Raw genomic sequence first — 72,089 nt, forward strand, 5'->3', positions numbered from 1 at the left:
GAAATCTCAAGGCAGAAAAACCCAACCAACCCGCTGTTCTACACAAAAAGAGGATCTTTTTCTTATTTTTAAAGAAAACTCTTTCTCTCCTGTCCAGCACCAGGAACATATTCTCCATCAGCTCAGCCCACAGGACCCGTGCCAAAGGAATGCAGGTAAGCAGAGTAATTGGTAACATTTTTCTGTGCAATTCAGTCACGTTAGGCTGTATTTATGCCATACACAGGCAAGCAGCAGGAACACTGAGCAACTGGAAATTTACAGTGTGCCTGAGACACTCACAGCCTGGCAGCCTCTGCTGTGCCTTTGCTATTAATAAACTGCAAGTTATGCCTGTCCAAGGGGTTGTCTTTGGGCCCCTCAACATCAGCTGTATTAAAAGGGATGCTGCCAGCCTCTGCAGAGGGGTTTTTTAAATTTTTTATATTATTTTCCTAGACAGATAAATCTTACACAGCATCTCTCAAATCAACTGAGATGTGTGGTTTTATTTTACAGGCTGCTCTTCCAGCTGAGGAAAAAAAGTAGGTCTGATTCCCCAGGCACAGTAAATCAGCACTATGCCACCGTTCCCAGCCCGGGAGCTGCTGCAGCCACACGGATTTGCACCATCTGGAGACGCGGCTCCCTGCTCCCGGCTGCCCAACGCAGACACAGGGACACGGCCAACCTTCCTTGCACGGGGAAGGCAAGGAGGAGAAATTGAATAGACACTCTTGTGAAGAGGAAAACAAAGACCACATTCTTTTTCAGTGTCTTTAAACAGCACTCAGTTTGTTAATAACAATCTTTATAGGAATATCCAAATTATTTTTTTTTAGCTTCTTTCTTCCCTTGGCACCAAGGGAAAAGGATATAAGCAGCTGTATAGGGAAAGCTGTTACATTGTTACAGGAACAAGCTGCAAGGTGTTTTTTTGATTATATTTTATAAATTACATTCATAAAAATTGTAAATATGCTATGGATTTTTAATAAATTTAAATGTCCAACACTTATATAAATAACTGTTCTAAATAACTTTAACGCTGAAAGAGTGCAGATTCTATTTCTTCCCCATGTTTTGAAAATGTTATGGATTGAAGTAAAACCTCTGATGGCAAATCAAGGGAAATCAGTCTTAAAAGTTTCCTGGCTAAAGTCACTACACGAATGCAAAAAAAATGAGAGATTTTCCTTCATCTGAAGGTTTGTGAGAGGGCAGAATGCAGTCAGCTCCCTGCAGGGCTGGGCTGGGCTGTCCTTAAGGGCCTGGCAGTGATTTGGGGTGCACACAGAGAGCTGCCCATGCATCACTGAGGCTGCACCCCAGCCCTTCATGGGCAGGCAGGTTGCTCACTCTGAGCCCATCTAGTTCTCAGGCAAACACCAGCTTGACCCAGGGAGCATCCCATGTCTCCCACCTACAGCCTGGCCCCAGGAACAGGGATTTCCATGAGATTTGGGCTTGATACTGGTCCCAGTTAACCTGCACATAGTCCTTTACTGGGCTTCTCATGTGCAAGGCAAAGGTGATGGCATTTTACTGCCTCAGGAGAGCTGGCAGAGCAAACACACAATGGAAGCATCCCCCTATTCCTCATAGTTTTCATCCACAGATTCATTAATTTGTGTGTGTGCTCTGCCCAGAATCCTTTACAATTCATAGGTAACTAATAAGAAAGCAGTGGTGTGTAAAGACCTTGTTGAATTACTAATGGATATAAATAAATAAATAAAATTGTAAACACCCTTCACTCCTTACCTTGAATCAGATCACAGTCGAGCCCAAGCAAAGTTTGTTCAGTATCTTGTTTTCATCTTTTTGTGGTTTGTTTCTTTGATTTGCTAAGGCCACAGGTATCTTTAAATTAGTATATCACAGGGACTGTAAAAAAAATTATTCCTACATTACACAGATAGTAGTGTCTGGACACCTTGATAGTTCTGTGTTGTAGGCTCAGAATGATCTTGTACCCTGACTGACAACTTCAGGCGAAAGGAGAGAGTGGAGGGGTATATGGGAAGCCTCAGCTGCTGCTGGACATGCTGTGGAAAAAGAGGGGTGTCCCAGTAAGATCCCAGTCCAGGTGTGCACAGAGAGATACTGTATTGTCATCAGAATGGGGGTCACCTACCGCCCTTTGCAGAGCTGTGTGAGCTGAGATCAGCAGGAGGGTGATTTTAGGATTGATAAAGCCTTGTTTTGTCCAGTGGCAAGGAAAGCAGTGAGACCATAGAAGAGTCTGCACAACAGCCACCAGTACTCCTTGTCCATTCTGGTGTCCTTGTCCATTCTGTTACCCTTCTCCTCTGTGCTGTCCTTAGCTTTGTGAGGGTGATTCTCTCCTCTGCTTGCTTCTCTCCTTGCATGCAAGGATGAGCGCCTTGCATGACCTCTGTCCTGAGTTCTGTTCCTCTCCTCTTAAGCAGGGTGCCCTCCTGGTAAGCCAGGGCACTGCTAAGCCCCTCACCTGATAGCCCAGCAGCTGAAGAGCATCCTCAAGAGTGCTCTGAGGAAACGTGACCCCAGCCCACCCTGTCAAAGAGCAGGGATTAGCTGATTTTGCTGTGGCATGCCCCTGGAGGCTGCTCTCCATCACCACCCAGGCCATGATGCCACAGCTGAGGAGGGATGAGAGCTGCTGAGGTGGGAGGATGCCCAGTGGGCTGTCTCAGCCAGCAGCGGTGGCCATGACCCAGAATGGAGGAATATTCCAGTCTTCAGCTTCTTGATTTTAACAGGCCTCCTCAGGCTGATGGTTCCCTCTCTTTTTGCCTGAAAGGGGGAAGTTAATTCACTTGAAATTCACCAGTAGATCAATTGTGCTGAAAGTCTACCATAAATGTGCAAAAATGTGGTGGTGTTCGCAGGGGTCCCAGGAAGAGGGAAGAGATGAGGATCTGACTCCATGTTTCAGAAGGCTGGTTTATTATTTTATAATATATATTATATATTATATTATATTATATTATATTATATTATATTATATTATATTATATTATATTATATTATATTATATTATATTATATTATATTATATTATATTATATTATATTATATTATATTATATTATATTATATCATATTATATCATATTATATTATATTATATTATATCATATTATATCATATTATATTCTATTCTATTATGATGATATACTAAAACTATACTAAAAGAATAGAAGAAAGGATTTCATCAGAAGGCCTGCCAAGAATAGGAAAAGAATGGAATGATAACAAAAGCTTATGTCTGACCAGTGAGTCCAAGACAGCTGGACGGTGATTGGCCATTAATTAAAAACAACCACGAGACCAAACACAGACCTGCCTGTTGCATTCCACAGCAGCAGATAATTATTGTTTACATTTTGTTCCTGAGGCCTCTCAGCTTCTCAGGAGAAAAAATCCTAAGGAAAGGATTTTTCATAAAAGATGTTTGTGACACAGAAACTCTTCCTCTCCTCCCTGCCTTATGCAGCCCCCAGGTTGTGCCTCCTCCTTGCCACCAATGAGGTGGGCTTCAAGGCCAGCATCTCCTTTTAGGCTAGCACAACTCCTCAATCTCCAGACATCCAGGTTTCAAAGGACATTTGAGGGCCTTTTGAACCATTCACAAATGTGATTCAAATCAATCTCATTGATTGCCAGGGGCTCATTAGACACCTCAGTGTTTTAGGGGCTCCTGGCCTAAGGGTTTCTCCATGAGTGAAGCACAATGCTGTCACCAGGCTGTCTCAACCCACGAGGGTTTATGAAATGCTTAGCTGGCAAAACAAAAAGCATTAACTTCTTGGCTACAGCGTTCTGCCAAAAGATAGGCAGGTTGTGCTTCAATGCAGATGTCTCAGGGAAAAAATGTGCAGTGCATTAGAGAGCTGTGACTCATAGAATAATTATCCTTGTTTCTCATAGTTTATTAATAATTTAAACCCAATCTTGATGTTATTGATCTATCATTGAATTGGAGATTTATTTCAGATCTGTAGTCACTGAAGCAATAAATTTAATCCCCCTTTCCTCCCGCCCTTCCATCCACTAAACTCACTTTATAACTAAAACATGATGTTTAGGCTGTTTCAGTAATAGCACAGGAGAATAAGAGCTCAGAGGCAGTGGGTGGCAGGAGCAGCCTTAAGCCCACATAATACCAAGGGAGGGCATATAAAGTTCTTGTTTTAATATCTCATTTTGACCAAACCATCCTTTTCACATGGTCTCAGGACTGTCAAAAGGACCAGAAGCTACTTGCTGGCATGTGCATCACAGCCAGATCCTGGACCAATTTTGCCTGTTTTCATCTAGATGTGATTACCCATGCCCACGAGTCTTGACCATGAGTCTTGCAGGCACCACCCCAGCTGTGTATCCCACTCATACTCTTTGTCACAGATACCAGCTCACTGAGGTAAAAGTGCCTGCAACATGTGGGCTGTTGTAGGGCACATAAGCTCTTGTGCCTGATAATAATCTTACTTAAACTGGCAAAAAACCTGAAGCAGCCGCCTGGGTGTCCCAGGAGCATCATGAGTGTAAAATCCATTTATGTGTGTGAAGGATCAAGCCTAGAGAACTCTAATGTGGAGACTCCTACAGCAGTGCTCACTGGGCTGTGCCATGCGTCTGCTGAATTCAATAATACAGCAGCAAGACTTGGCCTTTTAAAAGGAGCGAGGAATAGAAAGCGGCATCCTTTATGGCTGTAATGTGCCCAGAAGAGGAATTTTTGTAGGCAAATGAAATACATTTTTTATTAGACCAATTGTAGTGTGCAGTTGGGTAGGAAAATATGTTCTTGGCTGTACCAACACTTTCTCAGGTCTGGAAGAAAACAAATGTGCCCAAATGTGTGTCTGTTCTTTTCCTTCTATATTAATGGATACAATTAAATGTATTTCCACCCTCTGCCAGCCTATCCTTGCTGCTGATCTTAGATCCTGCAGCTGGAACCACAACAAGTGGGATCTCTTGGCCACCATCGGGGTCCCTGCAGCTGTAGAAATGTGTGACATAGCCAAGCTGTCACAGTCTTGCTCTAAAAATCAAACCTGATGGGTGTCACAGAACAGAGAGGATGTGTAGGTGTGGTTAGTGCTGCATGCACCCACAAGTGTGTGCTCTTAGTGTGTCTGGTGTTTCTTGCCCAAGAAGCAGACATTCCTAGAGAAGAAAAGCAGGAAAACAAGGCACAACAAACTCCATGTAGTTTATATTTTCCAGAGGTATCATTTTAATGAAATAGACAAGAAGCTCAGCTTTCCTTGGTTTGGATTTGGGGGAGTTTTTTGTTTCAGTTTATGTTAACTAAACCTGGAATAAGACCAGGGAAATGCTGCTATTTCTTTAATCCTGCAGGACAAGGGATGGGGCCAGCAGTAGCACATCAGGGTGGAGGTGCTGGGTGTTGCAGGGTTGCTGGGAAGGGAACAAGCCCAGGGAAGTCCCTGTCTGGAAATGCTGCTGGGTGGCTGTGTCCCTGTGCCACTGGCTCCCACCTGCACTGATGGGACCATTGTCACTGCAGGTAACAGCTCCTGCAGGGCCCAGGCTCAGGGGCATTTGACCTTTCTCTTCTCTAACAGCCTTCTTTGGTGAGTTTTAACCTGAAGCCATGAATTCCTGGGAACTGGGGCTTTCCTGCAATTGGAAAGGAGTGAGCTCTCTTCCTCCCTGTCCTTGGTGAAATAGGTGCAGTGAGCAATCACAGGCATGGATACCCATCACCAGGGCAAGGCTGCTCTGAGCACCTGCCTGTGATGGGAGCAGAGTTGGTGCCTCTCTAAACACAGAACCTCAGCTCCCAGTTTAGTCCCACTCCAGGGCGTTAGGAGGGTGTTGTAAATGCATGGCGAGCCCCGTGGCAGGGAAGAACGATGCATCTGCCTCCATGTTCTCAGAAGGCTAATTTATTACTTTATGATACTATATTATATTAAAGAATACTATACTATACTAGAGAATACAGAAAGGATACTTACAGAATGCTAAAAAGATAATAATGGAAACTTGTGACTCTTTCCAGAGTCCCAACACAGCCTGGCCCTAATTGGCCATGAGTCAAAACAACTCACACTGGAGTCCATCCAAGAAATCACCTTGGGTAAACAATCTCCAAACACATCCCACATGAGCACTACGCAGGAGAAGCAAATGAGATAAGAATTGTTTTTCTTTATTCTGAGGCCTCTGTTGTTGCCTTTCAGCTTCCCAGGAGAAAAATCATGGGCAAAGGAATCATGTTCAGGGAATGTGAATGCCACAGGAGGGTGTTTTTAGTACTGAGCAGCCAAGTAGAGAAGCTGAGCACCACTTCAGGGCTAGGTCCTTCCAGAAAATGCCATTTAAGGTGTCTAGGTCTCACTGCACCCTAGTGAGGTGAGGAAATGCCTTTTGCTGCCCTTTTAGGCTGGGTAACTAGAGAGCTGTGTCCACCTCTCTTTCTCCCCAGGCTGTGTGTCTCCTACTCTGATTTGCTTGCTGGAGGTGTCTGTTTCTTGCTGTTGACAATCTTAGGCTCCTAACTCAGGTTAACTCACTTAGGCTGCTGACCTTGGGCCCTGGTTGCCCTGGTTCAGCTCACACAGGAGGTGTTTGTCTTTCTGGGCTGCCAGTGCACATTGCTGGGTCGTGTTGAGCTTCTCCTCTCAACCAACACCCCAAGTCCTCCTCAGGGCTGCCCTCAGTCCACTTTCTGCCCACCCTGTGTTTGCCCTTAGGGCTGCCCTGACCCGTGTCTGGGACCTTGCACTGGCCTTGTTGAACTGCCGAAGTTTCACATGGAGCCACCTCTCAAGCCTGTCCAGGTCCCTCTGGATGTCATTTGTCAGGTAGAGAGTGGCTGTCCAAAGCAGAGGATGTGCACTGGGGTGAAGTCTGCTGCAGCATGTTCCAGGACAAACACCAGGCAGCAGGAGTGACACGACTGTAGAGTCCCTGCCTGTGCCACTTCTCTTTCCCTACCCCAAAGCTCTCAGTCTCCCATCACTGGGGTGCAACAGCTTGAAATCTGCAGAGGGAGAATTCCTGGAAATCTGGCTCTATGCCTTGCCCTGCCCTGCAGCTTGTCCCAGCAGCCCTACTTTTACTTGCCAGGCATTTGTATAAATAGGATTAACATCCACAGTTACAGTTAGCTAGGTTGCAAATTACACAGGCTATCAAGGCTCGTGCTTCAGGGCATACACTGATTACCATCAGAGGGGCAAAAATGAGTTTTTCCAATAACAGAATATTGTGTGATTGACTGGGAACATTACAGGGCAGAGTGGATTAGCCTTTGCCATCAGTATCAGTTAGATGTCATTACCACATCAAAGCACCAGTCCATTCAGGCAGTGGAAGGCAGCTGGCTCTCCAGGAGCAGGGCTGCTTGTTAAACCCGACACAGATTTTGGAGCTGTTTATGACATGTGCCTGCAGCAGGCTGTGCTCCCTGCTCTGGGCTGTGCACCTTCGGCTGCCCAGAGCAGCATGCCTGCCTCTCCTTTGCCTCCTGGGTTTCCTGGCTCTGGTGGGAGCATGGGCTATCAGCAGATCTGGGACTCGGGGCAGCAGGAGGCTGGGAGGCACCTTTACTTATAGGTCTGCTGACCCCATCCTTATGGTGTTTCCAGAGGAGCTGAAGTCCCCATTAGCTTTCTATTATGGATGAACAGCTTTGCCCACTTCCGCATCATCTCACCTCCTTCATCTTGGCAGCAAATGATTGTCTCATTTAAATGGAAGAGCTAGAACTGACAGCAAACATAAAATAAGAAACATAATTTGCAGCAAAACTTTTAATTCTCCTTTCTAAGACATTTCTAAATGTGTTAGTGGTTATTTATTGGACCTGGCTTGGCATTTAGACAGCTCCTTTTAGTGCTAATAGGGCTGATTGCTGGGTTGAACGCTACAGCTTTGAGAAAATTGCTGCTCAGTATTCAGAGATGCCGAGTTCCCTCCACACAGAAATACTCACCTTTCTTCACAGGAAATGTGTTTTATTCAGCACAAATATATTAAAATAAGGTTGTCACAGGAGTCACAGAAGCCACACCAGCAGCCCATGCAGGAGGTGTGTGGCTGTGGGATGCCAGGGCTTGGCCTTTCAGGGGCTAAAAGCTCCCTCCAGCAGGGGCAGGACAGTGCCAGCCTTTGTGATGGCAGCTGGGCTGGGCTTTGCTCCACATCACTGGCTTGGCTCTGGTGCCAGGGGGCACTCAGGGGGTGGCAGGACCCTTGAGAGTGATCCATGGGGAGATCTGAAGAGGAGGATTAGGGTAGAGGGTAAACAACCAGAGAAGAGGAGGAAGAGGAAGCTACCTGGTTTCTCCAGGTTACAGTCAAGATTTGGGGTTTCCTACCCTTGCCCACTTGCATTTCACACTCAAATCCAAGACTCTTGTCGTCCATCCAGAGCCAAGCAGAGCAGGGTCTCCTTCCTAATAGAAATCTGGGGGCAAGAAATGTGGTGGGGATTTTTTTCCCTGTAACAGTCATTATTAGAGTAGCTCCTTCAGTGTGTGTAATGGACCTTTTTGTGTTCCCTCTCCTGCAGATCAATCAAGAGGACAGATGTCTGATTGTCCTCCTGTTCCAATGTATATCATCATTACTCCTTTGGAGCTGCTGCAAAATAGCACAGGTGTCAATAAAAATAGTATTTGGACTTTCATTTACTTTCATTTAGGCTTTATGGGTGAAAATGATGGGTTTTCAGAAAATAAGCCTCACCTTCACATTACTGAGCATGTGATGTCAACATAGGGCTGCTTGGGTGATGCAGCAGCCTCCAGAAATAGGGTGGGCTCCTAAAATCTGAGAGTGTCATGCCAGCCTAGCTGGCTAAGCTTTGCCAGCTGGCTAAGCTTTGCAAGTGCAGTGAGATTACCCTGATCTGGGGAACAGAGATTCTTGAGCTCAGCAATTTCTCCCTGGTGTGATTATCTTGTAATGGCCACCATCCCTCATTCTCATTTCTAGCTGGGAAGGAGGTGCAGTGTGAGTTTACTGGTTTGTGGCCACCAGCTTGCAAACTGCCAAGGCATGGCTTTTAAGGCAGCCTTGGAAAAGTGCACAGGAACACAAATGTCCCTGTCATTAAGGCACTGAGACTTCAACCAGAAGGGGTCCCTTGCATGTTGTGTCAATGCAGCATCCAAGTGTTTGTTTTTCATTTACTGGGGGAAAATTTAGCAAATCACTCAGATTTGGATTGACCATTAGAGCCACTGCTGCACTTTTTTTTCCCTCCATCTCTTGTTACTCATACCCAGACATTCTCTTTCAGTCATGCCTTGGAGCAATAAACCCAGGGTGACCCAGGCCAGACAAAGTGAGATGCACATGAGAGGTCTGCATAGAGAACAAGGTTGCATTCCCATCCCTTGGTTACCTGTTGCATTCCAGAACAACTTGGTCTCCAGCTGAGAAGCCTTGTCCATGCAGGTGAAGAATTTTTCTTTGGGAGCTAAAGGAAAATGGAATGCACCTGCCTGTGGGTCTTGGTGGAAGACTTTTTAAGGTGAGAATTGTGCCTGATGTGGGAAGACAGGCAGGAGCACCAGACACCTCAGGCTTCATTTCAGCCATTCCCCTTAGTGAGATACATGGTCTGATGTGAAATGCAGGACACAGGGATGACTGAAAATGGTCAGCCCCCAAAATACACCTGGCCCAGCATTCTGCCCTGGATGAGACCCAGCAGATGCTCAGGAGGTAATACAAAAATAGAGCAAACATTTGTTTTTACTTCCCAGAATACTTTCCATTTCCCCAGTGGTCAGTGGCTCAGGAACCTCCTGAACTGCAGATGCCATCTCTGCATTTAACAGCCCTTGATGGATTCCTCTTCTATCGATCAGCTTGCATCCTATTGAACCAACACAAACTTTAAACATCCACTGAACCCTATGGCAAGGAGTGCCACAGCTAAAAATCTCCTTTGTTTATTTTGAACTTGTCACTTGATAGTTTTCTGTGATGTTCACTCTCTTCCTTTGAAGAGCACTGAATAATATGAACAGCTGTTCCCCAGTCACATTGCTCTTCCTTTCACAAAACTCAGTCATATTTCTTCTTCAGTCATTTTCTCCTCCAAGATAAAAAGTCTTAATCTATTCAGTCATTCCCTGAATGGAGGCCCTTTTGTGCTTTTGATCATCTTCAATTGCCTTCCTCTGTAACTTTTCTATTTCTTCTGTATCATATTTGAGATCAGTGAATCAGGACTGCACAATGGCATTCAAGAAAAGGGAGGCCATGGAGTTACACAGCAGCATAATGATTTCCCCTGTTTTGCTCTCTCCTCCTTTCCTAACAGTTCTTAGTTTTCTGTTTGCTTTTTTGATTGCTACTGAGTCTTGAGCTGACATTTGCAGAGAGTTATCTATTATACCCTGAGGATTTTGCTCCCAAGTGGAAATAGCCAACTTGGAGCCCATTATTTTGTATGTAAAGGTAGGATTGTCTTTTCCCATGCACATCACTTTACATTTATCTACATCAGATTTTATCTGTGATTTTATTACCCTTTTTTTCAGTGCCACGAGGGTCTTTCTGAAACTATTCACAGTCAGCTCTTTGCCTCATCCACCCTTAACATCATCAGCAAATTTCTCCTCTCCCTGCTTGCTGCTATTTTGACATTATTTCTGAATATTTAGACATGAATCTTTTTCTGAATATTTAGAAAGCATGGGACAATGTTCTGGCTAATTTAACAGCTTAGTCTCTCAATTTTGAAGTGCCAGCTCCCAGGGAGAGGGGGAGAAATGGCACTTCCCAAGCTCTTGGGGTGTCACTGGAGAGCAGCTGGGGATAAATGGCATTTATCCAACTAAGCAGCACTTCTAGCTCTCCCCTTGCACAGACAGGATGGGGGTGATGGGGCACTTGCTGGGATGTGTGTCTGTCCTGTACCAAACCAGCCTAGGATGGGCCCAGCCCAAGGAGGTGAGCAGAAGCCCTGGGGCCCCAGGAAAGGGTGCAGAGTGGAAGCAATGGATGGCAAAGCCTTTCTCTGGGAAAGCCTTTGCACAGAAAGTTGTGTTGAACAAACAGGAGCTGACTGGAAACTCCTCCTCACAAAAAGCTTGTCCAAGGGAGCCCAAGGCCAGAGTCAGGCAAGGAGCCTCTCTCTCCATGGGAGGAGAGCACAAGGATGATGGAACAGTCACTGCCCTCTGCCCAAGCAAGGTGAGGCCACCTCTGGCTGTTTGGTGAGAAAAAAACCAGGAATGACAGTGAGGAGCACTTTCCCAGCAAAGTGTTTTCCCCTTGCAGCAGTGCCTGCCAGGGGATCAGTGCTGGGTAGCAACACCAGGGGCTCTTCTTTCTGCTGAGGGTGTCCTTGTTTGGGGGAAGAGGCTGGACAGTTGCCACTGGCATTTGTAGGCAAAAGGAGCCAGACTGAGCCTCTGTCCAGCACCACAGGGGAGCATGGAATTAATCCACCTAGAGGAAAAAAACAGAAGAGGGTTCCTCATTCCTATCCAGTGGCACTACTCAGAGCCACAGGGTCACACAGAATATGTTGTCTTCTCCTCTCTGGTCCTAGTAAATTCATGTTGCAGCCTCTAGAGCCAGGCAGTGCAGGATTTGCCAGCTCTTTGGTGAGATGCCTTTCAGAAAAGCCACGTGGCTTTCAGAAAAATGCTCTGTGGAAGTGATTTGATGCTCCCACACCTGCAAGGGGAAAAGGGAAGTGTATTTTCTCTACTGACAGAGCAAAAATTGCTTCAAAGGGCAGAGGCTCTCCCCTTTTAAGAGACTTAAGCTTGACCATCAGAAAACCAGAACCCTTTTGATGACAAAAGAGCAGGCATCAGTGATTCAAGCACAAAGTGTTTCTTGAGCTATGGGAACACTTTTGGCAAAAAAAGATGTGTATGCACATAAAAAAAAAGACCAACTGGTTTCACAGATCCAGGGAGCAAAACAGAAATTCAAGAGAAATCCAGGGGCAGAGCCACTGACATTGCAGCCACCAAGCCCCTGCTCATCCGAGTGTGCTCAGCCCTCAAGGCAGAATCCTCATTTCCACCCCAGCCTGGTGGCTCTGGCCGTGCCACTGCCCACCCCAGGGGCTGAAGCTGAGGACCAGCAAGTGACCAGGGCTCCTCCACAGTTGTGGGCTCTTAGTTGTTGGGTTTTTTGGGTCTGGATTGAAGGCACTTGAGACAGTAATTCATGTTTGGACTTAAGTGTTTATTATTTGTTATCAGTGAAACAATCTCACTACTGTGAGTTTGGCACCTTTCATTAGAAGGCACAATATGGCTCACAATCTCTTGTTCCAAGGTCCTTTAAGACTAAACTGTCCAATTAAGAACTGAAACTTAGATTATTTTCCCTTTTAACCCAATAACTGATCCCAAAGAGCTGCAGTGTGGACTTTTCTGCCAATCACAAAATGCCACCCAAACCCATGAAGAAGAAGGAGGAAGAAGCATGAAGAAGAAACTCAGGATGACACTTTGTGTTTTCTATTTTGTTTCCATCCACAACATACTAAAAATCCTAAAATCTAAATTTCTCACCAAGTGATACATTTACATTACTTTTTATAATTTATTTTACATTTTTGTGTATTTTAGTTTATTTTATAAGTCTAGGAGACTTTCTCTATGAATGAGGGTTAAAGTTAGTTCTCTGGGGGTCAGGACACCCCAGAGCAGACAGAGAAATATTTCTGGTGCTCTGGGTTTCCACACAGAGTGGCTGAGGATTTCAGCAGTGCCTTCACCTGTTGTTTAGGGGTGATGTTTGGGGCAGGAATGTGTGGTGTGCCCAGTGCCAGCTCAGCACTGGTGACCCCTGCCAGCATGGCTCACACCTCTGCACAGCCCAGCTGCACTGACAATGGGTGTAAAATCAGCCCCTTTGGCTCCTATTACAAACTTTGCATTTCATTCAGATCAGAACTGGAGGGTCTTTGCCTGTCTCTCTCAAAGGGAGGTGCTGGGGAGGAATGAGCAATAAATAACAACTCTTCTCACCACCAGAAAGGCAGATGTGGGTCATAGGCAGAGCACAGCTTTTGTACAAGCAGCAGTGGCAGCAGCCTGTGTGACTCAGCCAGCACAAACCCACAATGCCTGCAAATAAAGCTGGAGTAGGATGCAAAATGCACAGGTGCCATTCATTGGTCCTGGTGGCAACCAGGGTTTGTGCTGTCAGCCCACCCAGCCCTGAGCACAGCTGGCTGGCAGATAAGAAAAACCCATCTGGAAAGAAACCAGAAAGATGGGCTGGATTTAGGTGACAGGACTGATCACAGTAGAAGGCACCAGAATGGCTACTATAAATACTACAGAGAGGAAAAAGGCCCTTAAGGCTTGCAGGGCTTTTGAGCCATTATCACAGAATCACAGAATGGCAGCGTGGTTTGGGGTGGAAGGGACATTAGTGATCATGTAATTCCAATCATCCAGCTCCATCCCTTCACCATGGGCAGGGACACCTTCCACTAGATCAGGCTGCTCATAGCCCCATCCAGCCTGGTCTTGAACATTTCCAGTGGTGGGGCAGCCACAGCTTCTCTGGATAATCTGTTCCAAGCGCTTCATCATCCTCACAGTAAAGAATTGCTTGCTAATACCCAATCCATACTCTCTGACAGTTTGAAGCCATTCCCCCTTGTTGTATCACTACATGCCTCTGCCCAGAGTTCCTTTCCAGCTCTCCTGAGCCCCCTTTAGGCACTGGTAGGCACTGGAAGGTGCAGTAAGGTGTCCCTGGAGCCTTCTCTTCCCCACGCTCTCTCAGCCTGTCTTCATAGGAGAGGTGCCCCAGCCCTCTGACCATCTTTGTGGCACTTCTCTGGGACAGGTCCATGTCTTCCCTGCTCTGAGGACCCCAGAGCTGATGCAGCACTGCAGGTGAGGTCTCACCAGAGCAGAGCAGAGGGGCAGGATCCCCTCACTCATCCTGCTGCCCCCACTGCTCTTGATGCAGCCCAGGGCCAGTTTGGCTCTCTGGGCAGCAAGTGCCCATTGCTGGGCCATTGCTAGGCCATGAGCTTCTTGTTGAGCTTCTTGTCAGCCAACAGCCCCAGGTCCTTCTCCTTAGGGCTGCTCACAATCTACTCTCTGCTTGGGAAATCCCCAGTCAGGAAGGAGGAGAGCTGGCTGTGAATGTTGCCATTGCACATGCTTTGCAAGTGCAGGCTATTTTACTTTCCAAAATGCAAATTTTCCAATTTCCCTTGAAGATTCTTCATATTAATGCTGTCTTAAAAAGTGAGTGTGTCTTGACTTCTAATGTAGTTTCTCATGGTTTTCTTTTTAAAGAAGAGACAGGAGCTGCTTTTTTAAAAATTGTTTTTAAAGTTTTAAGCTTTTTAAAAATGCATAAAACCTTTTTTTTCTCTTTTTCCCCCCCACTTTCTCCGTGCTTCACAGGATGTTAAAAGAAGGCCAAATTCCCAAGTTGTCCACATTTTCATATGAAAAACAGCTGCAACTTTCCATTGAGCTCTCAAGAAGGAAATGTAAACATGTCAGCTGTATTTGTGTGGGAGCACAGATAATTAAATATAACCTACATTTCCTGCTAAATATATATATATATATATATATATATATATATATATATATATATATATATGCTTTTATGAGAACAGTCTAGAGCTACAGTAGCCGATCAGAAGGAACAGCCCCAGGAAAATGTGAGTCTGCCCACACTGTGTGAGCATGGCTGTAGCACAAGCTTCTTCCTGGCAAAAGGGAGAGTGACCATCCCATGGCAGTGGCAGGGAAACAGACTCTACCCACATCCATACCATTCCCCTCTCCTGCCTTCCAAACCAGGCTGCTCCATTCAAACTGCCCAGCAGGGTCAGGGCCAGGCTCCTCAGCCAGGAATCACAAGGAGAGTGTTCCTGGTCCCAGGCCAACTATTTCCCAGCACAGGCAAAAGCTTCACAGGGTTCAGGCAGCCCTGATAAGGACATCAGCACTGTGCCCAGCAAGGGATGGGGTATCCTGGGACATCCCCTCCAACACAGCTGCCAAGAGAAGCAGCACCCCAGGCCATGTTGTCCCAGCTCCTGTGACCTTGGAAGGGCAAGCAAGGACTGAGTTCTGCCCAGTGAGCCAGGGGCAGGAAGGGATCTCCCTGACAGCTCAAGCCCCTGCAGCATGGCTCCTCTGTTCCCTGCCTGCTTCTCCTCTCCCTTCCCCAGCCAGACAGCATTGCAGTTTCTGCCAGCATGCAAGAAAATTACCTGTGATTTATCACACAATCAGTGATTTTGTTGGCTTTTTTATTTTGGACATAGAAGCACGTTATACTGCTCTCCCACTCTGAAATATAGGGGTAGCAAATCTGCCTGCTTGGGACTGTCTGTCTTTTTAGCCTCATAAAAAGCCTGGAAAATGAAAGCAGGAGCAAAATTGTCAGTTTGTTGCTTGTTTTGTTCCCCTTTATCCCTACAAGCAGGAAGGAACTCAGCTATTCTGCAAAGCCAAACCTGCACCTCCAGGTTATTAAACTGGTGCCAGAGCTACAGCTGGAGTCGCCCACTTCAAGCACACAAAATGCCTCCACCTGGGAGCTGCTGTGCACGACCCCCTCAAGTCCCTGCCACAGACACAGCCCCAGCACAGTCCCTCTCTGCAAGTGAGAATTGGCTGCTGCCTTAACAATGACCTCTCTGCTTCCCCCTCTCCTAGTTGCTTTCCATTCTTCCCAGAGAAGCAGGTGGTAATGCTGCTTGTTTCTATTAGAAAATATTAAGCCCTGCTCCCTTGTAATGCTGGGAGCCAAGCCCTTAGCAAAGAAATGTTTCTATGCTCCTTGTCAGTACCTTGCAGGATAAATTACTTTTGTGTCTGATGAAAAGAGGGCCCTTAGCAAATTATATCATCAGAGAGCAGCTAATAACACAGAATAAAAAGAGTTATCTTTGTACATGGAATGTGAAAACACAGAAGTGAAGGATGAGTTTTCTCCTCAGTTATTTGAAAGAGTTTCATTAAACAGTGAGCAAATAAACAAAAATATCCAAGGTGAGGTAGAAAGCACAGAGTGTGATGGTCTTGCAGAGCTCTGGGGTTGGTACCAGTGGAGGGGGGAAGAAGGCCTGGGGCATCACAGCCCCATCCCCTCTGTCCAGGCAGGCTACCACACTTCCATGTGGAGCCCCAGGTGGCCACAATGGAAAATGTGGGCTTGTTACCTGCACCTGGGAGGGGAAGCTGCAATAGAGCTGGTTAGCTTCAGGTCAACATTGCTGCTGGATTGTTTCTCATCTCCAGTGAGTGCTCCTCACTAAAAGAATGACTGAGGTGACCAATTTCTTGCAGTCGAAATTGTTATATGAGGTGAGTGATGACTTTAGTAAAAGCTGCAAGCATCTGAGCCATCAAATAAAAATTTTTGACATCCCATTCCCAGTCTCTAAAGTTACCCTTCAGAAAGCTCATATCTGAGGGAATCACTAAATCCCATCTCAATTTTACAAGTCCTCCTTGTGCTGCAGCTAATTAATGGACATCTTAAATGTCTAACTGGCTCTTACAAATAATTTAAATGGCTTTTGCAATAATGCCTCCATCAGACTGCTGCAGTGCTGCCTGCAGACACCTTGGTGTTCCATCCATCACAGGGCAGCCAGGTGGGACAGCCTGACACCGAGGGGATCCTGAGCAGCACCAAACCACCCCTGACCTGCCACCAGCCTCTCACAGCACTGCACGCCTCCCATCGGCGTCAGCCGTGTGCTGGCTGCTGCCTCACCTTCACGCCTTCAGTTTTGGCTTTCATATTTTTCATATTCTCTACTACATTAGTACATAACTGTGAACTTTATATAAAGTGCTAGCAAGTTCTCTTCACAGTTTAGACAAAACAATCCTTATCCAGTCTGAGAACCAGGACACTGTTGCAGCTTCAGGCCCAAAAAGTGTAAACAACAGTGAACTGAGGAGAGCAGTCTGGGAGGATGGGACTTCACAACCTGAAGCTGTAATTGGACAATTAACCCCATTATGTAAATGGACCAAAAGTTATAAAAGTGTGAAAACTCGGGACCCAGCATCCATCTTGGGTGGAGCCACGGCTGGGCTCTTGCACTGCCCAAGGTGTATCCTTTGAGGGCCTTTTAATAAATACCTACTTTATCCCTTTAACACTGTCTTGCCTCTGTTTTGGGTAGCCTTTCAAGGCATCAACCTCCAAGCTGGGGCTGGCTGCTGCAACACACCCAGCCTCACCCAGCACCTGCAGATTAAGAGCAGTGCTAAGTGACCACTCTGATATTTGTGAATAGAATGTGATAGTTTTGATGGGAGGAAAAGAGAAAACTGACATCTTGTCCTGCTTATGGACAGGCTCAGGCTTGCCCATGGGTGGTGTTGTTATGTATCACAGATGCAAAGTTAGATTTTCTTTTCTTCCTGTTGTTTTCCCGGAGCTGCCACACAAGGTAACACTGAGGGAGACCAAGCCACTCTTGCAGCCTGGTGAGAAGTAATTTCTTCATGTTTGGGCAGGAAAAACTCAATGCAACACATGCTGTGAAGGACAAAAGCTCCCTGTGTGCCACAGCTGGGGCATGGTCCAGCACCCAGAGTTGTCTACCCAGGCTGTCATGAGATGGACAGCATCAATTTGTATTTGCATGTGTAAATATGGGCTGTTTTCCCTCTCCTGCTGCCTTTCCCTCTCCTCTGTAGTTTGGCAGGGCCATTTCCCAAACCCAGCCCCACACACAACCATCCACACATGCATGGAAGAACTCTTTAGGGACTTGCAGCTGTAGACATGCAACAGGAAGAGAGGGACTGTGGAAAGATGACTGGGGTAAAAAAAATAATGGTGTGGAAGTTGCTGCAGAAAATCCAGCTGCTACTCCCTGGATGGAGCAGGGTCAACCTACCCCCACCTTCCACACAACACAGCACAGTTTAAGGGGGACAAAAGGGAGAGTGGAGTGGAGACACCACGACCAGGCTCTGTTGGAACCCTTGCAGAGCAGGGAACTCAGTGGTACTTTCCGGCTGATAAGCCCCTGAAAACAGCAGCTGAAAACCAAGGGAGATAAGGGAAGATGTCCTGCTGTTGAACCAGCAACCATGGTGAAATCACTCTCCTTGGATTGACACATGTCCCCATCACACGGGTCCCAGCTTTTTTGGGGTGCTGGCAGCCCAATCAAACACAAAGTGTTTGAGTTAATCTCCCCTTTTTCATGTGGCAGGGACTTACACACAGCCCATACTCCACCCAAGGGGCTTTTCTGCCCTTCAGGGACTCATGGTTCTCCAAAGGGCCATCCAATTTCTGTACTGTGCATTTACCAAAGGACAAAAACTTATCAAAAAGCAGCCCCTGACTTGATGCATCAAGTCCCAGAAGCAACTCTTGAATTGAAAAATATGCAAGTTTGGTCCAATTGCAAACAAAATATGGTACCTGGGACCATGAAGTTGTTGGGTCTAAATTCACCCAGCTGTGTATTTCTCCCCAGGACCACCCTGGGGAGCTACTTGGGGAGGGAAGGGGCCACCAGAAGCACTGATCTGACCTGACTTGAGCCAGCACTCTCACAGGCCTCCTTTCCAGTGCATCACCATGGAACAAAAAAGGCCACAAAACCACAGAACAGAAAGGCTACATCACCATTAAATCCCAGACTTAGGATCAAATTGACTTACTGTCCCTCAAGCACAACAGTCCTCTCTGTTTCAATGTGGGGTCCCAGCTCCTGGTGAGCACTTGCTGTGCTATCCCAGCCTGACTGGCTCCTGCCTACCAGCTCCTTGGAGAGCAGCAAGGAAACCACCCAGTGGAGATAAACCTGGGACTGCTGCATGACACTGGTCACATATTTTCACGCAGACAAATCACTTGTTTTGTTCAAAACCAAATTTCCTGCCTGTGTGACTCTTAATGAAATTCCCTCCTGGGAAAGCATTAAGAGGGGTTGAGATGCTGTCATTGAAGGGTAAGAACAAGACTCACAAACCCATTTTGAAACACTGTTTCTTTTCAAAGCATTAATATCAAATGTCAATATAAGCATAATGCTTCTGATTTTATCTAAACAGCATTCCACTTAACATGAAACAAGTGCATATGGGGGAGAAGAACACCAAAATCTTTTGGTATTTTTTGTCACCCACTCAGGTTTCCCACTGCTGACCCATAGAGGTAGAAATGCTATTCTGGGCAGGGTTGAGCCCTGCTCGGTGCCAGTGTGACTGTGCCAGCCTACTGGTGTGTAACCCTGTCCCTTACTAGAGGCAAACACAACTGGTCAGCACTGAAATCACGTCTTGCCCATGCTTGGTTGGGGGCTGAGGCCTCGGGGGGAAGGATTCAAGTTGTCTTCTCTGGTGCAGGCACAGACCAAACAGCAATGCTCTGTAAGTGGTCACACACACATCGCTAATGGAAACAACCTCTGCAGTGGCGGCTCAGGAGGGTGGCAGGGAGCCAAGGCTCCAGGTGTGCAGAACCATTAAGCTCTGGCCATTGCTCTTTGAGTCCCAAAATTCAGACTTCTTCTCAGGACCATCTGCTCTGTTAGATAAGGAAGTCATCTTCCTTGTCCCACTGCTCCTGGGCAGCCCAGTCCCAGCTGAGCTGGTTCAAGTCGTGAGTTCAGTTCTTTGCTCCTCAGTCTCCTTGTGCTGGAAGAGGATCAGCCCCCAGGGGAAGCTCTAGGGTTAGTGTGCTCCACAAGCATGAAGGGAAAGGGCACCCATGGCAGGTTGCATGGTGAAAGGCTGGGTTACAAGAGATGCAGGATGCTCTCCCACTCAGCCCCCCCTCAGAGAGTTTAGCATTAACATCCTTCACACTGCACGGGCTCTCTTTGCAGCTGAAAGATCCAGAGAAAGTCACCCATTCAAGTGGCTAGAAAGCAAAGAGGAGCTCCTCCTTCAGTCTAAAAACATTCAGCTCATGAGCCTGCTCTGCAATAATCAGTGTTGCAATACTTTTGGCAATCTCTTTCTCAGTGATATCACTCCTTGCATTTTTTTATCTCCTACCTGCATGAAATAGTGAAACGCAAGAAATTAGTGCTCACAGCAAGCGGTCACATCAGCGTTTCAGACCAACTCTTCCCTTATCAGGGTGGTGACAGTCACTTTGCAATGGAAAGAAAGCTCCTTTCTTCAAGCTCACAATGCCCATCTGTGCACCAAGTCCTTGAAAGTAGGTTTGCTTCAGCTGACAGCACGTGGTGGATCCCAGCGTGACCAGCAGGGTTACATACCAAATGCACAGTGCCTTGAAGCACATGGCTTTCACACTGCAGCTGAGGAACTGGAAATTTGGGAACTGGCTGTGCCTAGTGTGCCTGATGAGCTTGCTCTGGCTCCCAGCCAGACACACCTGGGCTGGTGCAGAGGGGATGGCAGAGAGCAGCCTGGGCACAGGGGCAATCCAAGAGAGGGAACGCAAGGTGTCTCTTGGGTTTCCAGGCTCCAGGGGATGGCAATGCCCATGGCTTAGTGGCATGGTTGGCCACCACTGAAAGGAACCAGCTCATTCTTTTTTCCTTTTGCTATTTAGAGGTCTTTATACCAAAGACCTGACTTGCTCCACATACTGGCTTGGTTTTAGGGCTCAATGGGGATGAAAATGCACATGAGTGGGAGAAAACAGCATTTGTGGACAGAGCTGGGTCTACCTGCAGTCACCAGGATTTGCTTCGGCAGCACAGACTTTTTCCCCTTTTCACACCTACATCACTTTGTCAATACCAAATATGCAGTTTGAGAAAAGAACTACTAGGTTTTGCTTGGAAAACACATGGCACAGTGTAAGATTTTGCTGCAGGCATCACTGTTGTCCAAAAGCTGCCCAGGCATTCATCTCATTTGGATGTAATCCAAAGGGCCAGACCCTAGAGGAGCTTCCAAGTGACCAGGAAGTTCTAGTCACACATCACTGCCCCATACCTCTCAGACAGAAGCCAAATTCCACAGGGAAGGAGAGCTTTTACTTGCACAGTTCCATTCAAATGACATTGTGAAAGCCAGAGGGTGAAGGGAAGCTTCATGCTGACATTACAGGGGACAAACCACAAGCTTCTGCATGATGTGTTTCACACCACCAAGGGCCAGAAGAGCACCACAGGGTAATGAGAAACCCTGGGTACATGAGTCTGTGAGTAACCAGGCAAGAACAGTCATCAAATACAGTAACACTTGTGTTTTCTGCCACCAGCTCCCAAGCTCTCTTAGTAAAAGCCAACTTAGCTAAAATATGTTCTTGTATTAGAAGGTTGTGGCTCACAGTTGTGGTTTCGTTCTCCTAACAAAACTGCAAGGAAAGAGACCATTTAGTCACACAAGCCCGCTTGTCAGTAAAGAAAATACAAATTTACCTTTATTATAACCATAAAGAGGCATATATTTAACAATTAGCTGTACATTCAGCACTCAGGTATATCTGTGTCAAATAAACTCAATTCTCTTACTGCTAAAAAAAGAACACTTCTCAGCAATGCACAACCAGTGCTTATTAGGATGTTTATTGTCTCTGTATTGCAGTTATCTTGACAGACAAGCCTCAGGATACAGAATAAAGCTTTACTCTTGGACCAAAATAGGAGGCAACATTTTTATTTAAAAAAATTAAAAACAGCAAGTTTCTAGTCAGATAATATAAAGCATCTTAAATTAATCTTTTGAAACTATTTACACTATTTGTAAACGTAAATATCTGAAACTGTACATGTTTAAACAAATGTTCATTTAGCAAACAGGCTGTATAAACTGACTGCTCTTCTAATCCTTCCACCAGCTGTCCTAGAGCTGTCTGGGTATTCTAAGAGAGAAAAAGATCCCAAGCACAAGAGTGACTACTGTCATGGTTTACCCTTCACAACTCTTCTGTACAATGTCTGCATTAAGTTAGTCATAACTCTGTACAGTGACCATGCAGTCCTTCTGAAAAACCTTATAAAAAACAAATATACATATATTACAATGCACTGGACATTATTTTACAGACTGTATTTCTACATGAGTAAAGGAAGAGGGCAAGTTTTTCTCCTTGTTAGTTCCTTTACTTACTTTTTAAGGAGTCATGTAAGGTCCTATTAGTACCATTTATGTATTTCAGCACCACTGCTGTAACATTTCTTGTGGTAGCTTTCAGTCCTACCATCTTATACTCCAGTCTTGTTATTTATATCAGGAAAATTATTAAATCAAAGTATCACCGATGTGCAAGGAAATGTCTTCATATTCCAAAGTACAGAATAGGCTTTATAAATAAGTTAAAGATCTGTCACATAACCCACTATATTTTCATTTTACAGTGTTGCACCATGAAGATTTACACACTGAGAGACCCTGAAGTGTTCATTCCATTAAGGTCCAGGCATTTAGCATCCAGCTTTCCACACTAATGTCCAATTAATGCTCACTCAACACTGTGCACTTTTACCAGTTACCAAGTACTTATCCTCTCTTTACAATGCAGATTTGACAGCCTTGCATATCCTTTTCAGGCATCCCCACACCCCCTGATTAGCACTTTCTCCACAGCACAAAGGCCGTGCAAGCTCCAGACCCTGTTCCCACTTTAAACAATGTGACACCACCATCTGATCTTGAGAAAGGCAAAAAAACCAACTCTACCCTAAAATTAGCTGAAACCCTCAGTGCTAAGCAGTGCTGTAAAGCATCTGAAAACATGTAGTTCACTCAGACACAGCAGAAATTATGTTGCACAGCTTTCCATTCCAAATCCCAAGGATCTGAGACCCTTCACATGGAGAAAGGCTAGAGTATGACACTTCAGGTCAGGCCTCAGAGCTCCCAGTCACAAGAGTGTAAGAAACGCAGCCCATCCAGTGTTTCAAGAAACACTTCACAGGTGGGAAATTAAGTTTTCCCACGCAAGAACCTCTGAATTACTTTCAAGCATGTGGTGGATTACCAGGATTTTCAGAGAAGTTAAAGAAAAACTCAGAGCATGCCTGCTTAAGTCAAATTGTCATACCAATATTGTCATCTCCCAAGTCTCACAAATATCTATTGCTGCTCTCATTTGATTCCCTGCACTGTATTTCCAGCATCTCTTTGAAAGTGTGACTTTCCATTGCATATATCAACTCATTAAGGGAAAGCAAGAATGGTTTTTACATTAAAAAAACAAACAAAAAAAAGTTTTCAATTTTGAAAATATCTAGAAAAGGCAGTAATTGAGCTTCCATAAGAGTGATCAGCAAAGGAGTTTTTGTTTCATTTTCTTCTGCCCATTGCTCAAGCCAATGAACAGGAAGACCTCTACCAAATCAACAAACCTGTTCATTTTGGGTTTTTTCCCTAAAACAGGGTTAAGCAGCCTGGATAGTTTTGATGCAGACTGGACTGCACAGGGATCCTTCATTGACTTCAAGCAAATGTCTCTGCATTCCCTTCACTCCCTGGCATTTGGCTGAAGCTTATTCAAAGCAGCCTCACTGTTGGGCTACTTGGACATCGACAAGAGTAAGTTCACCTGAAAGACAAAATGAAAGCCTACGTTAGAGAAGCCAAGTTTTAGAACTAATATGTCATATTTTAACCTTTAAACAGGATTCCTAGGAAGTACATTAATCAGAAGACAGTTACAAAACAACAGCCAAAACTTCCTGTCAAATGCCTACTCATAGGCTTTTTACAATGCAACTGATGACCATGCTGACCACTCATTTCAGCAGTGACAAACTACTGTGATAAACTTCCTCAGGTAACTTCATGTGTTGTCAAGATTTCCAAAAAAAAGGCACACTGGCAAAAAATGTTACCATTCACCTCAAATATCTGAAACACACTTGGGATCCTTCACAGTACTTGTTTCCCATAGATTACAATATGGTTTCCCACACACTTCAGTTTGTAGGATAAGTGATCCTAAGGTTCATCAGATAAACAATTAGAGGAAGCCATCTCCTCTAGGATAACCTCACCTCCTTATGGTGCATCACTCCCACTCCAGGACAGTTATCACACATGCCTGTGGCCACACACACTGCAGGCAACACCCTCTAATCCATAATCAGATTAGCTGTTTAAATCATCCTGTGATAATCAAGATTCTACCTACATTCCCTAGACTACTACGGTCAAAGTGACATTTTTAAAAGCCTACTTGGTTTCTGACAGAGAATCCTAATAGAGGGAATTCTAAACCCAAATTATCTCTGAGCCTACAGACCATGCAGGGTTACACTTTCATAAACACCTGCACATTTTCTCACTACAATTCACTTTAAATGCACTCCAGTAATTCATTGTCATGCTTCCTAAATGTAAAAGCTGCTGCTTTTTGTATTTGTCAAAGGAAAGACTGCCTTCAAATGCAGTTTTTTTAAGGCATATTCACTGGCTTTGATACCTTTCCAAGAAGACAATGCCAGGAAATGGCAAGACTCTTCTACAATGCTGTACAACTCAATTCCCAGCAACATCAATCACCACCTTGGTTTAAGAAAATCTATTAGACATTCATTAAAAAACCCAACCAAAGTCTTCTCCTAGCTGGGAGTCTTAAGATCAGATAAAGCCCGAAGTTTAATCATCCAGGATTAAGGGGGATAAGAAATAAATAATGATGCTGAACACTGGAAATACAAAAAATGAAAAAAATCGATGTTTATAAAAGCCAGTCACATGAAAGAGCAAATGATAAAATAGGGACCTTCAATATATACCTGTTCCATTGAAGGACAAGCTATGATCTGGAGGTCTTCATTACTAAATTCTTCCTTTAACAGAGCATGGAGTTTCTGGAACATTTGCTGAATGTTATTCTTTTAAAGGAAATAAGAAAAAAATCAATATTAAAAAACATAACACCCATCTTAAACCAGAACAAACACAATGTACATGGAATAGCTACTGAAGTGACCAGGTAGGGAGAAGCAGTCAAGCCCCAAGAACTTTTTTCTAAAAGAAGCCCCAAAACAGCTACAGGAATCCACATTAGTCATGAGATAAAAACTTCAGTTAGATGTGCTAAAGTGAAACACTGAGTCCTAAAGACTTAACCTGGAAGCTTAATACTCAAGCTTGGCTCCCCTGGTTCTTTACAGCAGGTTTTCCACTCAATCTGTATCACCCTCCCTGCCTCTGGTGCTCTTGCCCATGCATAACTAACCAAAATCAACTGGTTGGTGTGGGACAGAGTTAATTTTCCTTATGGCAGCTCATTTGGTGACAGGTGGAAGATGTACACAATAAAGAGCAGCAGTTACTTCCCGGTAGTATCCATGTGTTGCACAGTACAAGCAAGAGCAATAGAGCTGTTTGGATTTGGCTTTTTTAAGCTGAAGATATCATCATGAAATGTCTACAGGAAAACATGGCAGCAATACTCACCCTGACTGGCTTAAACAGAATTAATTCTGTATCTTTATTGGACAAGTATAAGGACATGCTTCGTAAAGTTGATGGCAACTTTGTTTTTATTGTCTTGTAAGTGGAAGAGACCAGATCGTTGATCTTTGCTGAAAGTAAAAGAAAATAAGTTTAACAGGCTAAAATGGAGTTCTGCTTGTTGAAACCTACACTCCAGAAAATCACCTCCACTCTCCTGGGGCGGATCATTACCAGAGGTTTGAGTGGAAGGGAGAGAGGGGGCGCTGGGCTGTGCAGTGTCAAACCCATCACAGGACCACAGCCTGCCAGACACTGCTTCCTTTCCCTGCAGAAAATGCACCCATCCCATTTCTGAAAGATACCACATCCTCCTGAGGCTTCTGAAATCACAGCCCTCCAATAGCAACTAAGTTCTACATAGGCTCCCTCCCAGAAAACCTAACTGGAAAAGCAACTGCTGGGAAACATGCTAGCAAAGAGAACAGAATCACAAATCCTCCTTACTGGTTATAGGCCATGTCTGTGAGAGGAAAGGCTGCACAGAAATCTGGATTTTGAATTAACCAGACAGGAATCCTCTGTCAGACAAGACCTTCTTTCTTTATTGCTAGGAATTTTAATGATTTTACAAGATCATTGCCTAAAGGCCAGGGGAAAAAAAATACATTTTGTAGTTTTAAAGGACTGAAATTAAAATCCTGTGTGGGTTTTTACCCTCCTCAACTTCTGCCACATCTAAATTTTCTGCCTAGTCCCACTTCCCAGACAAATGACTCCAGGAAACAGCAGAAACTCTGCTTTGATTTGCTTCTACACACATAATTATCTCCAAACAAACATTAAAAAAACTCCTGAAGAAGAGGGAGACATTAAGCAGAACCTCAAGTTAGCCCTTGAGAGTGTCTGACCCGTGGAGCAGCACTGAATTATGTATGAACATGGCTGGCTTTGCATCTTAAGAATATGATGCAACAGAAGGTTCCAGTGTATGATTTGGAATAATCAGAGCTCATCCAGAAGCACAACTTTGTAAAGTGAAGAGCAAAACAACCAAGGAGCATCTAAAGCTGCTCCAAATGTTCCTATGAAGTGTTCACATTTGAATTTTTAAAAAAGATGGAAACAAACCCAGATGCCATTTTTGCATGGTGACAGGAAAACTCAAAACAAAGTAAATACCAAATGTACAGAAAATAAGGGCTTCAGTGAGGATTCATTCTTTCCTACACAAGTAAAAGCTTTATCATAACACAGTTAATTAATTCCTTAAGCACATTCTGTATGCAGTTGCAGAAATGCTGTTTACATGCAAGAACAATCACAGCTTGAGAAATGCCCAAGGCATTCATCTACTGCACCAATTAAACACATATTCTGAAGTTTGTCAGGTTTTTAGAGCTGGCTTAAGACATTTCAAATAGCACACAGGCTCAAATGAAGCCAGGATTTGCAAGAAAAAAGTAGACAGTTCTTATATGTAGAATTTTTCAAAATCAATCACAGTCTCTCAGTCCAAGTTATTCTGGCCACTTCTTCAGATTCCTAATAGTAACATGAATATAAACCAAAGTAAATACCTGGTTGTGCCCAAGGTTGCTGTGAAAGGCTGTAATTGGGACCTCCTTGAGTGGCCATTGTTTTTAAAGCAGCTGCCTAAAAGGAGTAAAATCAACAAAATGATGTTTCTTTCAGTTGAGTTCACAACAAAATAGCCAACTAAAAATTACAACTCTCTGAGATACCACAGTGTACAGAATCTCCACTGATCTGTCTCTTCTATGGCCTGACTTAACAACACACAGGGGAAGCAGCTTGACAGAAATGCAATTCAAAATTACAACCGTGATCAATTCTTAAAAGTAAAATTCAAAATGGGATTAAATTTACAAAGATGTTTAGGCACCTAAGATACAAAACCTCAAAAGAGACTTATCCTTAAGCAGCTTAGTCAAATTCCCCAGATTCCCAATGAATCACTGAGATCACTCAGACAAACTATCAATCTCACCAGTTACCCATCTATATTATAGGCATGCCACTGACCCCTACCGCAGCATGATAGGCATGAGTAAATTTATTACTGTAATCTTCTAAATTCTTTAAAAATCAGCAGCTGGGATATCTGCAGTCCATGCAATGCTGTGGCCCAAGTTTCTATAAGGGCATGTCACTTATTTTCAGGACCTAAGGTTCAGAATAGATCCTCTTGAGAGGTTTTCTCACTAGAAATCCTGGCCTCTAGAGCAAGTTCTAGAAAGAAATGCATTGTAACAAGACATCCAATACTCTAAGAACTCCCTCAAGAACACACATGACCCAAGATTGTTTTTCAAGGCTTACAAATGCAATCAAAGTAGTTCCTACAGAAAGAAAAGCTTCTGCCAACCTTCACACCCTTGTTACAATTCAAGGAAAAATTGAAGCTTCTTGATCAAGGAACACAAGAGTTGCTTGTAAAAACAAGCTATGACATGTTCCTTTAACCCCATTAATCTCAAAAATGCCTGGAAAATTGCTGTTGGAACTTAAAGGAAAGCACATTATCTTCAGCTAATCACACAGCACTAGCAGATTGTCATATACCCAATTTAAATACCAATTCCCTTATCCTCCTAGTACTTCAGTTAGGTTAACAAACATACAACACATTTGTACCTTTGTCATGAACTCCTCCAGCTGGTCTATAAACTGTTTGGTTTGCTGCTGAATAAACTGCTCACAAGCTGATTTCAAATGACGATCTACATCTTTCTTGGAGTCGATATAATGTTCTCTGATTTCTGGAGTACCCTTGAACAGAGAACAACAATTCTCTTCTTTTTAATTGCCAGAGATCACCACACACTTAAATGACCCAACTTTTCTTAATGCAATAAGACTCCACATTACCTCCAGTAAGAACTGTATCAAGGCATTGTTGCTGTTCAGTCTGAAAAATCTTGAAACTGCCTTAGGATTCAGGATTTTAAATGCTGCATCTGTGAATCAGAAAGTCACTCACACTCAAAGTCAATGCCACTCAGCTCCAGGAACTACAAACTATAATCACTCATTTATGCATAAAAATGGCCCAGCATGAATGATTATGACTGCAACATAAATGACTCTAGCACTGCTCAGAGTGGATGCACAAGTGCACATGCACAGAAGCACACAAAGCTTAATTCACTACTTTTCAGTGGCACCTATGGTACACCTGTACCTAACAGTTGCACAGTCTAAACAGATAAATACATTACAAGAAACTAACAACTTTCTGATATTAACTGCAGTGCTATAACCATGACAATTGCGTGAGCTCTCCTCTTCTTGCTGCTTTTATCTACAAGTGGAAGACCTTAATATAAGCTATTTAAGCATTTGCAAATAATATGCAGAATTTTGCACACATTGCCTGGGAAAACCAACTACAATTGCATGAAATAACTTTTAATGCACACTTTTTTCTTCTGTGCTTAGATGTTTTAGTTAGGACAAAACAATAAAGCATCAAGGTTGATAAACATTCATGTTTATGTTCTCTACACAAGTCTCAAGAAGGAAAAGCAACAATGTCTGTAAATTAACACAAAATACTGAAATTACACCTATAGTCTCAACAGGATGCTGTCACACTGAAATCTAGTCAAATTGGGAAAAAGAAAATTATTAGTTACAGTATAGCTTTTTACCCTACTGTCAGCCATTTATCATCATACACATTTGCCTTTTTTTTCACTTCAAAAGGAATTCTGCACTCTGTATAAAACAGAGGGAAAAAAGACATAAGAGTAAAATAAGTGTTTTCTGAGACATTAAATAAAGAGAGAATACCAAATACATAGATTTGTAGATTTTGCACTGAACTAAGAATCTGCACTCCTATGCAGTGAATGGTGAACACAGAGCAAGATTATTTTTGTTCTCTGAATTTTTTACCAGCCATTTGAGAAATTCCAAAGATTTCCTAAATTCTTGATTAGAAGACTATGAGCTAGTTCTTTTTCCCACCGAATATTTCAGTTACATGAACCTTAACATTATACTACTTTAAAGAAATTGGGCAAAAGCATGACTTTTACAGTAAGCAGTATTGCTCCATCTGTAAAAACCAAACTAAATCTTAAACCTGTGTGCAGGAAGTTTGGCTAGAACACAGTAAAACTATTAGCCATATTATTTTTCCTCAACAACTCATCCCAAATATAAGAGGCCTACTGGCCTATGCTACACCACAGTAAGAATTAAGCACAACATCCATCTTTTTAACACCACTGCCACCACCACACAATATAAAGAAAGTGTTTTCCATTACTTACCACTACCACCTGCAAAGCACTGGCTGGCACAAAAATTTATTCCATTAAATGAATATGGAGAACAAACTTGTGTGTCAGCCAGGACAAGACACCAAAAGGATGTATTTGCCCTTTAACCTCCAGTCAACTAGAAACCACTCAACAGGTAGGAGGTTTCATTGATGTTCAAATGCAACAAGTGAAATGGTTAGTGTAAGAAATGCTTGCTTCAGAGTTAAGACTGCAGTATATTAGCAGGAAAGAGAAGAAATTTCTTCAGCTTTCTCTTCTGGAATGGAAGGAGAGAAACTTGACATGCTTCCAATAATTTTTCCCATTATCCCTACAACTTGGAAAGTGCATGACAGTTAAATTTTGTGTTAAGAGCTTTTTTCCTGATTTTTATAAGGGAACAATAGTACAATTTCAAAAACCATGACCATGGCCACTACTTCTATTTTCCTGCAAGAGACATGCTTGCTACATAATACCATAATACTGATACTGTTCATTGAACTTGCAAAATAAGAAATCCTTCTCAAAATAAAAACCTCACAGAAAGGTCCAGGAAATCTTAATTTGCTCTAGCTAAGTTGTCTACATATTGTTAAATTCCCCTGCTAAGCAGCAGTAAGGAAAGATATTCCTTTAACAGGCTAGAAAAGAGGAAAGACAATTCTGTGCAATAGAAATGTAGATTATTTAGCTGTTCTTAAAAAAGACTGGATAAATTAGTTAGGTCAGCAGTGAAAGCAGGCAAACACATTTCATACAAAAATAAAGAGTTTATTAGATATATTTTGAATTGCCCTGAGTAGGAGAATGGTTTTGGTTTTTTTTCAGAAAAGCTAGGAACAAAGCAAGAGATTAGAAAAAGCATACAGGTCATTGCAAGTGAACATAAAATAAACCCAAAACTTTTGCTGGCACAAAGGGAGGACAATCCCATCCCATTCTGTAGCCAGCAGCTGTTTAGTACCTCTAGTTTTCTTAAGGTCCAGGGAAATTTCCTTAATGGTGAAATCAGTGTGGAAAGGAGCAATTTGTTCACGAAGAATCAGAAGGTGTTTTATTAAGAAAAGCTGTCCATCGACCTGGGTCTACAGCACAAGAGAAAGAACATGCATTACATGTAAAAAAACCCCAAACAATTAAATGAGGAGCAAAGTTTCAACGTTTCCACTTTTATTATTTAACAAGCTTTTTCCATTAGTCTGTAGTGTGATTAACTACACTCTGGGATCAACAAATCCCATTTCTGTACTATTCCTAATACACTGCACTACAGAAGCATTACTTCTACTTTAATGGGATATTTTATTCCCATTTCTTAGAAGAATTAGATTACACAGCCATATTGCTAAATGTCCTCATTAAGTAAAGGTATCCACTATTTGAAAGATACGAATTTATTCTTCTTCAGAGAGAGGAATTATTTCGTGTAATTCATATAATTTATAGTTGAAAAACATGATGTTCTAAATTTGTTTTCATCATTACAATGACTAAAAAAAGTCAACGTTCCTGTAATAATCTTGATTAACTGTGCCGTTCTGCAAAGGTCTTACAACGCATTTTTCTCATGTCATTAAACACAAAGCTTAGTTAATTTCTAAACAGTACAGCAAAGATACAAAGAGTAAAAGAAGGCCAAGTTCACTCCATCTAAATGATGCGTTTTGCACTGCTTGTTATTTTAACTACATGCTTTATAACACGTGCTGGTTTTAATCTTTAAAGTTCATGGCTCATTGAGGTAAAAAGAGGAGGACTCTAGAATTCAAATTTGCTTTTGCAAGCTGGAGGAGCACTTTCCTTGATATAATGTTAAAAAAAACAGAAAAGATGAAATCAGATTTAAACCTGCAGTTTCAACAAATAGAAATTTCACTAAAAATGAGTGGTGGAAAGGGCATCTTGAGTTGTTTGGGGTTGATTGTTTTTGGTTTTGTTTTTTTTAATTCTTATATGCATCGTTTTACCAGATAACATTAAATTAACATGCATCACAAACAAAGTGGTAGAGATCCTAGTTCTGGGCCAACCTATTTAGGGTTCATTGCAGAACAAGTTTCATTCTCTGCATACTTTTAAATCAATGCTGGCCAGGTACATAGTGCTGGAAGTGGTATTTAACTGTAGAATTCTGAATCAGTTACACAGGAAATAGTTATCTGCTCAAGCTAAAGAGAAGTGTAGCTTGCATTTCTTTTTAAAGATGCTATGTTTAACACATTTTTTTAAAGGACACTCAAAAGAAACACTTTAAAACAGATCATTTCCAATCAGAACTAAAACCTTTTTCATTACTAAATATTTACTGCTTATAAAAATCCAACAATTTTAGCCTACTAAGACTTTTCTAATTTACTTCCTGGCTGTTAGGAATTAGCAAATTACTACAGGATAAAAAGGAACTGTGACAGGAAACAAAAGTTTATTCCAACTACTTAAACACAGTTAAAGTGTAAATGACCTGACGAATCTGCATTGAATTCTGAGCAACACACCAGATCAAACCTTTTGATAATACAATTCTGAGCAGAGAATACTTAAAACTTCTTCCCAGTGAACATAAGTCAGAAAGATTTTTTTAAAATTCGAACAATGGAGGCAGAGAAAAAGAGAAAAGAGTAAAGGGCAGTGAAAATAAATACAAAGTCCTCTAGCAAAAATTTCCCTTTAGGCATCACTTCACTGAATTCCCATGAGTTAGAGCAGCCTATAAACACAATTGCTACGATCTGTATGCCACCTTTTCAGATAGGCTACCATGTGAATCATTATCTTTGCCCTGCAATACATTAACTGTAACTAAGAACTGGCAAATCTGTCAAGTCTCTGGGGGCAGAACAACATGCTTTGACTAAGATTTTAACAGAATTCTGAACCACTGCTTCATGACTTTAGATATACAAGGGGCTGAGGGCTGTGGAAATCATACCCAAAGCACAGATTCTGACCTTGTTTTTGCTGATGGAATCAGCAGCTCCCAGCAGCGACTGGATGCAGGCAGATAAGGCCTCTTGTGATAATCCCTGAAACACTGCCCTCTGCAGGGAAAAGGAAACGAAAAAAAAGACCAACAAAAGAGGTGTTAGCAAAGCTTAGGCAGAATTTTAAGAGTTGCACTTTGTGAACGATGTGTTTACCAGCTTATTGAACTCCAGATCAACTAGCTACAAACATGTTGGCTGCGTGCAGGGACACAGGATGGAGCATTCACATACAAAAGCTTGCTACAACAACTCAGGCTGGATGCAGGTACCCACACAAGCCTGCCCTGCTCACCCTGCAGCTCGGAATTGGCACCTGGGTAGCAACATGGTCAGCGACACCTCACACATTCAGAGCCAACAGCATGAATGGTGTGTGCTGGGTAACCTGACCAGACACTCTCTGTGTGTCAGGGCAACTATCTGTGCGTGCAAGCTACACCTGCAATAGACACGAGATCATTCCAGTGAGCTTAACCTCAGGCAGACTCAAATTACCTCACATTTGTGACAGCTTAGTAAACAAACATGACAGCTGCCACGGCCCAGGGGACACGGAGCAGGTCCTTAAGTGGCAGCAATATGATCCTACGGCTGAGCCAGCCATAGGAACACGGCTCACTCCCACCAGCGCGGCAACAGAGCCCTGACTGCCTCAGACCTGCCAGCACCACTTCATTCATTTGCTCCCTATCTACAGGGTGCAGGCAAAGGGTACCAGTTCTGCTACAGTGTCTCAGGGGAAAACTAAATTAACCTCTGTGCAGATACACTGTAAGCAAGCCTTGCAAACAACACAGAAATCACCTCATCTACAAAGGTCTAGCTGAAAAAAAGGGCAAATATCCATCTGTTTTAGTGGGATTGATATTTCAAGCAATAAAGCATTAGTATTTCCCGGCTTCTTTTTTAGTAATAGCAGTTTCGTGTAACGCACACCAAAGATATTTTGAAATCCATTAAATGTGTCTAATAAAGATACAACACATGCAGAAAAGCAGAAACACTTGCTGCATTAGTTTTCTCAGAGATTTATCAGCCTTATATGCTGTTAAGTGAGCAACACAAAACAGATTCTAATGGGAAAGTCTTAAAATATGTGTTAAGTAAACATTGCTTTTGTTTCTGATAGACATGAAGATTTCCACTGTCTTAAACTTTGGAAATGTGTCCCTACGTTTTGGAACATGAAGAGATGTGCCGCAAAAAAAAATTCAGAACATTTTCAAAGTGTAGAAGCAGCACAGTCACCATTTTTAAGACCAGATACATCACACAAACACATTCAACCCAGTAATTTCAGCAATAAAATCATTCCCTGTAATTGACCCAGAACTTTCTATTTTTTTCTTGTCCTATTCACTCCTCAGCTTTGGTAAGATCAGTATCTTGAACATCAGACACTGAATTATTTCTGTAACAGCAAAAGCAATAGATGTACAAATCAGTGCCATTTTTCTAATTCTACAAATATAAAATTGTCTTGGAAATGATGACCTAAATTTGTCAGTTCACTTGTTTTACATAAAGATAGCAGCACAAAGACCAAGAGGTTAGAGGCCAGTAATTGTCCATTCCTAGTTTGTATTAAAATATTTAGACATGATGCTCTACACGCTTTATAACTTCATCTTAAAAATTAGATCAAGAAATTTTTGCATACATCTATACATCTGTACAGTTTGGAGAGACACACTAGAGTCCTTCTGACAGTAGGATACCACATTCCATGCAGATCTGCAGGTGAAATCGTGCTCTGATGCCTGGGATTAAGGGATTCAGCTGAACCTGTTTAAAAGCAAAATACACACATGTAAAGCTTGCCCATCTGTCCTTCCAACCAAAGGAGACTGTAATATCAACTGTAATATAAAATTCCATGTTATACTCTCTACACAGAAATATGACATTTTATTTTACCCAAACAGGTTAATTTTTTTTTTCCTTCTGAGCAGGTCAGTACTAGATTTCTGATGTGAATCGAGCAGAAGCCTATGAAAGACATGAATTTGCTTTCAGGGGTGGCCCAGCTCGACCTTTTTAAATGAGTTAGTGTTACAGGCATGTCTCCAATGACACACACTTCCCACTCTGCTGAACAGCTGAAATGACCAGTTACTGAAAAAAAAATAGCACAGGAGAAAAGAATAAAAATAAATGGTTAGAGATCACGGAATTAGAGGAAATGCTTAAGAAAAAAGAAAGGAAAAAAACATTCTATTTATACACTCTTTCCTTTCTGCTGGAGATAATCCTACATGGATTGAACAGTTGCAAAAAATATAGGGTTTAAACATAATTTATAAACTGTAAAAATAACAGCAAAACCAATTTTGTCATGAGATTGCTGTAAACATAAAAAAGTGCTCCTCCTGGGTAACCATCATAATAACACAGTATGCTCAAAATGGATTTTCACAATACCTGACAGACAGAGGTCTGTTTTCATTCTGTCCTTAAATAAGCTGGGAAACAGCTGAGTCAATAGCACCAGAAGTCTGATTTCAAATACCAACCATTTAAAAAAACTAAAATTTTTGTAGTTTTACCTGCTGACGGAAAATGCATTTGTGTTTATGTCATCAGTGAAGAAATCATCTGAAATAATCCAGTAATATCTTTCTACCTCTTGTAACTATAAATTTATTGTCACAGTAATTAGAAAGCCTATAAAATCTTATGATATCAGTTTGAGGTTCCTAGGCTATTTATTAGTCACTTCAGCTACTCCTGCAGGTCGTGAAATGGGAAAAAGGCACCTCTGAAGGACAAATAATCCTAATTATCTCAGACACATATCTTCAAATTATACCACATAGGATCCTTCCATCTCCTGAGTGCAGGTGAGATTTAAAGGACTTGCAAATTCCATACACCTGGGATGAAGTACGATGAACTCCATTCTCAATGAGATTTGTGAAGTCCAGCTAGAAACACCTCTGCAGACTTTCCAAGCCAAAAGCAAGAAACTACCATGTAATCAAAAGAAATACAAGGAACAAGTGATAAAGAGCTGAGAAAGATGCTGCTGGGTAAATAACAACACTGTACCACTCTGAACAATAATAAAATAAAAGGAGACATTCTTCATGGATTTTTGATAGTAATTTAAAAATTTCAACACTCAAATGACTGGGATCAGAACAGCCACATTTTATGAAATTTTATTCCAGTTTGCTGTAATTTACAGACACATGGGTCACATGTTTAAAATGTCAAGGAGTAAAGTCTGAATTATTTTAAATACCTATAAGTTAAGAGACATGCCTGACACACCAAATCACCTTTCCCATCTTAGCACAGCTAACAAACAAAAGCATCCTCAAGCACATATCTTGATGGCAGGGACACTTTTCAGTGGAGAATACAAAAGCTCAGGTTTATACAAAGTACAATAGATGCTGTTGGTTGCAAAAGTAGCTGCTTCATATAACAGAAGCACAAAGAAATGCCACTAAAAGAACAAGATCAGGCTGTTTGTCATCTAAAATATGAAAATAAAACTTGGAGACAAAGTTCACCTCTAAAAATTGCTTATGAATTTGTCTAGGAAAATAGACAAATTTTAAGATATATGCAAGTTTCTCACAGATGGCTCAAGTTAATGCTCACATTCCATGAGCTTTTTGCATTAATTTGACAATATGAGATGTATTTCATACCAGATTTAACTAAGCTGCAGGACTCGGGATCTTCTAGCCGGACATCTGAAAATGAAGCTTCAGATGGCAGCTTCTTCTGTTCCTCTTTCAAACTCTGTGCAATTTGCTGCAAAGAAAGATACACAATAATATTTTTATATCATGTAACACTGCCTTGGTTACAACAGATAAAAGCATGCTGAATTGCAAAAGAGATCAGCTACACTCAGCTTCCAGTGTTTCAAAGACATTTAGAAGAAACAGGCAGATGTTTCCAAAACAGTGGCAGAAATATTGCAATATGATATTCACAAATACATATCTGTGTAAAGCACTGCTCTTTCCATTCTGCCTGTTTTACTGATCTCTCAATAATGACCTATAAAGCCACCTAGAAAGAAAAGTTCAAAATAGGGTAACCCAGTTCAACGCTTACTAGGATTTTAAACAGATAATTTTTTATGGCTTTATTTCCATAAATGACATGTGCAGATGGCCCAAAAGTACTCTCTAGTTTATTCCCTGTGGGAGTTCAACCAAAAGCCTTCCCCTAACATTACTCAACATTTCCACACTTCAGCCTTTTCCACTACTTGGTCGTCTTCAAAGCAACAAGAGGCAGCAAGAATGGGCAAAGAACTGCATTAATATTTGAGCAGAACAGCACAAGAAACATTTCTGCCCCCTGCTTTTAACATTTTAATAATTCATTTACTAAGAGAGAAGGACTCTAAATAGCAAGGTTTTGAGGTTTAAAAGCAATTAAGTAGCAAAATGAATCTCAAACCAGGCAAAAACTGAAGTCTTATGAGGACATATGAAGAGCAGCATAATTTCTCAATTTGGAATGAACTTTCTCTTCCTTAACTGAAGGGCCATAGAACCTTTGTTAGAAAATAAGGCCTCATACAGACCAAACAGCAGAATCACTTGCCTGAAGATGCCTGTTAGTCCTTAAACTTTCAGTACAAAGAGCATATACTCAACAGACTCACTAGCTTCATTCATATTTTGTGGATATCCCACAAAATTGCCAAAGTACCAACTACAGTACAACAAAAGCTTTAGATGTATGTGTATAAAGACAATATCATAGCAACATGAGCTCACTACTGGTAATTTTCTCACAATTTTCTGTTTGCAGACAAGAATTGAGCCCAGTAAGGTACAGTCAGACAATGTTAATGTCTTTCAGCCCACAGCAAAATACATGTATTTTAGCTAGGTAGGTAGGTAGAGAGAAGAGAGAGATAAGACAGACAGACAGATAAATAGCTAGATTCTGTGTTTTTTATAAGTAATGTTCTGATTCTGAAGTCAAGCAGCAGCTTTCTACCAACTGGTCACCTGGAACTAAGTCCTACAGTTTTCTAAGCACCACCAGCTATTCTGGCAGCTGTGGAAAACAGAATACAGCAATAAAATTTGGATCTTGCCAGTCCATGTTGGAAAGGCCATTCTCAGTCACCTCAGTCCTTTGACAGCTTGGGCCTCCCATTATAAAGTGAATGGCAAGAGTTTTTTGGAGGGGGATCTTTACTATGCTTTACTGCTTCTGTTTAGTCTTCATGCAGTTGTAGCTTGTTCTAGTCAAAAACTCATGAAAGGTTTCTAATTGGGCATTTATTTATTTCTGTGAGTTGTTTCATTCTGAAACTTTCATCAATATAGTATTAACCTTTTAAAGTAAGTAGAATTAGTTTGATCCATTTCAACAGGAACATTGACTCAAAGGACTTGGAATTACTAAAAAAATGGCTAATACTGATAAGAACTTGAAAAGGGCTTCTGGAAGCTATTGCTAACATGTTAAATTATCTAAAGCAAGTCTACTCTCACACTGCCTGAGCATAGGGTACACACATGCCTACCAAAAGCTGGTTGACCAGTAATTCTTAAACTTGCAGCTAACCAGGACTGTCTAAAGCATCTCTTCAATTCCAGCTCAACTAGAAAATACATTGGGTAATACTATTACTTATGAATGTAAATAAAAATTCAGAAGCTTCAAGTTTTGATAAAACTGTTAACTGTGAGAACTACTGCTATTGTCACTAAGTTTGACATAGAATGTTGACATCTAGTTCAGGGCCATAATTTAATCAGCAGGTGTCAATTTGAAAATGCTAGTAACACCAAATACACCTAAGAACAGGAAAACCCAAGCTGCAAAGCACTGTATTGCATAACTGCATACACTGCATGTACAAAGTCAAGGCCAATGAAGCAGCTGAGGCTGTACCTCCATCATCTCCAGCTTGTCAGGATAGGCGAGATCGCCCGGCGCGGGCTTGTAGCCAGTGATGTCAGTCTGAATGTAAATGTGTGTCCTGTAGACAAGGCGCTCCTGCACATCTTCCAACATCTGCTTGACACCAGCTGCAAAGGCACCCAGTTGTTCAGCTGACAAAGGTAAGAACAGGCACAAATTGTTAATGACACAACAAGCTTATAGAAACACAAATCTGAAGTATCACACATATGACCATAAAAACCTGGCTTGCTGCAGATGGAGTCAGGGTATTTTTGGAACAGCGGTATGCAGACAAATTTGTGACAAACAAGGAATTTACTGAACTCCATGTTGCAGTTGCTTTGGCTCCCCAGATTTTCATTAGGCTATGAAAATGCAACCTCACACTGATGACATCAGATGTCTTCTCAGAATTAAGTGTTCTATTTATTTCAGACCTGGGTACTTAAGTGGAATTTTGGTGGGAACAACAAAGCAAGATGGCTTTGGTTCCATCACAGCCAATACCTGTGGTGTGACTGTTGGGAGCTGATAAAAACAGATAAACCAATGCAGCTCCCATCAAACTTAAGAATTATTGTATCAGCCCAAATTTAAGTTGTAGTAAGACACTTATGATAAGCCAAAAATTATTACATCAGCAAAGTTTTGCTCATTCCCAACAGTGTTACAATTATACTTCCAGGAAAGTGAACAATTCTTCATGATTACTGGCACAGCTTCAGTGACAAGCAGCTACACTGGGTGATATACCGGGTACCAAGGATGATTTCTATTTACTGCCTGATGCAATTAAGACTGTGAAAGGATTCTATTATGCACTGGTCATACTATGAAATGAGACCCCAGGTTGGCTCACTCCTATGAGACTTTGGACTCTGCATACTTACAAAACTCCAAAATCTACCCTGCTACTTAACTCCTCTGCTGAAGTTACAATTTCTAATCTGGGAAACATGATGTTAAGGAGAATTGAAAAAAAAATCAGTTTAAATTCCTTTATCACCATTATGCAGAAAGCTCTACATGGATGATGCATTAGCAGGGCCAAGTGAAAGTAGTTCGTTAATTTAAAAAGTTAATTTAAATTAACCCTAGTGCATGGATATACACAAGGTGGATGCTTGCTAGCAGTTGTACAATCTAGAGAAAACAAGACAAGCATCAGTACATTAGTTAAAATGATGTTATGCACAGACCCAAATATACAGACCTTCACTATAAATGAAAAAGCATAATTAATTTTACACAAACATGTCAAACATGAGGTTAAGATCCACTAGAAAGAAATAAGCATCTAGAATTTCTGACTATGCAATTGAATAATTTTATCAGTTAAGAAGACACTTAAAAACAATAATCTTCAATTATGAGTTACCATTGTTCTGTACATGATCCTCAAGCATCTCATTTTTGAGAATCCCACAGAGCTCAGAAAGTGTCTCTAAGTGAATGACATGGATGATCATTGGCCTCAAGACATCATACAATGAAAGACACAACTTCTCCAAGAGTTCACTATGAAGAAAAAATAAAACAAAGCAAAATAATTTTAGGATCCCCCGAAAGCAAAAGAAAATTTTATCACAAACATAGATTATTTCGTGGCAAAGATTTTTGAAAAGAGGGTGAAAAAACAAGTGTCATAGAAGACTTCAGACAAGACTGTTTAAGACATAAACCCACTGTTTCCTACAAAGTAGGAAAAGTTTTTGTTTTAAAGGATGTGGCATATCAACTGCTTAAACATGGTGTTACAGCTTTTAAATAATTTTAAAATAAATTTTTAAAACCCAAATAAACTAAAAAAAATCTATACAAACCAGTCAACTCAACCTGTCACAAAGGGAAGATGCTGCAACCTGGTTCACTTGGCTTCTGTGTAAGAAAATGCTCTTGCTGAGCTCAGAATCATAACCTAAATTTTCCCTTGAGAAAAGGCTCATCTGATTGCAAGGACTCAAAAGTGTATTAGAATCAGGAGCACACAAAGAGGGATGCAGGAGGAGAAGCTTGGTAATGTTTTCTGTCATAGCTACCATCATCTCAGAACACACTTTCCAATCTAACTGAAGTTATGATATCAATACAGTGACACACCAGAAATCCCACTTCCATGGATTTTTTCTTTCATGTTCAAAGTGATGCATATCCTGATTAAGACATCAACAGCACTCACTCTAGACATTTTTGCCATTCTCAATGCTCCCCTCACTAACCACATATTAGGCACTAATGCTATTGCCAGTAGCTGAAAATCCAAGTAATGTCTAGAGTTGGAAATATAAACATCAAGAACACTGAATAATGACAGTGTGATAAAGATATTGAGTTTACTGCACTATTTGTTTTTTTCTAATTCACAAAAAATGTCTGTCAATAGGACAATGACACTTCAGTTCCTCAGACTGGGAACAAAAATGCTCATGAAAAATACGCAGAAGAAACATTTTGAATCCTCTTCCTTTGCATCCTATAGCACTATAAGCAACTTGATAAAACAGTACCTCTCCATGCTAAAAGCAGAACAAAAAAGAAAGTTTCACCAGCCTTATTATTAAGTACAATACTCAATCTCAGATCTCTACTCCTGGGTAGAATTTTGGTAAACTCTTATCTCTACATAGACACCTAGCTGTAATTTCTTCAGAGCACCTTAGCACTGCAGAAAAGAAAATGAGGCCATGTATTATGCTAAAAGAAACCTAATAAAGTAGCTACTATTTGAAACATTTTTAAAAGATATTTTATTTAGATGTGGGCAAAAAAAAAAAGGGAAGCAAGTTCTTAGGAAATGAGGTAATTACATTCCATCAAAATTTAAAAAAAAAACAGAAGTCTATTATCATTCTTGGTGTGAACAGCACTAGTGACAATATTTCTGGCTGAACAACATTTTACACTCATTTCAATTAGGGATGTTTAGCCCAGGATTTGGACTGAGATAGCTAAACTGATTCTTAAACAAATTTATTTCAGTCACCTCAAATTCTGAGCATGCCCCACACAAGGCCACAATTCCTCAGAAAAGACTGGGCCCAGTCTGGCACTGTGGTTTATCTCTAGTGAGGCTTTATGCAGTTTTGGTTTTCCTTTAGCTTTGAAGGATGGGGAGGGTACTGGGCAGTCTTTTTTTCAGGTTACACACTTGTTTAACGTAGGCTGCACTCAATTTAAGACATCGCAACACTCAAAACCAGTGTCTTGCTTAGTCACTAATAAGTTAGACTTACACTAATAGGAATACACTTAAGTTAGGAACTTTATAGCAAGGGAACATGACCTACCCAAATTTCAAAATCAAGTATCAGTACTAAAACATACCAGAAAACTGGAGGAGGGGCACAATCTATTCAATTGCTTTACCATTACAGGTTTGTTGTAAAAAACTTAACAATACTTTTACATTGCAATTACTGTGTGAAGCAGCAACCTGCCCCTCTTTTAAGTTTAGGCACGGGAGATTGGGACACTGCTCTTGTCAGGCATCAACTACCCTGCCTTCTGTTCAGCCCAAATACAGGCAACATGCAAACATTCCTTGACAGTAACGGCAGCTCATTAAATCCTTCCAGAAAAATAGCTGGAGTTCAACAGCCTAACTTCAGACTGAAGTAAATGAAAGCACTAGTGCAACAGGCTGTGCAAAAACAGCTGAGAGCTGTGGTCTTCTACAGCTATTTTCAAAGAACCTGAATATCTTTAACTCTTTCAGACTATCTACAGAGCATTTGCAAAGATTACCTATGGAGAATGGGAACTATCAGCTTTGCTTGAAGAAAGAAGAAAACACAAGAACATCAAATTCTGACACTAGAAGTGATTGAGCTGTATTTTTTATCCTGCTAGTTCTTATTAAACCATTTGAACACAGCCCTGTTTGCCACAAAATATTGTCTGCTACATCACAACACACTAAATACAACATCCAGTAAAACAAAACCAGCATCTACCACCTACTCCAGTTTTGGTGTTGGTTTTGTGAAGAACTCATTGTAAAGCTGGTGTTCATCCTGGCATACATGGACCATAAAGGCACAACCACTTCGTACCTGTATTCACAGAAATACAAATACTTGATTATTAAATTCTTTTCCTTGCATCAGTATCACAAGAGATATTAGAAGTATGATTATTATATATTGTGCTGTGATTATTACAGCTATGATTAAACTGAAGGTTTGTAAAATTCAAAAGCAACAAGATGAAGTCTAAGAGTATGGGCTGAAAAGATGTTCCTAGCCAAATAAAAGGTCACTGTACAACTTCTGTCCCTTTTTTGTTTCTGAAATTGAAGTAACCACATTTTATGCTTCTTTTTTATCCTCCCCCCTCTGTGAGGTTTGTAACAGGGTGGAGTCTTTACAGAAACAAAACATGTATGGCTTGAAAATATTAGTAGAATGTTAGTGATTCAAACTCACAGACAACAGTAACAATTCTGCATGTAAATGACTGAATTAAGTAAGTTCATTTTTCCTGGGGGAGAGAGGATTAAAACATGACAAAACCTTCACAACACATGACTACTTTACCTACCAGAGCACAATGATCTCTGTTATTCTGACTGGTTAATTCTGTAACAGTGCTAGCGATACTTGGACCAAGCAACAGCTCCCGCTGGTCAAGGTAACATTGATGGATTTCATTGAGAACTTGCTGATACCTAGCCAAGAAATTAAAACAGTAACTGCATCCTGAAGATCATTTTCTGGCACACATAAAATGCATTCTAATACCCTCTTTAGGTCTATGTAACTTCAATTTTTAAAACTTTCTTTTAAACAAATAATGTGTTTAACAGTACCTAAACAAAAGTAAATATTTTCAAAACTTAAAACTGTTGAAGATAAATTATGTAGACATACTCACTCTGGCATTTTTTCAGATCTTTGCTCTACTTGTTCAATAAGAGTCTACTCAAAAAAAAACCAGAGAAAGAAGTATTATCAGTAAATCACTTTTTTGTAGTAATTGGAAAACAGTTTGTGGTATTTTTGCACGGATACAATATGCAATCTTTGGACATTTACATTTGCACAATATGCAATCCCTGCATTCACACTAATAAATTCAAGCCTCATTTTCATAACTTCCTTTTTAAAAGTTAGTTACCAGCTACTTACTCTGACTTTGGGAGCAGCTGCTCTGAATTTCACATAAAACAGCGTGAAGGCATTGTCAGAATTTGGCACAGCTGAAGGATCCTGAAAGAAGAGATGAGTAATTGGTTAAAAAGCAAAATACTATATTTGGCTTCTAGTATATAATGGCTGAGATAATTAGGCTCTAAAACAGGGTATTGGCTGCTTATGCTTATGCTTATAGTGAAACAGCTCTTTGCCACTTCCCACCAACAAAGGCGTGCTGGTTTCAGAATTTAAAGTCAAATGGAAGAACAAAACCCGACCCAAGCATTTCATCCAACAGCCTCTACAGGAAAATGAACATTTTCAGTAATTATGACATTCTCCATTAGAGACAAAAATTTTCTCTGGACCTGCCAGAAAGTAGTGATTGTTGGTCCTTAATATGTAGTACTAAAATGGAACAAATTTCCCTTTTATCTGCTGTTCCCAAGGCAGAGAAGCTAAGTTTCAGTTTGCATTCAAGTTACAACCAGAATGTCAAGTCTTGAGGCAGCTCCCCCTACAGCTCCTCAGCAGACAGCTTGAACTTAAGACAAATTCTAGCACTAACAAAGCAGAGCAGAGACCCAGTTTAAACACCAAGCTTTCCTCTCCTTATCCCTACTGAAGTGAGAGAGAAGAGATGGTCTTCTTCAGAAACATGATGGGGACAAGAAAACATCCTCACCTCCTATTTTCATCCCTGTGAGCAACCTCATCATCCTTCTATAAAGTCACATCAAAACCTCCACTCACATGCGTGCATCACCAAAGAACATCCAGATCTCACTCCCCTTTCCAGTCCTGACAGTCTTGTTCTGTTACAATAGGAAAACTCAACACTTGATCACAACTAAAAAACACTGATCTAGTACTGCACTTCTAGCAGAAGTAGCCATTTAATGTTTCAAAGTATACAAAATATTCACAAAACCCCCATGTACATGGAAAGGAAAAGGTCATCTGACTCTTAAAAGACATATCCTTCCTGACTTCAAAGTCCTAAGCAGCAATTCAAATCCAAAAATTAGGTTACACACTTCTTTCTGTAGACATGCTGATTATCAGAGATGTTCAATTTTGTTTAAATTCAGCTCAGTCAGGGCAATCCACTGGCATCAAACCAAGCTATGATACCTTTTTTTTTAATAAAACCTAGTTTTGTACCAAACAAAAAATATTCAATGACACTTAACCAAGATCTTCACTCTATGAGTACTCTTCCACAAGTTTCCATGAACACTGCCTAAAATTCCCTTCTTGTTGGTGTGCCAGTTCTCAATTCTAGTATCTTTCAGTTTCACTGATTATCCCTAAGGACACCAAGTTTGCCTGTAATAGAACTGAGCACAAGGTACACAATTATTTGGAGAAAGAATCAGTGCATAGGAAGAGACACTCCTCTCTCCCTTCTGCTCTGCCAGAACACTGCAGCATGAGACTATCAACATTTTAATGTGACCAAAAAAACCTCCCTGCTCACATTTATGCCTACATCTCCCTGGAGTGAGGGGGAGTAAACACCTGGACAGGGTGTCTCTTCCCTGGGACACTCTAGCATCACTGTCAACACTTTAAACCGAAACAAAAAATGCTGGAAAACTAACAGGAACCTGGCACAGTTGTTATCTGCAGCCACACAAACCACTGCAGAAGAAATAAACATTTACATGACCAAGAGCACCCAAGAATACTTACTGGAATGTAATACCAAAATGATCATGGTATGAACTCAGAGTTGTGCTTTACAATTACCATCCAGTAACACCCAGCTCCTGTACACTTTTTTCAAGTATTCCCTTTAATCTCTCTCTCTCTCCAAAGCAATCCATCTCCAAAACAAAACACCACAGTACCTCTATTTCTCTTGTGTACCTTCCTCATTTGGCAACACACCAGCAGACAGTTCAGAGCTCCAGTGCACACTCTGGTTCAGGAAAGCAACTGTCTGGCCATCTGGTGTCTCTAACACAGTCCTTCATCCATCCCTGGCCTTCACTAGCTTACTGCTCACCTACTTCAATTCACTGACTTCATCTTCTTCAATTTCCATCATTTTTTAATTATTCCTACTTTTCAATCTTTTGGATCACTAGATCTCCCTCATACTTGGCTGAGTATTGGACAACCTACACAAACACCATAGTGTTTGCCCTGACCTATTTTCACAAAAGTCTGCTGACACATCCCACCTTCAAAAAAAGTAAAAAGAGAACTCTTTGATGTTATAATAGGCATTTCAGTACAGCTCCACTTCCCACTCGCTGGTTCACCTTACCCTTTTCATTAACTGGGTTGTGAGGTTCTGTAGTGTATTCACAGTGTATGTCTTGATAAGGTGCATAGCTTTAGAAAGGCATTGTTTAAACTTCGTCAAATATACAGGATAGTCTTTAAAATTTGGCTGAAAGAAAGAAAAAAAATCCATTTTAAATAGAAATAGTAAGAGTCAAAAATTTATCAAAACTTAAAATACATAAGTAGCCAGCTTGTACAAACTAAAAGCAGTATTTTACAAAAATTAAGAAGAATAATAAGTATATTCAATAAAAATTTCCTACATTTATAAAGCACCATCCTTAACTTCTTCCTGTATTTGGCATAGAAAACTTCTTATAGGAAAAAAAAAACATTAGAAAAGTATGAACACATAGTTGTGACATTTTTAACCAAAAATACAGAATGACTTACATGTGATGAAATATATGCAATACAATCATCAAGCTTAGCCAGCATGGGAATGAATCCTTCACTGTTCACGGACAGCGTAGGGGAATTCAATTTCTTTGGAAAACAAGACAAAGCATCATTGTAAGGAACCTAAGCACATTACTGTTGGTGACTAAGTTCAACAGACTGGTATACTTTCATTTTCTAAGACTATTAACAATGAAATAATACTTACAGTGTTGATATTTTCCAGCTCATTAAAGTAAGAAAGTTTCTGCTGGATATTTTCAGCCAGGTCAACAAGTTCTGACTATTAAAGAAACAATAAATAAAAGAAAATTATCAACCTAGCAAGTGGCTTAAATATATATATACACACACGTGCATATAATATATAATGTATAAAATTATTAAGCCTCCCTTTCAACTTTCAGCACACACCATTGCTCAATAGCTCCAAGCAACTTGCAACTAATTAAGTCCAACAAAAGATGCAAAATACACCAGTGCTCTCTTGCTCTTTTGCCAGAGACTGACACATTTTTTTCAGTAGTGTATTTAAAATAATATATACTACAGGTTTGTCAGTATCCCACAGACAATGCTGCATACAAACAGCAGTGCTGCCATCAGTACTACGGAGAATTGTAAAAATCCTGTATCTCAGGACTGGAGTCTTAAAACATCTCTTATCCAGTCTGACTATGAAAAAAAACATTCGTTGTATCGCTGTTGCAGCAGTTCATCAGGAAAAGAAAGTATCTGGGAAATAAGTTCCCAACTTTAAGGATCTTGCAGAAAGCAGCTCAAAATATTTCTGCAAATGATATGAATTATTAATTCCAATACAGTTTGCATTAGTCAGGCAACAAAAACTGCCCTCAGCTAACTTTCTTCATTAAAATATATATTGACACATACTGAATATTTGACTGCAGAGCCTGACATCCCAGTTTCAGGTGAAACACTCCCAAAAAATTAGGTCCAAAGCAAATGGATGCATTGTTACCACAGCTCACATGTTTTCCCAGCCCAAGAAAATGAAACTGTCATTTACGATGTCTTAGCAGCTCCCAGTAATCCTTCCATCAAAGATTACCTGCTCTTTCAAAAGCTGTTCACAGGCCTCATGCAGTGTTCCTGTCTTTGTGGACACAAAAAGATACTGTTTTTGCAGTGACTCCAAGTGCTGAAGGGCACTATTCACATCATCCAAGATAGCATCACACTGCTCCTGAAAGCCAGACAAGTAATCCCTCATCTGTCTAGAAAAAAGAGAATCAACAGATAACAGAAGTAAAATTTCCCTTTCTGTATTTGCAAATCCAGCTGCCTGCAGGGACACTGCCACCACTTTTCTCCTTCCAGGAATAGGAGATCACTTGCATCAAGCAAGAGTGCACAAAAAGCAGATGTTTCATTATCTCAGAAATAACAGAGCTGAAGGGTCTGGAATAGCTACTCCATCTCCCTGACATTCCTTACAGCAAGCCTACCTAGAAAGCAGCAGCTTGCACCACAGCTGGTCTGGAGCATGTGAATACTGTCTAAATGGGCAGCACAAACACACTGACTTCTGCAAGCAGCCAAATTCTACCTGCCTTGCTCCCAACAGGCGTATTAATTTGGGTCTCTTCTACTCATTTTCACTTTCCATTTAGAAATTACTTTTTCTCTCCTGAAGGAGCTGAAATTATCTAGAGGATTCAAAACTTACTGAGAGGATTGAAAGAGGCTTAGATGAAATAGATAGAGGGTCTAGTGTCACCAGATTTGTCCAAGGCTCAATGCAGACAAAACCTCTAAATGATAACTAGATGTTATGTCAAGCATTCAGCTTATCTAAAGCATATTAAAAATTAATTACTGTTGGATGTCAGCTAAAACTTCAGAGTTCTACTTTATCATGTACAAAGCTGCAAGTAATGCAATTCCCTTTATCCATGTGCAACAGGCAAAGAAATTATTCATTTTCCTTCTGCACCTTTGGACTCCTGCAGAGAATAGCATACTGGCCATCCTACAAACCACTGTGCATCCATGGAACATTTGAGCACCTGTGTGCACCGTTACAAACATGCCAACTGACAAAGTGCAAGCCTGCTACTCCTTGTAGGTTCTTAATGAGCAGATCACAGGATCAGTATATGCCTCACCCTCTGCTTTTAAGAAAAGCCATGTCCTCAAATGTCAGAGCAAAAGAGAAAGAAATAGCCCAAAGAAAAGCAGAGGAAAAATGGAAGAGGGAGTACAGCAGCATCTCCTTGTGGCCAAGGGCAAGTTTGTGAAGTGTCAAAACAGAAGCCAGTTTCTATAAAAGCCATGAGCAGATGTAGCTAAGCCATTTAGCTGTACTTCAGATTCCCAAGGAGTAACTGTTGAAGTCAGAGGGAAAGGGTTCTGCTGAGCCTGACGGAAAAGTCAGTTACACAGAAACAGATGAGAATGGCAAGACTCTAAACTGGAGTTGAGCAAAGTATCAAGGAATGCAGGGAATGTAGATACAGAATGACAACCATAGTGACTGATGAGCCAAATGGTGACAACAGAAATTACCACCAGCCACATCTGCTTACACAGATATTCATTATTTTTTAGTCACAATCAGAGGATGACATTCCAATAGCAGCAGCAATTGAAAAATCATAGGAAAGCTCTTAGACTGCCTTTGTCTACAGCCCTGTCTGTAAGCCAAAACTAATTTCCACCTGCCTATACTGGGCAGTTCAGAAGGAAATCTGCATCCCCTTAACTGCTCTGCCTCTTGGGCAGTGGCCTTTGGGAGTGAGGTACACAGCCTTGGAAAGCCTCAGCTGCTCCCACACATTCCCCCACTCCCCACCAGCTGAATGTGAACATGTGGTAACATTAATGGACAAGATGAAGTCCTTCAAGGGTGGAACTGCTTATAGTGAAAAGAACTGAGGAAGAGCACGTACCTATACTTGGCACCTTCATCTTGATCCATCTGTGTTTGCACCTGAGCAAACCAGGAGAAGAACTAGAAGAGATTTTATGGTGTGAACAATATAGATATCACATGCAATCAATTAAAAAAATCAAATCTATGATCTATGAAATGAAGATGAGCTTTTGTTAAAAACAGAGCTGTTTCAGAATTCAGTTATTAATCTAGGAAACTAATTCCTCACTGCGGGTCCATTCCAACTGAAATACTCCATTCTATTCCTTCACTGAGTTAAAATGGTAAAGACTGGATTTCATCTGGCTTTATTTGCACAAGAACAAGGGTATCACATTAGATAGTGTACGTTCTTCTACTTCAAGAGCAACACCACTTTACTGAAGGGGTGCCTTATTCTCACATTAGTTTCCACTCCAAATGCAAAAAGTACCTGTCACTTCAGAGCTAAGACTTCAGTGTTGTTTTCCCCCCAAGCTCCCCCTTATGCATCTTGAAAACAGCCCAAAAGGTTTAGCAAACCCACCAAAAGCTAGGTGAGACACACAGAAACTAACAGAATTCTCTGAAGATCACTGCATCTTGGAGGTCATTCACTTACCTGCTGTGCTGTTTCAATTCTTTCATCCTCCATCCCTAGAGCTGCAAATCCCTTCAGAAGGACATCCTCTGTGGATTCTGGCACTGCAGCTGTCAGCAGAACAGGCAGCGACTGGGACGTCAGGCTGCACAAGTCCTCGATGGGCAGCTGCTCACAAAACACCACAAACTTTGGTCAGATAACTCACTGAGAATCCCTTCATAGGTGCAGCTCAACTATAAAGCAATCCAAACCAGTAGGATAAGAAAATTACAGGCATCTACTTTTGAAGAAAAAAATGCAATGGACATTTTACCTATCAATATGATAATCACTGAAACATTAAGTTTAGAAAAAACCTCTGAGACCACTGAGTCCAACCATTACACCAACAACTACAACATCCACACATTTAGAAACACCACACAGGAACTGTCAGGTTTTTTTGCCAGACATTCAAGGAAAATTCAAGATCGCTGTCATAATTTATTCAGAAGACAAGGAATAGCTCTGCTGAACAGGAATTATTTTTTAGTCACAATTATTTTGTTTAAGCAAGAAAAACATGGAAAAAATTAACTCGAGGTAAATTGTATTTAAGTATGATCAGAGACTACTAATTAGTCTATATGGAAAAAATTAATTCAAGAAGAAAAATACTATTATATACACTTAACTAATATAATACCCTCTTCAATTACATGATGATGAATTGTATGTTTTCTGAGAACATCAGTAAGGTAAAACCAGAAAACACTGCTTAACTACGAATTGGTATCTCTCTAGAAAACAACTCGCTTAGTAAAATATTCCCTGCCTGGTAATATTAGCCCAACAGAAAAAGAGCCATCAGTATTTCAACTATTTGAGAAAAAAACAGATTGCCATATATTGTCCAACTTCCACACACCTCTCCACCCAAAACAGGGCTGACCCCAGCAGGGCAGCCAGGGTTCCTCTGGTGTCTAATACAGAGGGAAAGGTGAATCCATCAGAGCCTGCTGTTTCAGGACAGCTGACACAACACTGTCCCAGGTCTCTGAAGAACTCAATGTCTTGGCTTTGCTGCTGTCCTCACTGGCAAATACAGTACCTGCCTTGTTGCAAAGCTGGTTTAGATCCTTAAAAACATCCTCTGGCAGCAGGATGTCCTTCTACCATCATTTTGGATGCCTGCCAATATTTACTTTTTGCATTCTGCTGACACAAAAAAGCACAACCAGGAAGGATTAAATGAAACAGGTGCATTTGAGGAAGGAATGGCTTTATACTCTCCCTTTTCCAGTTCTGAGCTTTCAGATACTTGCTGAGAGCAGGCTTTGTTGATTTTATGGCACTTATCTTACACTACAATCCTGTTTAAATACAAATCCTCTCCTGAAAAGTGCACTTAGGAATGCAAGCATTCTGTTCCACTCCCCTTTGCAGAAAAGGGAACGTTCATAAGTAATCACTTTATCAGAGTTTGGAATTTTACACCGTGGGAGGCCATGTATTCTACGGTGCTGACAAATTTTTAACCTTTTTACCCCTATTCCTCGCTTTCCTCAGCTCAATCGAGAGCCTGCAATTCGTACCAGGAAATAACGTTGGCGCCAGAAGCCATGCATTAGTAAGGATCAATTTAAGACCAAAAGAATGAACTTCACGACTGAAGTTCCCAACTTCAGCAGGACAAATGCCGGTGGTCTGAGGGAAGCGGCGAGGGCGGGCAGAGAAAGCCCGTGGATTCTCGGGGAAAGCTCCCACCGCTGCCTCACAAACCCCTGCCAGGCGGGGCGGCAGGAGGCTCCCAGAGAGGGAGCCCTCCCGAGGGAGGGAGGGGGGAGGTTGAGGACGCGGCTGCGGGCGCGACCCAGAACGCGAAGCGCAGCTGAGCCCCCCGCAGCAGCGGCCGCGGCCCCGCAGGCCCAGCCGCTCTGGGCCGTCACCGCCGCCCGCCTGACGACGTGGCACCGCGGCCACTCCCGCCCTCGCCCTCGCTCCCGCCCTCCGCCCCTCCGGACCGGGCAGTGCCGCCGCCTCACCTCGGCCGGCACCGGCAGGTTCTCGGCCGCCGCCTTCAGCTCCAGCACCGAGTCGGTCTGGCGGTCGCTGAGCGGCGCGGTGGGCTGCGGGCGGCGGTCCCAGAGGCTGAGGCGGTCGCGCACGTCCCTGCCCGAGGGCGGCGGCTCCGCGGGCGGCGGCTCCAGCATGCTGCCGGCGGCGGGACGGGCGGCCGGGCCGGGACGGGCCGGGAGCGGCGCCCGGAGCGCGGCGGAACGCCGGGAGCGGGGCGGCGCTTCCGGGGGAGGCTCGGAGCGCGCCGCGCCGCGTCGCGTGGCAGAGACGTCATGGGCACGGGGCAGAGAAGTGCGTCACGAGGGGCGAGCGGGCGGGATGGCGCCCCCTGGCGGCCAGGAGGATCCACAGCATCACAGAGTGGCCTGGAAAGGACCTCGGGTCGTCCGGGCCAACCCGTGACCAAAGCCCAGCATGTCACCTAGGCGCGAGTGCCATGTCCAGTCATTCCTTTAACACCGCCAGGGACGGTGACTCCACCCTTTCGGAGAAGAACCTGCCCCTGATGTCCAGCCTAAACCTCTCCCGGTGCAGTTTAAGGCTTTGGCCTCTTGTCCCGTCGCTGGTTTCCAGGGAGAAGAAACCAATCCCATCTGGTTGTACCCTCCTTTCAGGCAGTTTTAGAAGTGGTAAAGTCCCTCCTGAGCCTCCTTTGCCCCAGCTTGAACACCTCCAGCTCTCCCAGCCCCTTCTCACAGGACTTGTGCTGCAGACCCTTCCCCAGCTCCACTGCCCTTTCCTGGACACATGCCAGTACCTCAATATCCTTCCCAAACTGTGGGCCCAGAACCGGACAGAGCACTTGAAATTGTGAAATACAAAGCTGTGTTTCGTGGCAGGTACATACAGGCAACGTACTTGTGATTGTGTCCCAACCACGGGACAGTTATAAAGATAAATTCTAATAAATAACTGAGGAAAATAAAGCATGGAAGAAGGCCTTTGAACCTATCCTTTGTTTGCAATTAACTTCTATAAGTCTTAAGTGGATTTAGGAGCATTTGAATTAAAGCTTTAGGATGTTGCTTTTTGACAAGAACTTTCTGCTTGTAGCTGAGTTTTGCAATAGTAACCTTTTGAAGAATAATTTTAGAATATTGCTTGTAGTAAGGATCTTTGAAACTATAGCTTTAGAATATATAAAAAGGAAACATGCTTATCTCAAGGCCTTAACAAAACAGTGAAAAGCAGCTTGGGAAAGGAAGATGAACATCAACTCAGTAGTTTCGACCAAGGGAAGCTGGACATCACTGTCATAAGATTTATAGTGGACCCACATCTGGAAGCTGGACCCCACCAGATGGGAGACTCCTGGGATACATTCTGAGAAAATAAATCACAATAATGTATAGAATTGTAATGTAAAAATTTGGAATAGAAACTGCTGAGAAAGCTTATGAGTACCCCTACAAATACCTGTAAGCCTCAACTATCGGTGTGCAGGTGGAAGGAACTGCACTGTACCCAGCACTGTATTGCTCATACTTTACCATATTAATTAATAAATTGATTGCTGCTTGAATATTGGCCTAGTCAAGCTCTCATTTATAACAAAATGCAGCTTCACCAGTGCCAGGTACAGGCAGACAGTCCCTGCCCTGGTCCTGCTGGCCACACTGCTGCTGATAGAGGCCAGGATGCCATTGGCCTTCTCAGCCAGCTGGGCACACTCTTGGTTCACATTCAGCTGAGATCCTGAACTCCTATTTCACCATTTTGGTGCCTTTGGGAATTTGCAGTCAATTCCAGTCCATCTTGTCCAGTTATGCCTCTGCAGCTTCCCCACAGATTAATTGGTACAGTGTAGTTACTGTCACTCCAAAGTGGCAAACTTCTCCAAACTCCTTGAAGTATTTGAAACTTCAAAACTGAAAGCAGTTCTAAATCATCACACTTTACATTTTAATGCTTTTAATAGGCTTGAAAAACATATACTTTACTTACACAGCATACAAAAATATTTACACTTTTTTTTATTAAAGCACAGAAACAGTTGTAAGGGGAAACACTGCACATCAGCATACCCCTATATATAGAAAATGTTTTACCTTCGGAAAGAAAGTGCCTTGTGCATTTAAAAATTCTATTTGTGCATTCAAAATTAGTAATTTTAAGTGATTACAGCAATTTTGATATCTCAATGAAACTTCTTTAAGTGGAATGCATGATTCTATGAAAAATGTGTAAAAGATTAACACAAGGCCACAAAAATCCAAAGCTATGGATCCTGCTTTGCTGCCCTCTGTAAACACAGAAGATCAGTCCTGCAATTTGCATCTCACATACTCCTTTTTCCTGGAATTCAACAACAGCACTTAAGAAGCTTGATGTAACTGTTGAGTTAACAGCCCTGAAGTTTTCATATACCTTTAGGCTTAAAGGTATTTGGTAATGTTTATAGAAGCTGTGGTTGATTTCTACATCAAGTGTTTCCTTGCATGTAACAGCAACTTTAGCATCTTTGGTATATGAAAGTGTTCACTAGTTCTGGACTTGGGGGTCTTTTTAAAGGAGGAAAGCAGTCTTTATAGTAGATTTACTTTGGGAGGGGTTGGTTCTTGTCACATAGGCACCCACATGAGCGAGCCTGACTGCTCAGTGTAAGATAGCCAGTAACCAATAATTCTTCCCAAGGACGGAAGAAGCATGGGAAGTTTCTCTGCAAGATCAGCAGATGGGCATGAACTTGTTTGAACTTCATTCCTACCAGCAATTTCCATATGAATATGTTTAAGAAGCACTTATGCTGAAATCAAGAATTATACATGGAAGAAAAAAAAAAACTTTCTTCAAGCTATGCAAAACTGTCAACTGTAGCAACCACACTTGCTAATGAAGCTGGATTATTCCCAGAAAATTATGCAGACATCTCAGGACTTAGAACACAGGAAAGCTTCAAAACCAGAAACAGATTTTACACTGCAGTAGTTATTGTGCCAACCTGAAAGCCAGCAAAGATGTCTTGTGACACTTCCAGTTAACTGGAAGCTTTAAACTATTACAATCCAATTGCATACGTTTCTGAAAGCAGGAAAAGCCCAACTCCTCAGTTCTGCTTATCTTCCCTTACAGAAATACTTTTTTCCTTTACAGAAATTTTTCTTTTCCTTCCTTTATGGAAATCTATGGAAATAAAGAAAAAAACCTTGTCTTTGACTCTTATAAAACACTATGCTTTGAGACTCAGATGCACAAAGTTGCATTGCAGATCTTTACATTCAAGAGCATTGAAACATTTGACAGAAGGTATTCCACCATGTTTGGTTCAGTCTGAAAAACAGTGCACATCATCCACTGAATCACGTGCACAAACCATGGTTTACAGGAGCCAGTTTGCCTTGAAATCACTTCCAGGTTCTTCTCATTCAGTCTTGCAGTGACCTCTTCCTTTGGCGCCAGCAGCTCGGACAATAAAGAGCAAACACTCAAGACAACTTGCACATTGCTCTAAACTCAGACAGTACATGAACAGAATTCTGTACACAGCTCAGCATGTCAGGCATCCAATTTCTTCAGCTGTTCATATGTCAGAAAGAACTGGCGCAGCTGATTAAGGAAAACTGTTTCCTGTTCATGCAGTGAAAACTGGTCCCTTCACTACTGAAGGTTAGCTGCATCTGTGTGCAACTGTGTTCCACTCCTTTTTCATTCCTTTGCCATGCTGCAGGTTGGCCACATTTTTACACAATACTAGGGAGAACAATGAAATTTGCTTAAAGGCTGGTGACACAAAATACTTTCCTGTCCATCTTCTTCAGGATCTTAAACCCAGGACAGAAGAGGCAGTCCTGCAAAAGCTCCATAAAAATACTGCAAAAACCCTTAAGAGTCTTTAATCACTTTGATGGGCTAAAGAAGGTTTGTTTATTGTAAAAAACACTTCTACCAACCTACTTCCCAGGGCTCTGATCAGCTGGCTCCTGAAAAAAGCCAAAATTGTGAGACTAAGATAAGCAAAAACAAAAAGACTGCATCAGTAACTGCCAACAGTTTCCCCAGTTCTGGAAAGAGCTTCCATTCCTAATTCACCTGGTCAACTTTGATTAAAACTAGGCTCATAACAAAGAAAATGGGCAGGCATGAAATTGGAAGAACAGAAAATTATTTTGCAAGATCATATTTTAGTGTTGACTCCATGTGAATCAAATTCAATCTGTCTGTAAGCAGCTGACTAAAAAAAAACTCAACTGCACAATTTTCCATTCATAAGAAGAGAGATTATCTGTGCTGATATGACACTTCCCACACTGAGTAATTCTGTAAAAAACAATATTTGCTGTTATATGGCTAACTTAGTAATTTTGCACACCTCTGGAAAGGATACAATGATATTCCATGGACCAAGTCTTAACCAGTTTGGCCAAAAGCCTTTATACAGAGCAAAAAAGCCTTCATTCTTCCATGTCTAGGGAGGAAAAAAAAACCAAAAAACATAAGAACACACTTACATAATTCTTTTTTTGTGAAAAATTCAGACAGCATGTCAGCTAACAAGACTGTACCAGACAAAGGGGTGGCTTAGTCCTGTAACCTTAATTTAAATTTATTGTCTGACAGGACAAAGAAATACATTTCATTAGATGTAAGCTTGCAGTTGACATTTGACAGCCCCCTGAAATTTGCTGCATGTAAACCTGCAGCTAACATTTGACAGTCCCTTGAAATATTTCAGTTTGCTTTATGGACCTCAAATTTCCCTGGACGATGTGACTTTGACTGTTCAGTAAACAGTTGGACAGCAACAGCTTACTATCCATTGTTCTCCACGTACAAGGCCATCATGGTCCCATCTCATACCACAGTTAGAGACTTCAGAAACCAAATCAAAGTAATCAAAATCAGAGGCTGACCTTGCCTCTGGCTGTACTAGGCTTTGCATTATGCAGTAAGCGACATAGAAAACCATCTGTTTTAGAAGATCTTGTTCTTCAAGGACTGACCTATGAAATGGTAATTTCCTGTCAGCCTGACATAGTATAAAGTTGAGCAAGACAGTGATGCTGAGAGCCTTCCTCTCCTCATCCAAGCACCCAAAGAAAGGAAGGTTCTGCAACAGACACTAACTTTCTTCCTGCCTTTCTATCAAGATAGATACTTTTCACACTTGAGTGCATTACTGACAGTATAGTCCTTTTAAATATTATGGCAAAAAGCATGTCTAAGTTACTAGGGAAAACAGAACAATTTTGAGCTCCACAGCAAAACCATTGCTTGGTGGCAACAGTTTCTATTTATGATGATACCTGAGCTACTTACCTGGAACAAGCAATCCAAAGTGCCCTTGTAGGCTGAGTGTCCCCCATGGTTTTGGCTTTTCTGATTCATCATACGTGTTCTTACAACATCAACTGGGTTGGATGCAAGGGCTCCAGCTAACCCACAAAGAAAACTGGAACTAGTAAAGGAAGGGTTTAATGAAACCTGATCTATCACACAGATGTATAAGAACTTCCCCTTCCCAGGAAACACACAGTAATAATGACTATTTAATGCTTTTACTAAAAAAATTAAATCAGCTAATGGATGTGAAAAGTTACTTTTCACTTACTATAAAAACATAATTTTGAAAATTTGCTATATAGCCCTTATATACATTATGCTTGGAAAGATGTTCATACCCCAGGGAATAATATTTGACTGTAAATTTCTTCCAACCTCAATTTGCACAGTTGAATGATTCAGACCACCCACAAAACAAATTTCCATGTTTCAAAAGAAAGCTAAATTCAAGTGCTAAATAAAATTAGCTTCCACGCTACCATTTGAGATGCTATTACCCTAAAAATTATAAACACATCAGAAATAAATGTACACATCTTGACAGATGATTAAAAATAAAAATACTCCTCTCCCCTGCAGCAAGAATTATCTAATAATGAGCTATACAAACAGTTATACAAACTTACAGGAAGTGAGTATATACTGTATCTCCCATATGTCCAGACAGAATTATGTGCTTCTTGGTAAGGTCATATACTGGCAGCTCTACTCCAACAACAATAGCAGCTCTCTGTGCTGTCAATGATACTCCCTGGCAAAAGGAAGGATATAGTTGGAGTTTAAAGTCAACCTTTGTGCACTGTTAGAAAAGCCAAACTCTTATAATACAAAGCAAAACACTACAAATGTGTTAAGAATCTTGCAAATTCAAATAAGGCTAATTAGTACAAGTCTTAGATGTATGTACTCCAAAACCACAAATTTGAAATAACATAAATCACTTCTCCACACAGAATGGAAACTTCAGATCCTTTAAGTTATTTACCATCTCTGCTTAACATCTCAATTCTTGCATCAACAGTCAGCTAAAACCTCCATTCCTTTGCTGCTAGCTGAAAAACTGATAAAGTAAGGAGGATGAACAGAAAACTGGAGATCAAGAAACTGTGAGAAAAGCACACTAATGGAAAAACATTCCTATTCTCCAGCTGCTCAAAACAATGGTCAATTTTTGGCTCTTCAGTTGTTGTACAGTCATTGACTATAACTGGCCCAAGAGACAACCTGTGAAACTGAATATGAGAGTTCCTGAGCTAGAAGGGATGCTCAGCAGCTCCTTCACTTCCAAATATTCTTTAGCATATGTTTTAAAACAGACAGAATGTACAGATTAAGAGGTGTCAGGCAAAAGGTTGTTGAACTGTTCCTAGAGCCAGTCACCCTAATTGAACCCTGCATTTGTCCTCCCTCTCCTAAGTGGCAGCTAATCCTCACAAACAAGGCTGGCTGTAACCCTTCACCAATAAGCACTGAGACACCAGCAGTGAAGCAGTCATGGCAAATGACAGACGTTACATCCTCCATATTTCAGCTGAAAACACTGTAAGAATACATGACATTAAATTGAACAAGGAAATGTAGTTGAAGTGTAAGATAGAACTAAAAAAAAACTTGCCTTCCATAATCCTTTAGTGCCTTCGTTTTGGTAGATCTGTATGAAGTTGCCCATCATTCCTCCTTGAATTGTTCTACCTTGAGCTTGCATTCTGATCTGAGATTCATTAGAAGATACAATTAAAAAAATAAATATAACAAAAAAAAATAATAAAACTACATTGGACTATCAAGATACAATTGCAAGTAGTAAAGTCAATTTCTCTAAGTATAAAAGCAAGAGCTGGCATTATCACAACTATATAAGTGCAATCTTTTGCCTTAACTATCCCAATGCAGCTGCTAATTTTATGTATGTATGTGGTAGAATTCTTAGCTGTGTATGTAGTATGTGGTAGAATTCTTAGCTGCATTAAGTCACTTCTATTTCTGTATGGGTACACTGCTCCATTTAGATAAGACTGGCAGATGGGTTTTGCAGGATGTCCTTTACAGTGTTCTCACAGGAACATGTTGAAATGAAAGGTTAAACAGATTAATGTTTCAGCCATGAGAACCATGGTCTTCAACCCTGTAGATTTATAAGATCATCCTTAGGGACCTGTCAAGGTAACTTGTATACACAGGTTGTCAACAAGTGACTTGGTGGGTGGATATAATTTTAGGAAGTAACTAATTGAAGCCACACGTGAAATACAAGCTTATGTTTGAAATGCCACTACATAACCTCACTAGCACTATGAAGGACAAAGCTTTTTAGTAATTTCAGGAAAACATAGAGAGTTTTCTTGACTTCCTTTTCATTAGGAGCAGCTTTGTAAGTCACAAGCTCCAGTTTTATAAGATAAACCCATCAACCCTTTCAAGTAACTGACTATGATCAAGATAACAGATTCTTAAAGAGCTGGTTGTTTCACTAATTCACTTTAAATGACTGATGCTGGAATGCCATTTCCTTGGAACAGAGGTTTGCAAAGCCTCTCTACAGTGCTAAGGAATCATACGGTACTAGTAGCATTCCCTGGAACTCCTGCCTCTGAACTGATATTCAACTATTTTGAGCTCTAGCAACATACAAGTATAACAGTGTTACCAAGAAGTACAGATGAAATACAGAGTGTGGCTTCTGCACAAACACCACAACATCAAAGTTATTCTCCCCCCACAAGCAGAAACATGCGGATCTAACTACCTCCCCAGCATTCACCTTCCTCACACATACTTCCAAATGATTAGTATGGACCAGAAGGAGGTTCCAAGAATTCAGGATGTTACTGATTCTTTAGAAGTTAAGAAATGATAATAAACAGGGTCACAAAACAAATCCTATATTCATCAGGAGACTGTTTTTACTTCAGGAGAGAACAAAAGCTAAAAGACAAGCTCTACGTAATTACCTTTAAGACATCTGTAGGGTTGGCAATAGATGATGAGATTACTCCAGAAAGAACGCCACACAGAACATTCATCATGAGGGTTTCATCTGTTTCACAAACAAAGATTTTAGCTGCAGATTTACAAAACTTAAGATGCATTAGGACAGGATGATGCCTCCCCTCATTTAACCAGAGAGAGCCAGTTACAGAAGCCATAAAACCTGCTCTGATGAGTTACACTTGCTGACTAACTTTGCTGTAACTGGTGTAAGGAATGTCTTCTTGGTAATCTTGTTCAAATGGTACAGTAAGATACCAAATGGAATTGGCTTCAAGCAAATCAGTCCTGAATTAAAAAGAAAATAACCACTCACCTTCTGGATGCTCAACAAACATTCTTTTTAAGCTCTGGTATGTGCCTATTTTTATAGTTCCATATGAAGCTTGTCGTAGCATTGCAGGTGCAATCCTGTGAAAACAAGCAGCAATAATGTTTATGCTCAAGATCTCAAAAACTCATCAGAAAATTCTTCCTAGTGTAGAGATATATAGCAAAGAAAGGCTTGTTCATTTAAATCAACAGTTTAAACTCATTATAAACAAAACAAGCTTTGGAGCTTGTTAGGTTTTGGTTTTTATTTTTTTAAATACAGCCTGCAAGAACATGAATGAACTGTGAAGGGATTATTACTATTAGACCATGCTTCAACTTGTAAACTATAAAATAGCTGGCAGTCATGTCTGAAATGTAGCTCCCCCACCATCCTGCATGTTTTGAAGTAAAGCATGCTCATTTATAGGCAAAGGTAATTCCAATTTTAATTCCGGGAGATGGAACAACCATAGCAGCACTGTAGAAAATAACCTTATGCTTAGGTATTGTGTTTCATGTAGGTTTTGTTGCTTGAGGGGCTATTTTTTAAAACATTAAATGCTATGGCAGTGTGCAGCACTGAAGGTATCAAAGCTGGGTCCTCCAACTTCCAGATTAAGGCTAGTCAAATACCTTGCAATTCTGAAGCCCAAAAATTCACATACAATGGGCAAATACTTTTACCAAGAGACTGTTCATAAGCCATAAGCCATTGCTGCAACTCAGTTACTCTTACCCAGAGTACAAGGCTTTCAACCCTTCTTCTCTGCATATTCTGACCAGCGCATGCACCATTCCACGGTAGCGAATCTCTTTGTATTTGGCATCATTAACTTGACCTTGAACCTGGAGACGTGTTTTGGTCAGATCAATGGGGAAAGTACCTTAAAGGAAAAACCAGTGAGAAAATTAACAAAGTACCTACCTAACCAAAGACAATAGAGAACACCATACAAGGAACAGCAACTTTTTTTCTATATCATAATATATAAAAGTACTCCCATGGGAAAGAAGCTTTTCTTACCAAGACTTTCTTTTAAGTGATTCCCATTCTATCACCTTGTTTCTTCTAAAGGCCTGACAGAGGCCCTGCCTACCTCCTGTGTTCACATTCACTATATTTTCAGGCAACACAGCATTGCCTGGTTGCCAGCAGCCACACTGAACAGGACTTTGCAATCCCAATCAAGCACTGAGTTTGCACATGTATTCTACCAACCCCTTTGAAGAGGACATCACTGAAGGCAAATTCTGTAGGGCACACTATACAGATTCTGGCCTAGTATCTGAAAAAGCAATAGCAGCAGTACCTATTTCTGTTACTGCTTTCCTGTAGCCTACTGCTATGTTATGTTCAATTCATATTCTCCATGCTCCCCTCATGAAAGGGTTCATAAACTCTATCCATCCAGGAAAGGACCACCTCAACATGCCATACTCACTTAAGTACTAACAGGAGTCAGGATTAACTACATCTGTTTAAATGAGGCTTACCAGACAAGCAAAACTTTCATTAATTGTATGTCTTCCTTAAGCTTTTGGCATTATTGGCCATATTCAGTCAAGTCAAATAATGACAAGTTTCAAATTCAAGTTTGTACAAATTTCCTAAGTAGAAACCCTTCCCATCTCTGCAATCATGCAAAGTTGGATTGGACAAGGCTTTGAGCAACTTGATCTAATTGAAGATGTCCCAGCTCAAAGCAGGGGGGCTGGACCAGATGACAAACACAAACTACTCTATGAAAACAAAAGATAATAGTTTTAAGTGTAATTTTATACTGCCTCTACTTTACTAGACAGACCTTTCATGCAAGCCCACCACATGCCCAACCATGTCCTGCTACAATGAAAATCCAGATTTCCTTTACTTTCATATACATGCATTTCAAATACAGGTCTACAAAAATGTGGATATTTAAGGTTTGCCTTTAGAGGAGGCCTAAAACATCAGATGCAGTGTCTCAATACAGCAATTATTCTGTGTTGCTCACTATTGAATTTTCAAGTGTTCAAATCTAAGCAACCACTTACATTCAAGAAAAGATTATTTAAACTGCAACACAGATATCCAGTAAAGCTAAAGAAAAATCTACAAGTTAAGAGTGTAACTAGTCAACTGCAGCAAAGCAGAAGCTGTATCTACTTATGACCACTGTCTAGGAACAGATCAAACAACACCAAATAATAAAACACAGAAGCAAAATATGTATAGAAAACAAGATTCACGAGGGATGAGAGTTTATAGACACAAGTGTTCTGGCATTGCAACAGAGATAAAAGAAACTCTTCAGTCAGCATTAAGCAAAAAAACTCTATGCTGCAGACCACCATATACCACTGTGTCACTGGCAGCATGGAACCCTACTTGTTTTACATGGAGACTGTCCAAGTAAAGAAAATCATGTCAACAATTAAAACAAACTCTTACCACATTCTGCAGTGATTGATGCTAAACCTCCATAGATAAAGGGTTTCCAGTTCAGTGCTGGCATTATTGGTTCCTCTTTCTGTGAAAGAGGAAGATTTAACACTACTGTAAGTACATGTCATAAAAATTCAAGCTAACACTTTGTAAAAACTTTGTGCCTGGTCCATTTAAAATGGGCCTTTCAAATATGAATAAAGAGTTAAAAAAACCATAAGTGTAAACAAACCCACATTTAATACACTTGACAATAAGAAGAAAGACAGGAATACCACAGAAAAGTACCTGGGTTTAAATCAGTGCCTGCTATATGTTTGGGCCACCACTCTCCTCACCATGAAAGGTTAAAGCAGGTTGTCTCCCAGGCATAATGTTAAGGAGCACTGCAGTGAATAGCCTCCAAGGATTTTTACTAAGCTGAACTAGTCTGACTACATGCTGCAGTCATTACAGAACTTGCTTTTTTCCAGTTACCAATGTTATTTAGCATGAGCCAAGCTAGTACACTTGCACTAGGGTGCATATACACCATTTTGCTTCCATTCAGACCTATTTCTGCTACCAGTGTTCACAATATTAATTCTTGTGAATGTTACATGAAAATTGTGTCAATTATTGAATTTGACAAAGCAACCACAATTTGTCATTAACTATAGCATATGCTTTGCAAGATGTTGAAGTAATCCAATTATGTTAGAAAAGAGATAAGAACTTCAAAACCAAACTAGTCCAGCCAACACCAGATTGCCCTTCCCAAAAACAAGTATTTCTCTCAACATCTTATTTTTCCCCTTCCTCACAATATAAATATTTTTCATTCCTCATTTTCTATTATACCCCCCTAAATATTGCATTCTACAGTTATTTTTGCCAATTAATTTTATGGGAAAATTGTACTTGAAAATACCTCCCTTGGCACTTATACTCCCTGTTATTCTTCCCTGCTTTATCACCTGTAGTGCCTACCTGGAAAATATCACAAATACACCCATTGCTTAACCCTGCCTTTTGTACAGCTGAACCCTCTTTAGTCACTTCATCCAGAAATGCCAATAACCCAGCACCTAAATGAATTTTTAGAGTTGCAGACACTCAGCAGGCCTGAACAATTTCTGCAGCTCAGTTTTCCTTTTATCATCTTTACTTCATGATGAGTTACCTGGCTCTTCTGACACATGAGGAAAGAAGCTAAAATGACAATTTTACATACTCAACACCTACATGCACAGAAATCCTTCTTATTCTTTACACTGCTGCAAAGAACATAATTAAAAAAAAAAAAGACAAGGCAACTAAGGTCACCCTACTATACTGCCAAAAAGAGTGCATTACAGAGGTCTGGACACACAGGCTTAGACCATGCCAGCTTTTCAATACAAAGGAGGCAGAGCCATGTGAATATGACATTGTATCAGAGGGAGGCCAGTTCCAGCTCCAAGTTCCTCATAATGCTGTTCTGCCATGATTAATGGCAGATCATTTAATTAACAGAGACAAAGCCAAGCTCAGTTTGCCCACTATCTGCTACACACCTGATCTTTACACCTGAGAAACTCATCAAAACTGACAGTTAAGCCCCCTAAACATACTAAAACAAGATTTCATCTATCATAAATACCACAACACATATAAAACAAAAATAGATCCTTTTCCTGTTCATTTCATATTTCACTCTGCCTAAGCAATGGAGGCTACTCACTTTTTAAACATAATTCTGAGCACGATCAAATAAAGTTTTCAATTTGCACACAGATTTACAAATATTAGTTGAAGTTTTAATATATAAATAGGATACTCTGATGCAAAATTTTATAGCACACTGTTCCTTTGACAGATCCCAAGGTGAAGGTCAAGGTCTGTACATCTGAAAGGTTTTCAAGTCTCATCTCCTGCCAGTATGCTAAACTAACCATATGAATCTTTCAGTTTCTAACCTCCAGCCCCCTTCTTCAAGGTTTCCATACTTTAGGAAGAAGTATGAAGAAGAAGAAAAACACAAAGCAAAGATATAGAGTTTTTCTCAGGAAAAAAAAAAATCAAAAAGACACACCATCCAGTAATTTCGCCCCATGACCTCAGGTGTCTCATTTCCCGCTTATATTCCAAATTCTTGGTTTGCTTCTTAGTCAGAACTTCTTCCCTATATCAATAAAAATAGTAAGTGTCTCCTCAGAACAATTCTGTATCAGCTGAGTGAGTGGCAAACTACTTAAAAAGATAATCCAGCCATCATTATAGAAAAAAATTAATATCTCCACTTTTACTAGAAAGATATTGCCTTTACAAAATACATGTTGCCATACCCTGAACATCAACAATGACAGAGGGGATACTCGACCGTAAAGAACATTGGGTTGAATTAATACAGAGATTCATCCACGCACTTTCTGCGGTGGTCAGAAGGGAATCCTCTTTCTTTTAACCACAGCGTGACTAGACTAAACCCAAAAGTCCGAGTTCCATGAAAGAACGAATCACTTAAACAACTCGATAGTTCCCCGACAGGGAGCAGGCTTGAAAAGTCCCACATCGAATTACACGTTGGTCGAGAACATTGCTAGCGTATTAAGCTCGCAGTACACTCGAGCTTATAGCAATTTTAACTATTTAAAGCGAATTCGGGTCAAGGGTGGCAACAACTACTACTACACAAGAAAAATAGCGTCCCACCCTCCGAGACCTAAGAGCAGCAGCAGCAGCAGCAGCAGCAGCAGCAGCAGCAGCAGCAGCAGCAGCAGCAGCAGCAGCAGCAGCAGCAGCAGCAGCAGCAGCAGCAGCAGCAGCAGCAGCAGCAGCAGCAGCAGCAGCCGCCGCCGCCGCCGCCGCCGCCGCCTCCGCCGCCGCCACCTCCCCACTCACCACCGAGCCCTACCCGACCCCCACGTCCTGCCGCGCCGACCCCACTGCTCCCAAATCCCAGCGCTGCTCCCCGCGGCCGCGGCGGCTTTTGGGGAACGTGGGGCTCCGCCCCGGGGCGGGCTGGCCCGAGGGGCCGAGCCAGGAGCGGGGTGTGGAAGGGGTGGATGCGAAGTCGCAGTTGGTTCGAAGGGGGCGCCGAGCCGGCTGCAATTATCCGGGGAAAAGATTAACCGTGCTGACCTTGCAGTCAGAGGTCTCCCCTCGCCGCTGGCCTTGGAGGGCTGCTGGGCTGGCGGGGTAGGCCGGCATTTTCCATTAGCGCTCCTGCCCCAGGAGAATGGAGCGGCTGTGGCGGGTGTTTCAGCGCTCCCCGGTTAACGAGCAGGTCACTCGGCCCTTAGAGTTTCTCCTCACCATTATCTGTAAGGACACTGATTTTGCCCCTCGGTTTACGATCCTATGGGCACCAGCAACACTGCAGCAGTACCGGGGCTGAACTTTCCTGAGGCGGCACAGGAACCTTTATCTACCTGCTGTGTGGAGGCAGAGAAAGGGGCAGGGTGGGCTTGAATAGCCACTTTGCTCTTTAAAATACCCTCTTCAATATTTTTGGCAGAATGGTTACACGGGTGATTCAGTAGTTGAAGTAGTATTACACAGTTCTGTGCCATTCTAACTATGTTTCTTTGCATCACCAGGGCAGAAATTATGGATTCAGTATACATGCTTTACATGGCTTTGTTCGCACACACCCAGTGCCTGTCCCGAAGGAAAGGGGCTATCCAAAAGGGCAGGTCTCAGCCGCTGTACGGGTGGCAGTGACCAGTGCGTGAAGACTGGATGAGAACCAGAAGTAGTCTGGTGCAGAGCCCAGGGCTTCCTGTGAAATAGTTTGGAATCAGCTCTTTTGCTGCCCCTAAAGGCAGAGTGTTGTGGTCACTCGGTGCTTTCTGTTTCTGACTGAAGAGCTGCCAGGAGTGCTTGTAGGGACCTACCCGCACGGTGCAGCCCTGCTGCCGCTGTCAGTCGGCTGCCTTGCAGGCTGATGGCATGCCTTGCTCCAGAAAGGGCAACGCATCCTGTGGGATTGCTCCCCGCGCCCATCTCAGGGCAAGGCTGGAGGCTGAGAACCTTTATTTAAGCTTACTGGCTGGTGGAGAAAGAGGGTGATACCCGTTCAGCCCTCATTAAGAAGCTGGATGTGGCTTTGCATGCAATCCTCGATAAAGCATAAGGGATCCAAAATTTGGGTTGTGGTATGCCACAAGTGCTTCATACAATGAAAATAGTTCTCTAAAGCAATCCAAGTCTATTACAGACTTCCCACAAATGCTACATTTCACTTGTTAAAGGATGGCCTATAAAGCTCCTGCTCTAATCACAATGTTGCAAAGTTGTCTTTGCAGGTGGGTCTCACAGAACCTAGCAACAAAGTCCCACCTCAGAACTGGTGTTCACATTCTAATCCCTTCCTGAAACTCCTAGTACCTGGCTAGTTTTTTACAGGTTATATAACTACAGCAAGTACGATCTTACTTCAGATAAACTTTGAATGGCTCCTTTCTTTCTTTTTGCACAGAGACCATTTGGACTGATTCTAACATCACCAAAGTGATTTGCACTTTGGTGCAGCCGCTTTGGTTTTCTGGCTTCTCAAATTTCTGCCTCCTTTTAAGAAGGACTTTAGTTCCACTCTGATCTTGAGTTGGGCAGCTCCTTCTGTAGGCAGATGGGTTTTATTACCTCTGCTGAAAATCAGTTCCTGCTCACATGTTATATCTTGCACCCAATCACATTTCTTAGTTTATTAACAACCTAATTGCTAGTTCTCAACTGTGTACTTTTGAATACAGAGGAATTCAGGTTAACTTTTGTTCCTACTGGTGACTTTTGCATGGGTCCTCTGAATAAAGTCTTCTGTTGTATTCTCAACCCGATTCATACTACGTATGAGGTACGTAATGCTTTTGTCAACAGACAGTGGGCTACTTTTGGCAAGCTGCCTTGAACCTGGCATCTGCGTCATACCAGCACTGACTTAGGTGCTCAGCATCTTGCCACATGTGCTACTGATTACACACTCTTACAACAGCTTTATCCAAGCTTTATGCCAGTTCTTTCCCAAGGGCTGTGCAGGGCTACAATTTAATTAAATACATCCCAGACCCTAAACTTACTGCTCCTAAATTTCCTCACACATTTTTTGTTCTTTTTTTTAAGCAAAAGAAGGCAGCCCTCAAACCATTTTTCTGGGGAGCTCTGCTTTTTGTGCATTCATTCCTGTTTTGCTACTTCCACTGCTGCTTAAAATGGAAAATCATTTCACTTCTGATCTCTGCAGTGGTGAAGACAGGTCTGCCAAGTCTCCTATTGCTTAAATGAATGGTTAGTGGAGAGACACAGATGGCTACAGGTATTTTGTTACTAGCTGTAACCACGGGAGAGGTACCTTTTTCTCTTGGAAACTTTCACAATTACTAGTTACATAACTGATTTGCATTTTTCATGTTCCATTGGCTGAGTGATGAAAGCAAGCCTAGGACATGGGAGCCAAGAGCTCCCTGCCCTGGCACAGCCTCCTCACTTTCAATTGTTTGCACTTTCTCTCTGAAGGGCATTTCATCTGACCCTCAATCATACAGCAGATGACTTTGTTGGGAAGTAGACACTCAGTGTGCTATTGGCACATGTAAAACTGTAAGACATAATAAATAGTACTTCCATTGTGTTTGCCAGGGGCAAAGCCTCAGCCTGGAGCACCACATCCAGTTATGTGTGGTGCATTCCAGGAGAGCTTTACAGAAGAGCTAGGAAAATAAGGCTAGGAATACAAAACACAATCTGTAATGAAAAATTGAAAGAAGCAGTCTTAAAAAAAGATTAGTATAACATAATCTTCAAGATTGAAGTTATCCATAAAGAGGAATTTAATTCTCTGTTCTCCACCACTTAGACATACAACAAACTTTCTAATGGTGTGGACAGTACTAGATGAGAATGACTGTGGAGTTTGCAGTACCTTCATCATCACCAACTTTTAAAAACTGTTAAGCAGCTGTTTTTGAGATGTACTTGCAATCTGGATTACCTGAACCAAGCATTGGGATGGACTCTCAAGGATCTCTCCAGCCCTTGTTGTCTGTAATTATTCAATGACATTTCCTCCTCCAGCTGCTAGCATATGTTATGTACGATGACATGACAACTGAAGTTTCTAGCTTAGTAACATAATCTACTGTGCAGAGACCAGGAAGAAAGGAAAGTGAAATCAGGAGTAACAGTAAATGTAATTTTGTAGTCTTTTTTTTAACAAATATTTTTTTTATAATCTGATTGGACTCTGGCATTGGCAGGAGCCAAAGGTCTTTACTGTGTCATTGTTTTGTGGATATAAAAGGGTCATGTTATTTGTTTTTAATGGGTAAAAGGTGAAGGAACAGAGGGCAGTTCCAGGCTTTGAGTGGACAAGAGTCACACAGCATAAGGTCCCAGCAAAGCAGTTCTAGTAAATGTAAACCAAAAAAAATTTTCTGAAAGTGTTGCAATCTTGTAGCAGGTCCTGGGAAATTGATTTGTCTTCTTTTCTGGGACCCCAAACAGAGATAATAACTCCTATGTATGTGACAGCATTGAGGTTGATGTTATTTGAATGAGCAAATGAAAAGCTGCTAAAGTTGCTCAGATAGGAAGGCACCATAGGAGGCTTTTCACTACTACAAAATACTTTCCAACCTCAAAGGGTGATCCTACAGGTCCTTGCTAAATAAAGATCACAGTTGCTTCACAGAGGCTTTTGTCCAACATTGCACTGTGCTAAACAAGTAGCGATTAGAAGAAACAATGCAAATTTAAATGCTGGTAGATGCAACACAAAGAAGAGCAAATATTTTTCTATGTCCTAGTAAAAATCAGACAGAATATGGTGTAAGATACAGCCTAACCTTTCCCACAGGGGAGATGATTCAATGTTGAATGAATGACAGAGTGGTTGACGTGACACCAAATAACATCTCACACATGGTATGTTTTCTGCCACTTTCAGTACACCCCTTGCTGGCAGTACTCAATATCCAGGGATAGTAGGGAGCATTTGTTGGGGGAAGCATATATTTGTGGAAGTGTCTGCTGGGGGAGATACATATTTGCACTAGACTATCCTGTGACAGCAGAGTTGCAGTTGAAGTAGTTCTACAGTAAAAGAAACGTGACTCAAACAAGACAATGGTCAGGGAGATGTACTGGCAGGTGACCCCAAGCCATGTCCTTCGCAATGCAGGATTTAGGTTGATCAGAATACAGAACTGCCTACATAGCAAAATTTCAAGCTTTCAGTGCTATTACTTCTTAAAGGAACCTCACTATTCTCTTTCCAGATTCTCAAGTTTTGATGGTTTTCCTCTAGTGTTTACAGAATGCTTTGCATTAAATCATTACCCAAATAATACAGCTTTTCTTCTGGTTACTCCAGTCTGGCTGTGGGTAACCTAAATTTCGCTATCAACATCCGAATACTATATCCTTCCTTTTAAATTTAAACATGTATTTTATAAAATTTTGTCAAATGAAGCATTCAAGTAACTTTTTTTTTTTAATAAAAAGTTCTGAAAAGGCAGGATGCTTTCTGAAGAAGCATTTTCCTGCTTTGCAGCCCTGCTGATCCACAGGATGACAACACCAGAACTAATACAGTATTTGGCTGAGATGAGTTGATTGCTGTTGACCTTGAGCAAGACAGGTTATTCTGCACAGCAGGGAAAAACAGCTGTAGGATTTTGTCCTTGTGGTAGTTGTCTGTCACAACAACCACATGCTGAACAAGTCACTTAGGACCCTTAATGTTCAGTGGGATTCCTTGCTGATGCAGCAAAGCAGCATTCATGGGTAGGAACTCACATCTCCACTGCTCCTAGTAACTAAGGCTGGCAGAGTGGGAGAGCAACTGCCTTCCAGAGGCTGAAGAAGCACAGATGACAGTGATAGACATCCTGGGTTTCCACGAAACATGCAGATGACATGCTCATGTCCCTCTATTTCCCAGAGTTATTCTTCCCTACACTTGGTTCAGTAGATGCCAGCTTTTGGACATGCTCATGCCTTAGGAGGCAGCACCAGGGAGCAGAGTGATGTGCCTCACAGCTGTAAAAAGGGTCTTGTTCTGCAACAAGGCAGCGCTGATGTAGCAGCTCATTGCCAAAAAGGCAGATGCTCCCTTACCTTCCCATATTCCCCTCCCATTCCCAGGCACAGTTCTGGCCCTTTGCTCAGACTGCTGATTGCTCTCATCTGACTTATGAGTGGGTTCAAGTCACTAATTACAGAATGCACCCATCAAACCCCAGGCTTCTGCCAGCTGATGCAGCTGAACTGGCTTCACACTGGCAGCAGCAGCAGTGTAACAGAAGAAGCAGCATTGCATGACTTGAAGTGGGTTCATCCTGTTGGAAGCATTGAAATATTAGACTGTCTCAACATCTCACAGGACTTAGCCACAAGTATTTGGCAGAGCAAATACTCCTGAGGGGCTGCAGTATGCATCCTGCCTTTAACACCCCATCCTAACACCTCTGGCCTCCTGTCTGGCTTGCAGTAAGAACAGGAGTTGGCATTAATGCCCAGACTTCACACAGCATGCTAACAACTTTTTCTGACCTTCAAGGCCAGACAAGAGAGGCAAAGCAGAGCCACCTTGCAGCCTGCAGGCTGCCAGCTGGATTGTGTGTAAAACCTCATTGAAGAACTTTGGATGGCCTCCTACAACACAGCTGAAAATGCAGACTTCAGTTCATGCCAAAGACGGGTTGGCCTTGTTTCAGCTCTAAGGCCAGGGGGAATCCAGTTCTGCCTAATCAAAGAACCAGCCTACAAACTTCCTTGCTTTGCATTTCAAATACAAAGCCAGCAAGAAGACAGGGAGATAAGAGACAAAAAAGCAATTAAGAGTAACAAAGATGAACAAGAGAAGATAGTGCAAATGAACGTTGAGACAAGAGACATGAGGAGAACAGGCCTATGTAAATTGTGCAGAGGGTTTTACTGGTGCTAGACTGTCTGAAATGACAAGAGGCATTTTTGTAAGTGCAAACAATAAGTGATGCTTTGAAAACAGATGGTTTGCTAGCTCAGTGATAGTTGCCATGAGGACTAAGACATCTAGGTAGCTTGTTCCGGAGGAAAGCACTACAGGTAAAAGCTACTTCTGACACTTTCAGGATTCTGAGAGAAGAAATGTTCTAAGGAAGCTGTCTAGGGATTGAGTGATTCTCTCCACTTCCTGGGGTAGGTGTTGAGGGATCCTGGAAGGTCACAGCACTATGCAGTCACACCTCAGGATACCCAGCATGGCCATCCTCCCAGGCAGCTTGGAGCACAGGACTTAGCAATAGATTATATACTCCTCCC

General features: G+C 41.7%; 2 protein-coding genes across 4 annotated transcripts; both read right to left on the minus strand.

Annotated features, from left to right (window-relative positions):
• Window positions 1–21,274: 21,274 nt before the first annotated feature.
• Window positions 21,275–51,954, minus strand: COG3 (component of oligomeric golgi complex 3). Of its 2 annotated transcripts, XM_066545009.1 has the most exons (23): window positions 51,787–51,954; window positions 49,781–49,927; window positions 49,196–49,257; window positions 47,356–47,521; window positions 46,492–46,566; window positions 46,278–46,370; window positions 45,865–45,990; window positions 43,584–43,664; window positions 43,330–43,373; window positions 42,997–43,123; window positions 42,418–42,509; window positions 39,836–39,975; window positions 38,446–38,606; window positions 36,225–36,330; window positions 34,226–34,350; window positions 32,530–32,619; window positions 30,546–30,666; window positions 28,179–28,267; window positions 27,945–28,079; window positions 26,867–26,942; window positions 25,290–25,417; window positions 24,623–24,721; window positions 21,275–23,427 (listed from the first exon to the last, which is right to left on the minus strand). In XM_066545009.1, exons 1-23 carry the CDS (start codon window positions 51,952–51,954, stop codon window positions 23,398–23,400), a joined length of 2,481 nt encoding a protein of 826 aa, XP_066401106.1. In that variant the 3' UTR covers window positions 21,275–23,397. The 2 variants fall into 2 exon arrangements, with proteins under 2 accessions (XP_066401106.1, XP_066401107.1); XM_066545010.1 differs by lacking the exons at window positions 49,196–49,257; window positions 51,787–51,954 and having other exon boundaries at window positions 49,781–49,913.
• Window positions 51,955–53,714: 1,760 nt separating this feature from the next.
• SLC25A30 (solute carrier family 25 member 30) lies at window positions 53,715–65,794 on the minus strand. Of its 2 annotated transcripts, none has more exons than XM_066571378.1 (11): window positions 65,704–65,794; window positions 64,882–64,971; window positions 62,835–62,913; window positions 61,140–61,287; window positions 60,405–60,499; window positions 60,052–60,137; window positions 58,716–58,811; window positions 57,727–57,851; window positions 57,077–57,215; window positions 56,145–56,225; window positions 53,715–55,357 (listed from the first exon to the last, which is right to left on the minus strand). In XM_066571378.1, the coding sequence occupies exons 2-11, from the start codon at window positions 64,900–64,902 to the stop codon at window positions 55,316–55,318; spliced, it is 912 nt and encodes a 303-aa protein (XP_066427475.1). In that variant the 5' UTR covers window positions 64,903–64,971; window positions 65,704–65,794; the 3' UTR covers window positions 53,715–55,315. The 2 variants fall into 2 exon arrangements, with proteins under 2 accessions (XP_066427475.1, XP_066427466.1); XM_066571369.1 differs by having other exon boundaries at window positions 65,691–65,735.
• Window positions 65,795–72,089: the final 6,295 nt, after the last annotated feature.

This window comes from Molothrus aeneus, chromosome 2 (assembly GCF_037042795.1).
Source record: "Molothrus aeneus isolate 106 chromosome 2, BPBGC_Maene_1.0, whole genome shotgun sequence".
In the NCBI taxonomy this organism is placed as follows: domain Eukaryota; kingdom Metazoa; phylum Chordata; class Aves; order Passeriformes; family Icteridae; genus Molothrus; species Molothrus aeneus.

Excerpts from the sequence above, each read along its gene's own strand:
- COG3 (XM_066545009.1), bottom strand. The coding sequence starts at position 51,954 with ATGCTGGAGCCGCCGCCCGCGGAGCCGCCGCCCTCGGGCAGGGACGTG. Across the intron at positions 47,522-49,195 it reads GATGAAGGTGCCAAGTATAG|ACAGATGAGGGATTACTTGT; the intron begins GTACGTGCTCTT and ends TCTTTTTTCTAG. Across the intron at positions 43,665-45,864 it reads CAACCCAGTTAATGAAAAGG|GATCCTTCAGCTGTGCCAAA; the intron begins GTAAGGTGAACC and ends CTCTTCTTTCAG.
- SLC25A30 (XM_066571378.1), bottom strand. The coding sequence starts at position 64,902 with ATGGGGCGAAATTACTGGATG. Across the intron at positions 58,812-60,051 it reads ACCCTACAGATGTCTTAAAG|ATCAGAATGCAAGCTCAAGG; the intron begins GTAATTACGTAG and ends AATGAATCTCAG. Across the intron at positions 56,226-57,076 it reads CTTTGGATTGCTTGTTCCAG|ACATGGAAGAATGAAGGCTT; the intron begins GTAAGTAGCTCA and ends TTTCCTCCCTAG.